The 72089-nt window shown below is 28.1% G+C and overlaps 3 protein-coding genes across 4 annotated transcripts in view; 1 reads left to right on the top strand and 2 right to left on the bottom strand.

Moving 5' to 3' along the window:
- The window catches only part of LOC145837871 (EF-hand domain-containing family member C2-like), a 17400-nt gene extending 5470 nt beyond the window's left edge, over positions 1–11930 (bottom strand). The window contains exons 1-10 of the mRNA XM_082945350.1: positions 11856–11930; positions 10318–10506; positions 7214–7339; positions 6388–6518; positions 4020–4137; positions 3368–3508; positions 2968–3078; positions 2400–2513; positions 1837–1975; positions 77–242 (exon numbers count right to left, since the gene is read on the bottom strand). Coding sequence (XP_082801476.1) covers positions 77–242; positions 1837–1975; positions 2400–2513; positions 2968–3078; positions 3368–3508; positions 4020–4137; positions 6388–6518; positions 7214–7339; positions 10318–10506; positions 11856–11897 — 1277 coding nt within the window. The 5' untranslated portion in view covers positions 11898–11930. The remainder of the gene's footprint in view (positions 1–76; positions 243–1836; positions 1976–2399; positions 2514–2967; positions 3079–3367; positions 3509–4019; positions 4138–6387; positions 6519–7213; positions 7340–10317; positions 10507–11855) is intronic.
- Positions 11931–19793: 7863 nt separating this feature from the next.
- LOC145838716 (mast cell protease 2-like) lies at positions 19794–20738 on the top strand. Its single transcript, XM_082946341.1, has one exon. The coding sequence runs from the start codon at positions 19794–19796 to the stop codon at positions 20736–20738; it is 945 nt and encodes a 314-aa protein (XP_082802467.1).
- A 14887-nt stretch (positions 20739–35625) lies between these two features.
- LOC145839532 (IgGFc-binding protein-like) lies at positions 35626–70287 on the bottom strand. 2 transcript variants are annotated; one of them, XM_082947131.1, is made up of 43 exons: positions 70178–70287; positions 69943–70022; positions 69419–69535; positions 68937–69122; positions 68579–68652; positions 67297–67485; positions 66858–67087; positions 66487–66642; positions 65982–66126; positions 64729–64870; positions 64378–64472; positions 62304–62482; positions 59806–59937; positions 58100–58197; positions 55893–56067; positions 55464–55635; positions 52779–52921; positions 52518–52625; positions 51962–52254; positions 51635–51764; positions 51428–51563; positions 50981–51088; positions 50636–50727; positions 50141–50279; positions 49724–49980; positions 49286–49459; positions 48847–49025; positions 45286–45424; positions 41888–42051; positions 41347–41468; positions 40818–40954; positions 40341–40432; positions 39988–40147; positions 39526–39650; positions 39111–39269; positions 38797–38958; positions 38295–38437; positions 37891–38111; positions 37443–37581; positions 37133–37267; positions 36869–37030; positions 36222–36420; positions 35626–36030 (listed from the first exon to the last, which is right to left on the bottom strand). In XM_082947131.1, the coding sequence occupies exons 1-43, from the start codon at positions 70241–70243 to the stop codon at positions 35883–35885; spliced, it is 6402 nt and encodes a 2133-aa protein (XP_082803257.1). In that variant the 5' UTR covers positions 70244–70287; the 3' UTR covers positions 35626–35882. The 2 variants fall into 2 exon arrangements, with proteins under 2 accessions (XP_082803257.1, XP_082803258.1); XM_082947132.1 differs by having other exon boundaries at positions 36222–36402.
- Positions 70288–72089: the final 1802 nt, after the last annotated feature.

The following is a 72089-nucleotide window of genomic DNA, read 5'->3' as shown; positions in this document are numbered from 1 at the left end:
TAACATCCAGAAGTAAATTTTTTACTTATAAACCTACTTTTAGAGTTAAACTTGAACAAAAAGTCTCAAATAAAACCTGTCGAGTTCAAGGAACTTGATAAAGTCCCTCGTGGGAGGTTTGGGTATCAGGGACACGACGGAACCCAACGAGTCCTGGACCCCACCGAATCCCGAGTAGGGAGGAATGTCTTTTGGGAAGACCTTCGGGGGATCTGACTTCGCCTTGATCGGTGTGAATTTCTCTGGAGATAAATATTAGAAATGAAAAATATTTATCTGGTAAAAATAATTCATAAAGCATGTTTGTTTATCATACATCCAACTACATGCTATCTGTCATAGAAATGTACGAAAAACATGATTTTGTGCATATTAAATATAACAAAAACTAATTTGATGTTCGTCAGAATTTGCATTCAAAAAGTTTAAAATTTAAGTGTTGAACATTTAAATACTTTAAAAAACTATGTAAAGTTCTATTTTCTAACAGCTAAATAACTACTTAAGCATAACTAAATATTCACTAAAAAAACGTAACTTTTGTAGAAAAATTTTATAATGATTAAAAATTATCAATTGCTAATAATATTTGGTTAAAAAATTCCAAAGCAGTTAGTTTGTTGGAATATAACAACAAAACTTTTTCTAAATACTTATTTTTTTAAAAACAAAGTACTACTATCAAACTTAAATTCCATATAACTGTTTTATTAGTCTAACATAGAAAAGGGTCGGTAGTTTTTATATACACCTTATATAACTTATAATTGGGCATAAAAACAAGTATAAGTTTTTTATAGCAACAAAGTTCAAATTTTTAAACCAATGAAATTAGATGAGATTTTTCAAAATACTGAAACAATTTTGTAGACAATTTCTACTAGTACTAAGCTACACAACTATGGATCTTTAAATAATCTTATGTGTATAAGCAGATTTTTTAAGAAGTTGAAGGCTAAAACAGAAATTTTGTGGTCAAACTGAACAAAGTTTTCAAGGGAGTAAATAAAATTTTGATTGACATTGAGATAAAGAAAAATAAAAAGCTTGCTTTACAATCGTACTAAGGTTGCCAAAAGCTTTTGAGAAACTTATTCCATATTTTCTGAATTTCTAAGAGTTTTTCAAAATTACAAGTTTTTGGGTCAATTTTTATAAAACTCAGTTTAAGGTAAAAAACTGTCTTAAAAAGTATAACAACATTGAAAGATATGTAAAGCCACTTAAAACGTGTATTTTAATAAAAAAAAATTATCATGACAATTTTTTTATACTGTAGATTTTTTTGTCTCAAGTCAAAATTTCAGTACTATTTTCACTAACTTCACTATCATGTAAAAATTGTTCACAGTTCCAGGTTTTTTCAGTATTTTTTTTTAATTTCTGAAACTCCAGTTTTTTTTTGGCAACCCTGTTGTACGGAGATAAACTTTTTATCATCTTTACTTTAAAAAAATATGTATTTTTAATTCTTTTGTTTTTGGTTTTGGACCCCGAATTTTAAAGTGAAAATCTAAAGACGGCTATTTTATAATTTATAACTTTAGAGTTTATAGTTTTCTTTGAGATTACGAATGAAAATTGTTCTCTATGGAAATATCGTTACTCATAGTTAAGAGTGAGCAGTAAAACTAAAAAGAAGGTTTCGTAAATGCTGCAGGAAAACATAATTTTAATAAGTAGCTTTATTTTCCGAATAAATTGATCTTTTTAACTTTTATCTCTATTAGAATTTTTAAGCTGTGAAAAGTATAACCTTCTATACCCTAAAACAGTTAAAAAACATGCACAACTAAACTTATTAAAAAATCAAGCAAGTTCACACAACAAACGTACCAAGTCCGTACTTGCTCCTGTAGAAGTCCTTGGTGAAGTCGTCACAGTCCACCAGCATGACCTGACGGCCGTGCACGTTGAGAAGCTGTCCTATCTGCAGGTCGGCGTCCGTGTAATAGTCATCGAACACTTGGCCCGTCTGTTACAAAACACGGTTTGAAAATCATATTACATTTTATTATTGTGGTAACTACTAGTTTTCAAGCTCGTTAGCAAAAATCTCTTTATACTGTTAGTTTTTGTAGTAAAGTTCAGCTTAGTCAAAAAACTTGATTATTTTTAAACAATGAGCACTTTTAATATATTAACTTATATATACAAAAACAGAAATCCGAGGAACAAATGTCAGTTAAATAAATAAAAGTAATGTGCAAATTGTTTTTATTATAATAACACGTTCGAAGCTATCTAAAATAGCATTAAAACTAGATAGGGTTTTTATGATAAGTTAAATTACTTTAAAACTTAGAGAAATAAAAGTGTTTTGCAGTTAGAAATAAACTCTTTCAACTAAATAAAAGCGTAAAAACTGCCCTTTAATAGCTGAAGAAATGCAAACAAACTTTGAGGGGATCGAGAAGCCAGTAGGAGTCACCACCTCTGTCAGCCGAGTTGAACACGTTCAGCAGCGTTCGCGCAGTGGCAGTTCCGTGCCTTTTCACCGGCAGTGGAGCGTGCTAAAATGTGTGTGAATTTTAAGCGGTTTTCGTTTGATTCGTAAAGTTTTATTTTCACAAGTAAACTTTTGTTGCACTCGATTCAACATACATATGTTATAAATGTTCTGTGCTGTACAACTGTATTTGAACAGATGAAATTAATTTGTTATGTGAGTGTTGAAAGAAACTGATGTATTTTAATGATTAAAAATATAAATTAGAACAAGCCTTCATTTTACCAAATTCTATAAAAACTATAACTTTAAATCAAAAACATTAAATACTAGTTTTAATTAAATTAAAGATTAAAACAACTTATTGCATAAAAGTAAAGTAAAAGTTTTTAACTTGTTTAAAGTGACTTACTTTATTAAATAGAAACAATAACTATTAAAACATGATAAGTAAAGTTGATTTAAGCTTTACTTCTTAACGCAATTTAAAACTAAAAAAAAAGGTAACTTGAAGTAACCTTTGGCAGCCGAAGTCGATGCAAAAAAACGGGGAAGTTGACTCTACCGGAATTTTTGGGGAGTTTCTCTAATATTTCAATTGTGTCATCCGCTAAGTAGTAGTGTAAAGTCTAAAAATGTAATTTCTAGTACTCTTTTATGAAGCAGTGTACTTGGTTTAATAAAATAAACATAATTAGGAGGAAATATTACTAATTTTTCAAGTAAAAAATAGTAAGTGCACATACTATTTCCCTAAAAATGCAAAATTTGTAAACTAATAAGTTTCAGAAAGTAAAATATATTAGTTAAAATTCTTATTAACATGGATTATTTATGAAACTTATATATTTCAAAGATGTAAGTAGACTAATTAGATACAAGTTCATGAAAACTTGTGTCAAGCACAACAAAACAAACCAGATGCCTGCGATCACCGAACATGGACTCCGAGTCATCCCAGTAGGCGTCAAACCTGAGAACTCTCCTGTCGTATTCCAGGAACTGTTTCAAATTATCCAGATGTTCGTACGGTCTCAGCGGGTTCATTGCTTTTCTTTCCTGGCGAAATTTGTTATTCGAACAAAAGTCTTCAGCGCAAGAGAAGTTTATTTATGGAAAAATTATATATATATTAGGGTTATACTTTTGTGTTTGGTTTATATAAAAGTTTTTTATTTAAGATAATAGTGTTTAAAAACAACTAAACTTAGATTATTTATTTGAGAATTACTGACTATTAAGTATTTTATTGATTGCAAAACTTTTAGCACAAGTAACCTAAACATGATTTTAAAACTAATAAATATAAATTTTTTGTTAGGTGTATATCTATAAACTGTTAGAATTTAAAATGAAATTTTAATTTTTAAGCTTAAAGAGGCATGTTTTAAATAAAAATGTTAGTTTTTAATTAGAAAATTTTTTTAATATAAAACTATTACTATAGTCAGTGTTTAATTAATTTATTTTTGTTTTTGAAAGTCAAAATGAGTTAAAACCATTTTTACTTTATAAAGATTCTAAATGTTGTTACAAGCCCATACTAGCCGAGTAGAATTTAACAACAAACATTTTCACGTATTTTGGAGTACGGGTTGGGAGGTATCTCGCAAGGTTCACCGATTTTAACTCCTAATTTGTAGAGGAAATTCTTCGTGAACGCATCCGAATCACACAGCTTGAACCTCCTGCAAATAAAATTAATTTTGCAATCTCAGAAGCCAACGTGTATTTTTCGTGCAAGGTTTCCAAAAAAAAAGCAATCACTGTAACTAACGAAGAAGTAAATAGGTAATTAAGTTTTTTTTTTAAACTTTTATGCAAATGTATGGACTGAAATTTGTTCATTGTCAGTTTTCTCAGAAATTTAAAAGTTCACCAAAAATCTATTATCTCCTTCATTTTTTGAGCTAAAGACCTCAAATTTTTAGGAAACGTTTCTTTTATAGTTTTAAACACTGTGAATGTTGCAATTTTAAAAATAAAATAAATAAAAACTTAGATTAAAAATAATTAAAAATAAAAGATGTTTTTTTGTTTGAATAAAGTTTTTTTTAAATTAAAAAGTTATCTACATTCAATTAATTAAATATTAGTGATTAACTTTATGTAAAAATTTGAAGAAAACTATTAAAAAAATGGAGAAGATAGTTTTTTATTGAAATAGTCATCTTTTGCGTTTTTGGTTTGTGCCTTCCTTAGGAACCTATAGAGTATACCGACTTTGACCACTTTTATCACAAAAGTTACTTTGAATTTTTTAAGCAGTTAAAAATGTCTGATACATAAAATTAAACTCTACAAAATAAGATCAACTTGTAAAAAACAAGGTGAACTCCCCTATGCCTTTAAAAAGAAGGCTGTATTGTATGCTTCTGCATTGGATGTTCACTAAACTAATGAGAAATACTGTTTTCGATGACTCTACGTTAAAAGTTTAAATTAATTGAATTAAAAAACAATACTTGTGAATAACTTTATGTAACCATGGTTTAGTTAAGTTTATATATGTTAGAAAATAGTGTGGACTTTTTTGGACAGTTTAAATGACTAACTTTAATCATATTACATAAAGTACTCACTTGAATGCATATTTATTAACTTCAATTCTAATTAAACAATAAATACAAACTTAAATCATGACAAATGTTTTTTTTCAGATTTAAAACAAAATTTTCAATGTTATTTCTAAGAACAGTAAAAAACAACCGAAAGGCTAAATTGTTTTTAAATAAGCTTTTCAAAATCAATAAAAATCATGTCTTAATTAAACTAGTTGGTTATATGTAATAACATAATATTGAAACCGGTTCTAATAAACCTCATTCTAGATCTAGGAAAACAAGTCTTCTGAAATTAAAAAAAAATCTTAAAACTATTCAGATATTTTTATATAAAATCAAAACTGTCCTGAGTCATCCTGAGTTTACAAAAAAGTCAAAATACTCGGAGTTATCCTGAGATTTTATAAAATTTCAAAATATCCTAAGTTATCCTGATTACGCTGAGTGTGTAACAAATCCATATTTAGTTTTTAAGTATACACAACTGTACCTAAGTTTTTGTAACACTAAGAAATCATCAACATAAAAGATTGCTTAAGTAAAAAATTTTAAGACTGCGTTATTGGTATTTAATCTTTCGAGTTAAAGAGAACAATACATTATTATAAATAAAAAATAAGTACTGACAAGAAAAAAGGTTTGACTGAACTGTTATAAAGATTAAGCTAGTAAGTATTTTGATTGAGTGTAAATAACTACACAGTTAAGTTAATATCATTATCTTATGACACATTATGCATAACTTTAAATGTTTATCACTTTAAAAAAAGAAAGACATTTTTTGATCATATAAATATATTGCAACTCTACTGTATTACAAGGTAGCCACTGATTTTTTTTAGGAAATTTCTTCCAGCATTTCTGATATTATTCGAAATTTTTGTAATAACAAGTCTTCTTGTTTCTTTTTATTAGAAAAAAGTACGTAACTTATTACATGTTTTTTCTTTAAGTATTAGAAAGTAAATTTAAAAGAAAGATGTTTTTTCTTTAAAAATTCAACTGATAGACGTAAACTTGATTACATTTTTTCATTATACCGGACAAAAACTTGCTACTTACCTGTCAATTGTCTATTTATATACAACTAAGTTTTCACAACTGGATCATGAGGTTTAAATAAAAAATAACAGATAGCTCTTTTCAGTAAGTATAACAAAGTTACATTAATACATAAAAAAAAATACACAAGTGAAAGAAAAAATACTAATTATTTATCATAAATATGATCAACTAAACTTTATTTGTAACTAATTTCTGACAATGCGAAAGTCAAGCATGTAAACTAGTACAACAAAATTGGTTGATTTTTATGAGTTATTTATGAGTTATTTATTTTATTTATGAGCTTTACTTTATTCATTGCAAACTAACTTTCCATAGAACGTGATTTCGTTTCCAATATTGAAATCTTCAACTGTGTAGTACTCCTCATCATTTGGAGCCGGTTTCGGTATCCGATGTCTCCTGATTATTGTTCCTTGTGGCATCCCTGAATTTATTTCCTGAAATTGACATATAAACAATAAAATAAGTGCGTTAATAATACTAATGAACTTGGTAGAACTAAGAATGTTTTAAGTATTATTGAGCTTAGGGATTTAAAAAATTTATTTTAAACAAGCAAAATTTGTTATTTATGAAATGTAATTTTAAATATATCTAAACTTTTTAAACTGTTTTGCAAGAAATGTTTAAACCAAATCAATGTTTTTTTTTTAGTTTTCTTATTATAAACTTACTAGATAATCAAAGTTCAGGTTTAAAGATTAAATTATATAAATAGCTAATGTAAATAAGAAGGTACTAAGAAAGGTTTAGAAGCAAACGCGTGTCTGAAAAACTTATTCAGCTTGGTACCAAACAATAATTATGATAAAAAGTTATTGGAAGTGTGGTATATACATTTTTAAATGACTTAAACAAAAAAATATTTTTTTATGGTAGGAGTTTTAAAAAACTTTGTTTATAATTTTTCTTACTTTGGTTAAAAACAAACTTTTTTACTTTTACAACAGATTTTTTCATATAATGCAAGATGATTTCCTGAATACTTGAGGTGAATAATTATTGTTTACTTTTGAGCAATACTGTTAACAAATTCTACTTTTTGCTGAAAAAAACTACCTTTCCCACTTAATAGACGCTGGAAAAACACTTTCTAGAAAAATAACATCCCAGTAACACAAAAAAAACTTACTGTTGGCTCATTGACTTGTATGGTATCGTCTTCCAAGTAAAAGTAAACTTTGCAGCTTCTTATCCTGTATTGTTCATCATTTCTTTCTGTTACACCTTCCTGAAAGAACGCCGTGAAAAACAACACCTGAAAAAAATATAAGTTGATAGAAACTAAGACTTTACTTAATTAAAATTCAAAAGTAATCAAAAGAAAAAGATTTTTTAGAACAACCAATCAGAAGATTAAATTTAACGTAAAAACAAAGCAATTTGTATTAAATAAGCTAAACTTTAAATAAAAGTTGAAAACTGTTTATACTAAGTTTTATCCAAAATTTTTAAAATTCTATTTAACATGCAAAATTTATATTTTAGACTGGTAATTTCCCAAACCATTGTTAATCAGCTCCCAATTTAGCTTATAAATTGATGAAACAACAAGACATGTTAGTTTAAATAACTTTTACTAAATATTAATCTTATTTTAAACACATTTAACTCAGCTAGCAGTAGCTTTGTAAAGTTGAAACTAATTTTTGAGATAAATTGTAGTTGGATAGTGCAGTAAAACCTTATGAAAGGACCAAACAAACAAAGGCAAAAAAACAGACCATTTTATTTAAAAATCTATCTTTTTATACAGGTATATATCAATTGTTCTAAATTTTTCTCATGTTAATCTCAACTTAAAAAATAAAATTCTGATAAAAGATTATTTTTAATTTTATTTTTTTTAACAAAACAAAATACTTACTTTTGCTTATTACAATAATTTATTTTTGGTTAATAAATGTTTAATTTTAACTTTTAAACATTTTTACAATTTGATTTTTTCTTATATTGCAAAAGTATTTCCTGAAAACTATAGGTTGCTTACTAAACGAAGAAGAAATCATATTTTTAGTAACTTCTTAAACTTCTGAGAAGATTGACAATGAAAAAATTCTTTTCCATAATTTTACTAATAAAATACATTGTAAGAATTAAAAATATGTTAAGCTCTTTAATCTTACTTTATTATTTTTTAAATTTTTATATCAGTTTTTTTTTTCTCATAATGCACGGATTTCGTAAAAAATTGAGGTCAATGGCGTAAACATTGAAAAAAGCCTTTAACTCAACTGACTATATCTCAAATTTAATTTAAAACTTTTATTTTGTATAGAATCAATTTTATACTGTACAATTTGAGCTTTTAGATAGGGATTATTGTTAAATTTTCTAAAACAGTTCTTGGACCTCCTATGAGCGCAGGTTAGCCACTCTTTGAAGCAAAAAATTTTAGTGGTCAAAAACTAGCCTGAGTTTATAATAAACTAAAAAAAGTAGTATAAGCCAAAAACTGAAAAAGACTATTGTTAATGAACCTAAAACTACAAAAACAAAAGGAATTAAGGGCATAAGGATAAAAAACTTTTGTTTATTTTTTATTTTTACATAATTAAATACGCTACTTGTTACTTTCTACCGCATGTTAAAATTCAAAGTAACTTTAGAGAAATAAGCAATCAAAGTTACAACCTTCGATAGGTTTTTTATGGAAGGCGCAAACTAAAAAGGCAAAAATAGACTATTTTACAAAAACCTATCTCCTCCTTCAGTTTATGAGAAATGTTTTAAAACTATTTCAGAGTAATCTTTAATAAATTTAAAACAACTTGTAGAAAACAGACTAAAAAATAAAAATTCTTGTTAAATTTGTTCTTGTTAAATTTGTTCTTGTTAAAAAAATTGTTTTTTTATAAGTTTTGTTAATATTTTTTTTTTAACTTTTGTTTTTAATCCGCTTGCTATAAGTTCTTTGTAAAATTCAAAACTACACTTTCTAAAAATTTGAATTAAATTGCTAAAAAAATTAACAAGAAGCTAGATTTTTAGTAAATTTTTCAAAATTCCAAGAAAATCAGCCTTGAAAATTTTTGATTCCATACGGTTGTATCAGAATTTTTTACAAACATTGATATATCACAAAAGTTAATCGAAACTTCTCATTTCTATAAAAAATATCTTATAGTACATACTTTTAGCTTTAAAATAAAAGCTAATGGTTAATTGTAGACCCCCCTTATGCCCTTAATAAAATAACAACTTTAAAAGAATAAGTCATAAAAATTAGTCTCAGACAAAGGAAATATATCTAAATATGCATGAGTTTTGAAAAAAACAAACAAACAAGGAAGTCTGAATTATCTTAAGTAGCATGAGTGTTGGTAACCCTCTTAATGATAAAACTTTTTGGTATACTTTTTCAAACTCAAATTACTTTTAAGATAAAGCCACTTTCAAATAATGACTCAACTTATAAGTAAATAAGTTGAGAACTTGAGAATTAAACTACCCTATTTAGATAAAATTATCCGGATCCGGCCAGGTCCTGATTTAAAAATTAATACCCGGATTTGGCCGGATACTAGCTTTTTCTTTCTGATAGATCATTATAAAAAAAAATTAGTTTACTGACACAAGTTATTAAAATACTATTTATAAAATGAAAATAAATCTGATTTCGATGGTATATAATTAAGTAGAATAAAGTAGTTCTCATTTTATTGAAAGTTTAAATCTCACTAAAGTTAAGGCTACAAGTACTAAATGCTCATCTAGAAAGAAATTCTTAATTAGTTTATTTAATATTTTCCATCATTTGTGCTGAAAGATTTTAACACTTTGCCCTAATATCAGTAAATTATGACTACAAAAATCAGTTATTATCAAAAAAGTAATTTAAAATCAAAATATTTATCCAAAATAAAACTGATTCTCAAATACTCAACAAAAACTCTGTACTTTTGAAATATTTGTTCTGACAAACCCTTACATTTGCTAAGATTGCCTGAATTTTCACAAGATTATGGCTACAAAAATCAAGTGCTTGTTTTGAACAAAATTTACAATTTGATAACTTGTTTAAAAACAAATACTTCTTAAATTTGTTTTAGAAATTCAGATAATTTTAACCACTTAAACTTGAAACTTCTGACATTTTGTCAAAATTGCTTAATAAACTGACTAAACAATAAATGCTTAAAAATAACCAACATTTTGAAAAAGTTGTAGTAACACAATAATCTTGTTTTACCAACATTCAGTTACTTAATTTGTTAAAGGACACAAACAACAAACTTGTCTGTCATAAGCAACCCATGCAGGTGCATTAGCACCCTCGCCTTTTGGGTAGCTGCTGAACTTTGGTGGTATGACTTGGCCAGGAATCTGGTAACCTCCTATGCCAGGTCTGTGAGCACCGGTTTGCATGTGTTGTTCATTGCAAATGTCAAAAAAGTGGGACTTGTGAAACTTCTCCTCTCCCAACTGAAATAAAGCTTTTTATAAGAATTCATTCAAGAAAATAATTTGAATAAAGTATTAGTTAACATAACTAGTTATTAAGAAAACTATGTTTTTTAAAAGATAAAGGTGTATTATTTATAAATTTTAGAATGAACTACTTTATCTAACTTAAAAATAAAAATAATATATATAATTATTATATATAGTTATATAATATGAAACATTTTTACTGTATGTGCTAGAAATATCAATTTTTTAACAAACAATTATTGCAATAAAAAAATCTTAGCATACTCATTTGTTAAAAAATAAAAATTCATGAAATAATTAGTTAAGTATAATTTTATTTTTAGGAATTTTTTTTTTTAAGTTTTTCTATGATTTTCATTTAAAATTCTGGTTTCAGGTTTTTTACTAAAATTTTTCATGTAAAAAAGCTACCTTGCTGTGTTTACTTTATTTTTGGTGGATCGATCAATCTTATAATATTCTTTCTAGTAAAGTATTTTAAAACTGAGCTTTATACTATAGAGGTAAAAATTTTTTATTTAATTTAAACTTGATAGTAAAACAAAAATGAAAATGCAACTGCTTAATTCTTTTTGTAAGTTTGTGAACACTTTGCTTTTTGTTTTACTTTTATTCCTGTTTAGAATCTGTAAGTTATGTTAAATACCAAGATTAACAGCAAAGACATTTAAGTATGATATATTTTATAAACAACACAAAAAAATTAAATTGTCTGCAGGTCTGAGACTCCTGAGTCAAAAAAGCAAACATGTATGAAATAAAATAAGCCTGAGTTAGCTGGAGTATGCTAATATATATAAAAAAATATTTAGAGTTTAAAACTGTGACAATTACAGTTAATCAAGCTTGAAAAAGATATCACAGTGAGAAAAACACTTAATTTATAGAAACAATAACATTTTGAAGTTATAAAAACTAGATTGAGTTATATAAAAATATCAAAACTAGCCTAGGTTTTGCAAAAAATTACTTCAAACTACCTTGAATTAACCTGATATTTTTTATGAATTTTAAACACTAAACTGACTTAAACTAAAATGAAAAATTATTTAAACTTCAACTAGCCTGGTTGTGTGGCAAACCTGTTTCTATATAAACAACAAATTGACAGCATCTATTTCACTCACTTTCATAAACCTTTAGTTTTATGTTTACTAAAATTTTAAAACATATTTTTTTAAATTAATTATTTAAAAACATAAAATAATTAAGATTAATGCATATGATATTAGAAGTTTTACAATACAATAACAAATATATTTATTTAAATGTATTTCGAAATTAAATCATTTGATTAAACTATTTTTTAAATTAAAATAAAACAATATTTAAGTTATTACCTTTCTGTCAAAATTGTTGCCAGGTAAAAAAGGCAAGGCCATCTTAATATTTTTAACAACTAGTGCAGTAGTGCTTCTGATGTGCAGAGTTTAGTTTACATTATCTTAGTTTGTATATGTTACTACAGCAACTTCAAAGAAATGAAACTGACTTTTATCAATCTTGACTTAAATAGAAAGTAAAAAAAATTGAATGCTTAGTTTCAAAAAGTCTGTGCAAGTCTTTCATTAACTCAGTTTTAGGAATGATAAATCATAAAAAATAATTAGATTTAGTTGATGTTAGTGAAAAAAAATTCTGATTTTTTTAATTAATAATCCGAGTTACATTAAGTGCTTTAAAAGAATTAGAGATACAAAGTTTCGATCTCAATTCTAAAACTTTTATTGTTGTGCTTAGTTTTTAAATTTTTTAAAGTTTAATAAGGAAAAATTTTAACTGCAAAGCATTTAATACTTTAAATGAGCAAAAGCATCTTTGCAGATGTTATATACAAACAACCTTTTAATTAATTATTAGTTTAAAGTAATAAAAAAAATTGAAAATATTTGAAGCTTTATTTTTAGGCTTTCAAAGCTTAAAAAAGTATTTATTAATTTATTAAAATCATAAATAATAAAATAAATACATAACTAAAAACGAAAACGAGTAGAATCTTTATGCGGAAGCTTGATATTTTTTGTAGATTGTTACAAGTAAATCCTTGCAAGGCTGCAATAATTAAAAAAACATTTTTTCGAAAGAAGTACAATTAACAAGTTTCTGCAAAAAAAATTATTTTCATACTTTTGATTCACTTTACTTTAAACGATAGTTTTATTATTTTTATTTTTTAACAAATTGAGTTATGATAAACAAAAGAGTTTAATTAATAAGCAGTTAACCTTCAAATGATAAATAACTTTTATTTTCTTTTAGGTAGTAAACCTATTTTGTAAAACTAAATTGATGCAACTACGTATTTATTTATATATTTTAAGTTTTATAAAAACCTGTATATAATTCTTTTTTATTTGTTCTATTGTAAAAGTCTTTACATTTTTATTAGGAATGAGTCAGATAAGAAAATCGCTTAGTCTCTTTTTGATAGTATGGAAAACAATTTGAAGGAATTTGGTCCAAAATAAATTAATAAATTTCCCTATTCATAAACACAAGTAACGGAAAGTTAATTGATTTTGTTAAAAAAACAGAAACGTATGTATAAAAGTTGTTTTGCCTATAAGTTTATAAAAAGACAGCCTAAAACTTTACAAAATTGCCTTAAAAATAAGTTACTATAACAATAAAAGCAAAAAATTTTTTGGATACTTTTCGAAAATAAAGCAACCTAAAACCTTTGCAAAAAAAGTTTTATATAATCTATTATATTTTTTTAAAGTAAAAATAAATCGTTACAACAAACAAAAACATTTTAAACTGTTAATACATAAAAATATGGAGGGTATGAACTAGTAGTTTTTGTTTGTTTTTTTAGTAGTAACTACTAAGTACAAAATAAAACTGTTAACCATTTAGCAATTACTTTTTTTATCACGAAAAAACTTCGCCTAATTTAAATTTAAATAAACTATATTAAACTAAAATCAAAGCTCTACTTCAACCAAATACTAATAAAGTGTTTTCAGTAACTTATGTAAGATGAATAAAACTAAAAGCTTATTTTCATGGTTTGGCTGTTTTGTTGGTGAATAGAATTTCAAGACTTTTTAAAAACTTACAAAAAAAATACAATTTAAAGATGTTTTACTAATTTACATTAGAAATGTTTTCAATACTTAATAAAATTTCCAGGTAGAATAACTATTTGTTTGCTGTGCTAAGTTTAAGGTGGTACTGTGAACAACTGGTCCACGCAAACAGTGAAAACAAGCAGGGGCGTGTTTTGACTGGCTCCCTGTTTGCTATGCACTTCTGAAAAAAAGCTTGAATAAAAGTAATACAAAGCATCTGAGTATGTTTGATTTTTTAACTTTACAAAAAGTTCATATATATATGTTGACTTTTTGATGTATAGTAAAATTTAGTTAATGTTTTAAAGAACTAGTTTTGTAAGTTTTTTTGATGAAAAAAAGTATATACTATTTAGAAATTTTATTACTACGAACACACCAGATTTGAAAAAGAAACTTTTCATTCAAATTTAGCCAATCAAAGGTGATTTTAAAAACTATTTTAGAACAACCCTACAACTCCAAGGGTTTCATTTTTACTAGGAAACTTTTGAAGAAATCATAGACTGTTTTTGTTTTTAAAACCTTACAAAAAACCGTAGTTTCACATTAAAAAAGAAACAATCTGTAAAATAGTTGTACACGTCTACTGTTTTTAAGTTTGATTTTTAGCGCAATTATTTAAACTAAAACTGTTTGACTAAGCAGTTTATTTATATATTATTTATAGTATATTTAGTATTGTCAAGATAAGCTAATTATTAATTATAAATAGTATTTCGTTAATAGTTTCTCTTATGTATAAAAGATTTCTTTACACATGTTAACTTCACAACTTTAGGTCCTGGGCAAGACTTTAAAGGTAACCAAGTGGTGTACGACTCGATAACTGAAAAGTTTTTTCTTGCACCAAGTAACAAGACCAAATATTTTGAGCGCTTTTTTTGTCGTTTAAAGACAATAAAGCTTTTCACATTTACAAAACTTTCACATAGTCAATGTTAACTGAACTTAGGTTTATATTCAAATAGTTTTACTAAAAATTAAAGAACTAGATTGCTTACAATGATTTTGAGCTCCATTTTATTGGTATTTTGAAATTTTTTGAAGTTAAATTCGGTTAATATACCCCAGAAATTTAGAAAGTTATGTATTTTTAAAGTGTTTTTTTTTAAAGCTACCACAGCTAATACGCTACTATTGAACAAAAAAGCAACTCCACTGAAAAAAGTCTAGACACGCCACTCGTGACAAATTTAACAAATTAAATTTTAAAAGCTAAGCATTTATTTAAAGAAATTTTCCTTAAATTTTAGGTAGTCCCATTCAACAATCACCTTTCTTTATTTATACACACGTTTCTTTAAACCACTCTTGTTTGCATGATGCGATTATATTTTATATTTTAGACTTAAAACTATTCAAGCTTGTCTGATTAGGAATTATTATACAAACTAGAACTACTTGGTATATTTTCTAACTTAAAACTAACTGGTTGGAAGAGATATCAAAAACTTTAGTTTTTTATCTCACAACAAACAACTTATTCTTTATTCATTCCTTAATACCAAATTATTGTAACTCTACATTGATAATACTTGTTTCTTGCTCAGTAAGGCCTTTATTTGTTATAAATTTATTATTTTAAAGCTATTTTTAAGGTGTTTCAATTTTCTTGTGCTACTTTTATTTGTTTACATGTATAAATTAAGGTTTTAAAAATCATCAAAAAACGCAAGCAAAAATGTTAAAAACATGTATAATATTTCTGATTCTATAAGGGTTGCATTAAATTAGTAGTATTAATTTTGCTTTAACTAATTTTTATTGCCTTAACAATCTTATAGCGCTCTTAAGAACGTAGAACCAAAATTATTTTTCTTAGTATTAAAAGTAAACAAAAGTTAAATAAACATCAAGTTTATAGGCCTAAGTTAATTCAGCTTGTATTTGACAATAAATTAAGCAAATGTAAAACAATTTAGTTTAAAAAAAAATGATAAAACAAAAAAATTTTTTTTTATGAAATTTAGTTTCTGTTGTGATCTATGACCTAATAATAAACTTTATTTATTATAATGGCGATAAGCGTTTAGAAAACACTACTTAAAAAAATGGGCATTGAGTTGAAGCAAGCAAACGATACTAAGTACTTCTCTATCGCAATCTTATACAAACTATTTGAAGATAAAGATGATATTTAAAAAAGTAGCTTCGAGCTGGATACTTAATAAACATTTCGACTACAAATATAATTCTTTTATCAAACAAAACAATGACAGCTTTAATTACGAAAATCGTTCAGATAGTAACAAAAGTGTTATGTTTGAGTGCACACAGGCTGTAACATAGGTTACACTATATACAAATATAAACAACTCAATATTCTTAAATAAATCTTATAACTTTATTTGTATCATCTTTTCAATTTTGGTAATGATGTGCTACTTCATTTTTTAGGTTTAATCAGTTTTAGAGTATTGACTAAGTCTTAAGCTTTACAGAAAAGTCACCATTTTCAATAATTTAACTCAACCAAGCTAAAAAAAAACTATCATTTGCAACTAAAGCTTTAATAAGTCTTACTTTACAGTTAATTCTCGAGCATTATAGTTAATCACTAGTTAAAGTAAGAGTAGCCAGATAAATTAGTTTGAAATACATCTTAGTATCAAAAAGTAAAATAATAACTGCAGTTTTAATAAAAACATCAAGTAGTTTGACACCGAAAAAGTTAACAAAAATAAAACTAACATATTAAATCTCATTCAATTTAATAGCTAAAGTTTTTTTTATGATTTTAAAGTCACTAATAAATTCATAACAGAAAAATAAGAAAAATTTATATTTTTAAACTTTTTTAATGACCAACTTCGTAAAATTTAAAAGGTTTATATATTTATAAGCATCCCAATAAAATATCAGTATAGTCTTATAAAACAAAAGTAAAGCTTTAAAAAAATTGTAAACCAATATACAAGTAGCTATCAATTAACTTATTGTACCTTTTTTTCAGAATCATTAGATTGTTAAATAACAAAATTTTATTTTTTAGTTAATTAATAGACTAAGTCAAGAAAACCTTGAGTAAATAATAAAAAAATAACTTTTTATTTTTAACACGATAAAGAAATTTACACTTAAAAATATGGCCAAAGGACCTGACGTTGAGAAATATGTAAAGGTCTCCAGCTAAAAAATACTTTTTTACTTAAACTGTTTTGAGGGGAACGGGTCAAAATCGCACTAACACAAAATTGTACAAGGTTACTAAATTGCACGAGGGCAAAAAATTGCACGAAGATAGTTTTGCACAACGGGTCAATTTTTCACGAGTTACAACTTTTGCACGGAGGGTCAATTTTGCACGAGTAAAAAAAGAATAAAAAAAATAAAAAATAGAAAAGAAAAAATTAATAATCAATAAAAAAGCAGAATTAAAAAAAAAGTTACTGACCGAGAGTAAGGGTTAGGGCTAACAGTTATAGTACAAATAAAAAAAAATTATTAATAAAAATAAAAAAAAAAGAATAAATAAAAATATATTAATTAAAAAGAAAAAAAAAAGCTACCCAACCGAGGGTAAGCGTTAGAAGTAACAGTGATATAAGAAAAATTTATAAATCAAAAAAAAAAAAAATAAATAACTCCGTGCAAAAGTGTCTTCTTGCAATTTTATCTTTGTGCAACTTTTTACGCTCGTGCAAATTTGATAGCTACCCTTTTTAAGGTATATAACATATTTTTGAAAGGTAAACTTTTCCCAAAACAACTGAAGACAACTAAAAACAAATAAACTAACGTTTACCGTTTAAGAGGGAAGAGTAAATCTGATGTTTATTACTTTTACTTATTTAGTGCGTTTAAGTTATCTTAAATGTAGATACATAATTATATATTTATCATAACTCAGTTATGGTGAGGTAGATCATATAAACAAATAGAAAAAAGAAATGCATCACTTAGTTGGTATACTAAGTTTACTTCTTTAGAATCAAAATCAAAATAGCTTAGATACAATGAACTTTTACTTTTTGACTGTAAGTTATTAACAAACTGATTTTTAAGCTCTAAATTTTGGCAACTATGCTTTCAATTGTATAAATTTTGATAAATATTTTATGGATTTCAAATTCAATCAACCATGCTATAAAACAGGGTCGGTAAAATATGGTCCGCCAAACAGAAGTGTCAAGCCTGCAATTTTTTTTTTAGCCTAAAATTTGTTTTTGAACAAAAATAGGTTAAAAAAGTGCTCTAAATTTATTTCCAGTAAAAAGTTATACTTGTTTAGTTATTATTATACTGCAATAATTTTTTTTAAAGTGGTTTGTTTGTTTTAGTATAATTTTACGGAAATACGCTGACCTGGTAAATATTTTTGAAAATTAATTTGGCTCTTTACTTGTTAAGGCTGCACACCACTGTTGTACAATAAAGCATACAAAGGTAAATGATTTAGATAATAAAATTTAAGTATAAAACTGTTCAAAAAAAATCAGTCCAAAGTGTAGAATCTCATGAAAAGTAAGAAATTAAGTTACCATGATTAATTATACACGCTTTAACTAGTTCAAACTTTTTTTAAATGCATATATAAATTACGAATTAAGAAACTACCTCTTGATTTTAATTTAAACATTTTAGTAACTTCTTTTGTAGCTTCATTTTAGCAAATTAAAAAGACGTATAATTTTCTTGTAAACCTTTACAGTATAAGTTAAGTACTGTCTGTAAAATAGTGTAATTCCAAGTATTTTTAGTGCTTGAATGTTTTTTTCGAAAACTTTTTATTCCAAATTTAGTGTAATCATTTTTAAAACTGTGAATGATTCGTTCCTACATAAATAAAAACTTGGTTTACAGTCTTACTGATCTGGTTGAATCCGGTTTTTGTTTTGAAATCAAGGTCCAGATTCTCGGTTCTGGTAGGTCACTAACTACAAATACCTTACTTTTAATAAAAACTTGACATGTTAACTAGATTCTTCATTTATAAATAAATAAAATTAAAATAAAAACACGCAATACTAAAATGCTAGTTGCTATAAAACAGTAAAGTTAAAATGGTGTTGTTTAAGATACCTAAAAGCTTAATAAGTTAATTATAAATAAAACAAACTATTTTTTTAAAACGAACACTACAGGCTACAGCTTTTTAACTTGCATAAAAAAAAACTATAGTAGCACACCGTTTAAATTATACGGTTGAAACAATGAAAGCGACAAAGCAAAAGAGCGGTAACTGTTCTTTAACCAGTTTTTATGAAAAGCTTGTGTTTCCAAATGTTAAGTACAAGTGGCAATTGAGACCATAAAAACTAATGAGAATATTATTGTTTTTTTTTCAGATTTGGCTGAATACAACTGACATATTCCATATTAACACATCATTTTATACTCATTATATACTGAATTAATTGTCTAAAAGTAGTTAAAAGTTAATGTATTTTATTTGCAAAGTATGTAATAATATTTATATAAAGCTAATAATATTAATAGTATTTACTAAATACTATTTAGCAAGTTAAGTGATAACAACAAATAAAATGTTTCAAAAAAAAAGTAATATTTTTATAACCTAGTTAAAAACTTTAATAAAAGCTTTTACTTCTTACATTTTTTTTACATAAAAAACAATATTTTGTTGACAATCTTTGTTTTGGATTCTTTACAAGCTAATATATTTTTTTCTTGTAAGTATAAAGCAAATTAATTAAAGTAAGAAAAAATAAAACAATGTTTTATCTTTAGGCAATATTGAAAAAAATCGTTATTAAGACATACTTTAGCATAACCAAGTTAAAAACATCAATATACTTTTAAACTTGATATAAAATCAAGAATGATTCATTCTCTGTTTAGTAATTTGTTAAAATACCAAATAATACTTTATTATTTTTTGTTTGGCTATTTAAGTTTAATCTGTTTTTCTTTTGTGTAGTTGGGTTAACTACTTATGTTAAAAATTAGTAAAGTTTTTAAAAAGCATGTTTAAAAGTTATCTTCACTACGCTAATCTATGAACAATTTGGTTTATGTATTGAATTATTAAAACTTGCATTATTACGTCACTATTTGTTTCAAACTACTTAAAAACTTATCTGTTGGTTTCTTAACAAAATTATAAATCTTTATGTAAGTGAAAAAATGAGTAACGCACAGCTTTCAAGTTGTATTTTATTTTTTGTGTGTTTGTTGTGTGCAGGCCACGGGCAAGTGATCGACCACGTAGGTGAAGCACAGATTAGTCAATTTCCACACATGGCCCTAGTCGAAGCTTTATACAAATATACACCAGGCAATTTATATAAAAGGCAGCCTTGGATACCCGTTTGTGGAGGCACCATTCTTGGTCACTACTGGGTGTTAACAGCCGAACACTGTAGATATGTTCAAAGGTTTGTAGATGAAATTACGGGTGAACGAGTTGAAGCACGTGTTGATCGTCTGAGAGTTATGGTGGGCAGTGTTAACAAGAATGATAAAAATGGACGAAGGGAAGTTGCAGCTTGGTACGGTCGTGGTCGTATGAGCAGAAGGTATCACGACAAAAATTCTGATAACTATTTTCTAATTCATGACATACTCTTGTTGCGTTTAAGACGTAAGCTTCAGCTCGTAAGAAACAAAATTTGGCCGGCAAAACTACCGCGACCGAATCAAGACTTGCAGGTTGACGATAGAGTTATATTTGCTGGCTGGGGAGTCAAAAATGAAAATTTTGAAACATCAAATACTTTACTGTACGGACATTCGGATGTTATAGAGCAGTATTACTGCCGATACTTTCTTAACGATAGGTATAGCTTCAACAGCCTGCAAAAAATACAAAGAATGATCAGGTATCTCGTGAGGAAAACTCAACGAGAGGAATTTTTAGAAAGCAGTCAAGTTTGCGTCGGTCGGAAGGAGGTGGGAGAAAGGGAAAGAAGCGTTCCTTTCTCGGGCGATTCAGGCGGCGGTCTGTTCAGGAGGGCGGACCAAGAACCTATAGTTTACGGGGTGATGAGCTATTCGGTTTCAAAAAAAAAACCGGGAATCGCAGGTAAAGTGCAAGGTCCGGCCGCCTTCACTAGAGTCAGCTATTATCGTCGGTGGATAATTGATAAATTTATGAATGATCCTTATACAAATTCAACTGTGATTGATCCGTTTTTTGAAGAATACTACCGTCTGGAACTGATGGAAATGGAAGAGGAAGAGTGAAAACGTCTGTGTTATAAGCTGTGTTAACTGTATGTCAAGTTAATAAGTCTTTAGTCGATTTTTCTATATTTTACTACAAATTAAAACATGCATTAACTTAACATAGAGTAACCTTTAAAATAAAAAAAAACTTTATTGATATTTGTACTTATTGATAAAAAAGTTTGAAGTTTAAACAATAAATTCTGATATGTATTTATTTTTTTATGAACTATAAACTATTGTTTTGAAAAAATAAAATAAAGTTCCTACCTCTAAAATTTGTTAACTTAAGTTATCATTATCAATGTATGTTTTTCTAAATTTTTTTGCTTGTGTTTGCTTTAAATGAAAAAGACTAAGCTTGAACACTTCTCGTTACCTAAAGCTTTTAACAAGTGCTGTACATGACTTTATTTATGTAGTTTAAGACGCAAAGATTATTTTTGGAAAAAGTTGTCATCAAAAATAAGGTAACTTAAATGAATAAAGCAGTAATACTAATATGACCTTGATTGTGAGTTTTTATAATGAAAGATTTGTATAAATATTAATAAATAATTGTTCGTCTAAACAAAAATCTTAAGTTTTAAGTTTAATGTTGTATATGTTACATTTTTAACTAACAAATTCAAAACAATTAAACTACAACTAAGTGTTTCAGTTATTTATATAGATAAAAGTTATTAAAAATCAATAAGTAAAACAATAAAGTATAAAAACAGTATTGAATTCTTCAGCCAAAAGCAATAAAACATTAAGCGTCAAAAATACAACTTAAATCACCTTTAAAATACTTAGCAAATTTGACAAAACTTTATTATTTTTGACATCTGTTTTTTACTTTTGGAAATTTAACTAAAAATTTTTCAATGTTTAGTTTACCCAACTAATTTTTTATCAAGTTTTAGCAACATGTTTTATAAGAATCAGTTAGTATAGCCTAACTATTTAATTACTTTTTCTATAGTAAATAGCAGAATTTTTTTTTAATTTTAACAATTTTAATTGACTTTAAAATAATCATAAATCCAACAATAACCAATGTTAACTGAACTTAGGTTTATATTCAATTAGTTTTACTAAAAATTAAAGAACTGGATTGCTTATAATGATTTTGAGTTCCGTTTTATTGGTATTTTGAAATTTTTTGAAGTTAAATTTGGTTAATCTACCCCAGAAATTTAGACAGTTATGTATTTTTAAAGTGTTTATTTTAAAGCTACTACAGCTAATACGCTACTATTGAACAAAAAAGCAACTCCACTGGAAAAAGTCTAGACACGCCACTCGTGACAAATTTAACAAATAAAATTTTAAAAGCTAAGCATTTATTTAAAGAAATTTTCCTTAAATTTTAGGTAGTGCCATTCAACAATTACCTTTCTTTATTTATACACACGTTTCTTCAAACCACTCTTGTTTGCATGATGCGATTATATTTTGTATTTTAGACTTAAAACTACTCAAGCTTGTCTGATTAGGAATTATTATACAAACTAGAACTACTTGGTATATTTTCTAACTTAAAACTAACTGGTTGGAAGAGATATCAAAAACTTTAGTTTTTTATCTCACAACAAACAATTTATTCTTTATTCATTCCTTAATACCAAATTATTGTAACTCTACATTGATAATACTTGTTTCTTACTCAGTAAGGCCTTTATTTGTTATAAATTTATTATTTTAAAGCTATTTTTAAGGTGTTTCAATTTTCTTGTGCTACTTTTATTTGTTTACATGTATAAATTAAGGTTTTAAAAATCATCAAAAAACGCTAGCAAAAATGTTAAAAACATGTATAACATTTCTGATTCTATAAGGGTTGCATTAAATTAGTAGTATTAATTTTGCTTTAACTATTTTTTATTGCCTTAACAATCTTATAGCGCTCTTAAGAACGTAGAACCAAAATTAGTTTTCCTAGTATTAAAAGTAAACAAAAGTTAAATAAACATCAAGTTTATAGGCCTAAGTTAATTCAGCTTGTATTTGACTATAAATTAAGCAAATGTAAAACAATTTAGTTTAAAAAAAATGATAAAACAAAAAACTTTTTTTTTTTATGAAATTTAGTTTCTGTTGTGATCTATGACCTAATAATAAACTTTATTTATTATAATGGCGATAAGCGTTTAGAAAACACTACTTAAAAAATGAGCATTAAGTTAAAGCAAGCAAACGATGCTAAGTACTTCTCTATCGCAATCTGATACAAACTATTTGAAGATAAAGATGATATTTAAAAAAGTAGCTTCGAGCAGGATACTTAATAAACATTTCGACTACAAATATAATTCTTTTATCAAACAAAACAATGACAGCTTTAATTACGAAAATCGTTCAGATAGTAACAAAAGTGTTATGTTTGAGTGCACACAGGCTGTAACATAGGTTATACTATATACAAATATAAACAACTCAATATTCTTAAAAAAATCTTATAACTTTATTTGTATCATCTTTTCAATTTTGGTAATGATGTGCTACTTCATTTTTAAGGTTTAATCAGTTTTAGAGTATTAACTAAGTCTTAAGCTTTACAGAACAGTCACCATTTTCAATAATTTAACTCAACCAAGCTAAAACAAAACTATCATTTGCAACTTAAGCTTTAATAAGTCTTACTTTACAGTTAATTCTCGAGTATTATAGTTAATCACTACTTAAAGTAAGAGTAGCTAGATAAATAAGTTAGAAATACATCTTAGTATCAAAAAGTAAAATAATAACTGCAGTTTTAATAAAAACATCAAGTATTTTGACACCGAAAAAGTTAATAAAAATAAAACTAAAATATTAAATCTCATTCAATTAAATAACTAAAGTTTTTTTTATGATTTTAAAGTCACTAATAAATTCATAACAGAAAAATAAGAAAAATTTATATTTTTAAACTTTTTTAATGACCAACTTCGTAAATTTTAAAAGGTTTATATATTTATAAGCATCCCAATAAAATATCAGTATAGTCTTATAAAACAAAAGTAAAGCTTTAAAAAAATTGTAAACCAATATACAAGTAGCTATCAATTAACTTATTGTACCTTTTTTTCAGAATCATTAGATTTTTAAATAACAAAATTTTATTTTTTAGTTAATTAACAGACTAAGTCAAGAAAACTTTGAGTAAATAATAAAAAGATAACTTTTTATTTTTAACACGATAAAGAAATTTACACTCAAAAATATGGCCAAAGGACCTGACGTTGAGAAATATGTAAAGGTCTCCAGCTAAAAAATACTTTTTTACTTAAACTGTTTTGAGGGGAACGGGTCAAAATCGCACTAACACAAAATTGCACAAGGTTACTAAATTGCACGAGGGCAAAAAATTGCACGAAGATAGTTTTGCACAACGGGTCAATTTTTCACGAGTTACAACTTTTGCACGGAGGGTCATTTTTGCACGAGTAAAAAAAGAATAAAAAGAAATAAAAAATAGAAAAGAAAAAATTAATAACCAATAAAAAAGCAGAATTAAAAACAAAGTTACTGACCGAGGGTAAGGGTTCGGGGTAACAGTTATAGTATAAATAAAAAAAAAAATATTAATAAAAATCAAAAAAAAAAGAATGAATAAAAATATATTAATTAAAAAGAAAAAAAAAGCTACCCAACCGAGGGTAAGCGTTAGAAGTAACAGTGATATAAAAAAAAAGTAAATTTATAAATCAAAAAAAAAAAAAAAAACTCCGTGCAAAAGTGTCTTCTTGCAATTTTATCTTTAGGCAAACTTTTTACGCTCGTGCAAATTTGAGCTACCCATTTTAAGGTATATAACATATTTTTTAAAGGTAAACTTTTTCCAAAACAACTGAAGACAACTAAAAACAAATAAACTAACGTTTACCGTTTAAGAGGGAAGAGTAAATCTGATGTTTATTACTTTTACTTATTTAGTGCGTTTAAGTTATCTTAAATGTAAATACATAATTATACATTTATCATAACTCAGTTATGGTGAGGTAGATCATATAAACAAATAGAAAAAAGAAATACATCACTTAGTTTGTATACTAAGTTAACTTCTTTAAAATCAAAATAGCTTAGATACAATGAACTTTACTTTTTGACTGTAAGTTATTAACAAACTGATTTTTAAGCTCTAAATTTTGGCAACTATGCTTTCAACTCAAAAAATTTAGATAAATATTTTATGGATTTTTTCAAATTCAATCAACCATGCTATAAAACAGGGTCGGTAAAATATGGTCCGCCAAACAGAAGTGTCAAGCCTGCAATTTTTTTAGCCTAAACTTTTTTTGTTGATCAAGAACAAGGTTAAAAAAGTGCTATAAATTTATTTCCAGTAAAAAGTTATACTTGTTTAGTTATTATTATATTGCAATAATATTTTAAAGTGGTTTGTTTGTTTTAGTATAATTTTACGGAAATACGCTGACCTGGTAAATATTTTTGAAACTTAATTTGGCTCTTTACTTATAAAGGCTGCACACCACTGTTGTACAATAAAGCATACAAAGATAAATGATTTTGATAATAATATTTAAATATAAAACTGTTCAAAAATATCAGTACCAAGTGTAGAATCTCATGAAAAGTAGGAAATTAAGTTACCATGATTAATTATACACGCTTTAACTAGTTCAAACTTTTTTTAAATGCATATATAAATTACGAATTAAGAAACTACCTCTTGATTTTAATTTAAACATTTTAGTAACTTCTTTTGTAGCTTCATTTTAGCAAATTAAAAAGACGTATAATTTTCTTGTAAACCTTTACAGTATAAGTTAAGTACTGTCTGTAAAATAGTGTAATTCCAAGTATTTTTAGTGCTTGAATGTTTTTTTCGAAAACTTTTTATTTGAAATTTAGTGTAATCATTTTTAAAACTGTGAATGATTCGTTCCTACATAAATAAAAACTTGGTTTACAGTCTTACTGAACTGGTTGAATCCGGTTTTTGTTTTGAAATCAAGGTCCAGATTCTCGGTTCTGGTAGGTCACTAACTACAAATACCTTACTTTTAATAAAAACTTGACATGTTAACTAGATTCTTCATTTATAAATAAATAAAATTAAAATAAAAACACGCAATACTAAAATGCTAGTTGCTATAAAACAGTAAAGTTAAAATGGTGTTGTTTAAGATACCTAAAAGCCTAATAAGTTAATTATAAATAAAACAAACTATTTTATTAAAACGAACACTACAGGCTACAGCTTTTTAACTTGCATAAAAAAAAAACTATAGTAGCACACCGTTTAAATTATACGGTTGAAACAATGAAAGCGACAAAACAAAAGAGCGGTAACTGTTCTTTAACCAGTTTTTATGAAAAGCTTGTGTTTCCAAATGTTAAGTACAAGTGGCAATTGAGACCATAAAAACTAATGAGAATATTATTGTTTTTTTTTTCAGATTTGGCTTAATACAACTGACATATTCCATATTAACACATCATTTAATACTCTTTATATACTGAATTAATTCTCTAAAAGTAGTTAAAAGTTAATGTATTTTATTTGCAAAGTATGTAATAATATTTATAAAAAGCTAATAATATTAATAGTATTTACTAAATACTATTTAGCTAGTTAAGTGAAAACAACAAATAAAATGTTTCAAAAAAAAAGTAAAATTTTTATAACCTAGTTAAAAACTTTAATAAAAGCTTTTACTTCTTACATTTTTTTTTACATAAAAAACAATATCTTGTTGACAATCTTTGTTTTGGATTCTTTACAAGCTAATTTATTTTTTTCTTGTAAGTATAAAGCAAATTAATTAAACTAAGAAAAAAAAAACAATGTTTTATCTTTAGGCAATATTGAAAAAAATCGTTATTAAGACACACTTTAGCATAACCAAGTTAAAAACATCAATATACTTTTAAACTTGATATAAAATCAAGAATGATTCATTCTCTGTTTAGTAATTTATTAAAATACCAAATAATACTTTATTATTTTTTGTTTGGCTATTTAAGTTTAATCTGTTTTTCTTTTGTGTAGTTGGGTTAACTACTTATGTTAAAAATTAGTAAAGTTTTTATAAAGCATGTTTAAAAGTTATCTTCACTACGCTTATCTATGAACAATTTGGTTTATGTATTGAATTATGAAAGCTTGCATTATTACGTCACTTAATGTTTCAAACTACTTAAAAACTTATCTGTTGGTTTCTTAAGAAAATTATAAATGTTTATGTAAGTGAAAAAATGAGTAACGCACAACTTTGTATTTTATTTTTTGTGTGTTTGTTGTGTGCAGGCCACGGGCAAGTGATCGACCACGTAGATGAAGCACAGATTAGTCAATTTCCACACATGGCCCTAGTCGAAGCTTTAAACATATTTATAATAAGCAATTTTAATAGAAGACCGACTTGGAAACCCATTTGTGGAGGCACCATTCTTGGTCACTACTGGGTGTTAACAGCCGAACACTGTCTAAGTTCTCAAAGGTTTGTAGATGAAACTACAGGTGAACTAGTTGAAGTACATGTTGATCGTCTGAGAGTTATGGTGGGCAGTGTTAACACGAATGATAAAAATGGACGAAGGGAAGTTGCAGCTTGGTACTATCCTGGTAATATGAGCAGATACTATCACGACAAAAATTCTGATAACTTGTTTCCAATTCATGACATACTCTTGTTGCGTTTAAGACGTAAGCTTCAGCTTGTAAGAAACAAAATTTGGCCGGCAAAACTACCGCGACCGAATCAAGACTTGCAGGTTGACGATCAAGTTACATTTGCTGGCTGGGGAGTCAAAAATGAAAATTTTGAAACATCAAATACTTTACTGTACGGACATTCGGATGTTATAGAGCAGTATTACTGCAGATACTTTCTTAACGATAGGTATAGCTTCAACAGCCTGCAAAAAATACAAAGAATGATCAGGTACCTCGTGAGGAAAACTCAACGAGAAGAATTTTTAGAAAGCAGTCAAGTTTGCGTCGGTCAGAAGGAGGTGGGAGAAAGGGAAAGAAGTGTTCCTTTCTCGGGAGATTCAGGCGGCGGTCTGTTCAGGAGGGCGGACCAAGAACGTATAGTTTACGGGGTGATGAGCTATTCGGTTCGAAATGATTCCCCGGGAATCGCAGGTCGAGTGCAAGGTCCGGCCGCCTTCACTAGAGTCAGCCATTATCGTCAGTGGATAATTCATAAATTTATGTATGATCCTTATACAAATTCAACTGTGATTGATCCGTTTTTTGAAGAATACTACCGTCTGGAACTGATGGATGAAGAGGAAGATGAAGAGGAAGAGTGAAAACATCTGTGTTATAAGCTGTGTTAACTGTATGTCAAGTTAATAAGACTTGAGTTCATTTTTTTATATTTTACTACAAATTAAAAACATGCATTAACTTAACATAGAGTAATCTTTAAAATAAAAAAAACTTTATTGATATTTGTACTTATTGATAAAGAAGTTTGAAGTTTTAACAATAAATTCTAATATGTATTTATTTTTTTATGAACTATAAACTATTGTTTTGAAAAAATAAAATAAAGTTCCTACCTCTAAAATTTGTTAACTTAAGTTATCATTATCAATGTATGTTTTTCTAAATTTTTTTGCTTGTGTTTGCTTAATTGAAAAAGATTAAGCTTGAACACTTCTCGTTACCTAAAGTTTTAAACAAGTGCTGTACATGAATTTAATTATGTAGTTTAAGACTTTATGGTTATTTTTGGAAAAGTTGTCATCTAAAATAAGGTAACTTATGAATAAAGCAGAAATACTAACATTACCTTGATTGTGAGTTTTTATAATGAAAGTATTGTATAAATATTAATAAATAATTGTTCGTCTAAACAAAAATCTTAAGTACTAAGTTTAATGTTGTTATGTTATATGTTATATTTTTAACTAACAAATTCAAAACATTAAAACTGCAAGTTAAGTTTTTCAGTTATTAATATAGATAATAGTAATTTAAAAAATAAATAAGTAAAATAATAAAATATAAAAACAGTATTGAATTCTTTAGGCAAAAGCAATAAAAACATAAAGCGTCAAAAATACAACTTAAATCACCTTTAAAATACTTAGAAAAATTTAAATAACTTCATTATTTTTGATATCTGTTTTTTACTTATGGAAAGTTAACTAATAATTTTTCAATGTTTAGTTTATCCAACTAATTTTTTATCAAGTTTTATAACAATCAGTTAGTATAGCCTAACTATTTTATTACTATTTCTATAATAAATAGGAGAACTTTTTTTTTATTTTAACAATTTTAATTGACTTTAAAATAGTTATAAAACTAATATTTTGTAAAAAACAAAACAGTAAAATGTAATACTACTAGCAGTACATGATAGTAGTTTATTGAACGACAAAATAAGAGCGTTCAAAATATTTAGTATAATACCTGATGCACGAAAAAAACTTTTCATTTATCGAGTTCTACAGCACTCGGATATCATCTAAAGCCTTGTCCAGGACCTAATAATCACTTTCAAGAAAATAAGATTAATAAAACAGTTGTTATGTTGCGAATCCATATAAAAACTAAATTACTTTGCTAGAATTTGTTTTAATTTTAGAGAGCCAAATAATCGCAGTTAGTTTGATTTTTAAACTTAATAGCTTTTGTCAGGTTATTTTACAACGTTTTCCAAGCACAAAGTTCCTTGAATTGACTTAAAGAAATGATAGAAAAAACAATAAAAAAACCTTTTCAATGAAAATCAATAATTTTTAAGATAATTTGTTTAAAAGACTAAAACACATAAAAATGGTTTTCCATGCAGACTTATGCTTAACACTACAAATTCTTCCAAGTAAGTTTAAGTCCAATTCGTATTAAGGTTTATAACTTTGTTTAAAAACTTTTTCAATTTTGTTGAAATTTTTTTGCAACAACCTATGTTTATCAGACCAGATGTGTTCTTTCTGCACAAAAAGTTGTTCCATCTATGTGCCTGTTAATGAAACAATAAGTGTTTGTATCAAAGAATTTTTCATTAAAATTTTAACCCACCAATGGTGCCAAAGAAAAATGCCAGAGCATCTTATATATATTGATAGAACTGGTGAACGGTTGAATTTGTGTTTAATACCTGTACTTGTAAACTGGTGGTGGTGGTCGCTCAGAGAGTTTTTTTGGCTCCTGTACTACCGAATATGTTTGTCAACTGTTTTGAATATTTGTTTTTTTCTTATAAAGAATAATCGTTAAACTGTTTTAAGTACGTGTATGACCCTTTAGTTTTATTTAAGAAAGGAAACAACGTAGATGCTTTTTTTTATAAAACTCCTAATATACATTCCTCGCTTAAACTCACTTCGTAAAAGAAGTCGACAAAAAGAGTAGTATGACCTTTTCTAGATAACTTATAAAAACAAATATACACTTATTTTGAGGCAAACAATTACAAAATACCAGCATTTGGTAGCTAATTCATCCCTGGGCGGTCTATCTATCCTACCGTGCTTGTAATTGGTAATTGTTTAACCAGGTATCAGAATAAGTTTTCAGACTTGTTAGTCTTTAACTTTTGTATTATTTTAAATCGGTAAAATTTATTGTTTAAACACTAAATTTAAGTTAGGAGCTGCAGCTTTTAAGGTCCGCGGTCCAAATTGTACAAAATGTCTTTTGCTGCCGGACTTGTGAAAAAAGTCTTAGGAAGGATTTAAATTTTTGACCAAATAACCTATAATTTTTTTTAATATACTTAATAGAAACAAATTTTTTGCGCGTATATAAATTGTTTATTGAACGATAAAAAAAAGCGTTCAAAAAGTTTGGTCTAAGGACCTGATGTACAAAGGGACCTTTCGGTTATCGAGTCGTACACCACTAAAGTTCAGTGTTTGTGCACTCAAGCCCGCTTGTTTAGATCTAAACAGCAGTTTCTCGCGACTATGCCTGCGTAATGAGTCCTAATAAGGACGAAACTAGTTTGTCTCGGATGCTGTTGTTGGTGGCCTTGTGATAAAGTTTATTATTTATAATTGATGGCACAAAACATCTTAACTTTGTTGATGATGGCCCAAATAAATACTTGTTAGAAGCAAAGTAGTAATGAAGCAGTCAGTTAATAAGCACCATTGAAACATTAAAGTCGTATTAGGTTAACATTACAGTATACTTTTTATAATAAGAAATAAACTATTGTGTTTTATGTGAATTTAAAAGTAACAAGGAGATACAAGATAAAAAAAAAAGTTCTGGGTTGAATATAAATTTAAATATACATACATAAAAAATATATTACTATAAAAACATATAATACATAAATGCTGAAGATTTATAGTTTTAACAAGTATGTTTTGTTTTTATAGTGAAAGTTATTGTTTTTGGGAAAGGTCATTTACAAACTTTGTTAAATAAAAACATGTTTGTCTTAATGATGGTAATTAAAGACCAAAATTTACTAGTTACGTACTGCCGGTTGGGTACGCACTTTTGCGCTGTGTTCAAAGTGCGTACCTATTTGGCAGGTTACTATACTTATGTTTATATATATGATTTATATATGTATTAAGAAATATTTAGGAGATTAACGGACTAATATATTGTTTGTAAAGTATCAAAATCAATGATACTTTTATTAACTTACACTAATTGACCTACTGTAAAAGGCACTTGTTAAAGAAGCCTGCTTTTAGGTACTCAGCCGAGTGAACTTATGAAAAATTGTTAACACATATGGCTTGTATATAGTTGTAAAAACAAATGTTGTCAATGTTGTTAAGTACATATTCATAATGTTTAAAATTTCAGTAAAACTCACAAAAAAGCTACTTATAAAGTTGATTACACTAAATTTTTATTCAAAAAATGTTTTACATCTCTTATTTGTTGAAGAAACTTTAATAGATAATATTTTACTTGTGAAAAGTTTTAAAACTCGTTTAATTTTTGAAACTGTGGTAAAGAATACTTATTAAATAAACTTTTTTTACTGGCTTTTTTCGATAGAAAATAACCAGGTTAATTTATTTTATACATACTTTCAAGTTATGTAGTAAAGATCAAACTAAGACAGGAGCGTGCTTTGACTGGTTGTCTGAAGCTTGTTTACCAAAAAAGTAATCTCATATTATATGCTAAAATCGTTGTTTAATTGGAATCTTTACATATGTAAACATTTTTCGTTGTGCTTTTTCGCTAAATTTCTAAGCAATAAATGTTGGATTTTATTTGATAAAAAGATTTATTAACTTTAACAAGTTTCAACATTCGCTTGTGCACAACAAGCTGTTTAATTATTGATATTAAAAATAAGTTTTGATGTCATAATTAATTCAAATAAGCCTATTCTTTAAAATGAAACTTTATACTAAGCTTATTTGTTTTTTTTTTAAATATGTTTATACAAATATTCAATGATGAACATGCATTGTTTTTAAATAAAAAGTTTAAGCTTCAAACTTAGAAAAATTCATTTTAAATTAAATTAAACTACACTTGGTTGCTTGTAGAAAATAAATTTATTTGTAGCAAACTTTAATAACTTAAATTGTATAACAATTTAACTTTGATTATATTAAAACAGATTTCCTAAGTTTTTTTGATATAAAAGTTTTATGAAAAAATAAGATATTTTTATAAATTAAATTTTTGAAGACTTGATTCTTAAAGCTCACTTGATACTGACCATTTCTTTAATATAGTGACATTTCAACGTTTTGTTTGCAACTTTATTTGACTATTTAAAAACTAATTCTCTTTATCATACAAGTTTATTACTAAAGTTTCATGCGAAACTAATTATTTTTTGAATAAAGATTTTGTAACTTTTATAAATTAAATTAAGATTTTTAAAATTAAAATCCGGATAACAAAACATATTTAAATACAAAGTAATTTAATTTCTATTTCAAAATGACACTATAACAAAAAACTATTAACAAATAACATATAATTTAAAACGGTTATTAAAACGTCAACTACGATTTCTTAAAAGAATAGCTAATCTTTTACAGAGTAACTTAAATAGTTTCATGATTGTACCATATTGAGAAATAAAAACATTTTCTTTTTAGATCTTGTATGTTAAAAAAATCTTTTATGATAAAATTAAAAAGATGGGCTAATAGTATCAATTTTATGAAATTATACCTTGATTTGCATTAAAATAGAAAATCATATAACACAATAATAGTACTTAATAACATAATAGTAATAATACTACTTAACTGTTTAAACTTTTATTTAAAGCTACTTTAGAAAAAAAGCTTTAATAATGAACAGAAAAAAATATTTTACCCCATTTCAAAAAAGCCTAGACACGCCCTTAGTTTGTAATAAGCCTTAAAATAATGATAATTAACTTTAACTTTTCTTATGATGAAGACCACAGGCAAGCTTTAAAATGTAAAATTAAAACCTACGCAAAAAGACGAAATTATTAGGCAAATATTAAAAATAAGACGTAATTATTTACTTAAGGGGGCTTGACTTATTATGAAATTATTAGCTTTCTTGTTACTATGGTTATACTAAAAGTTGATTTTTATGCTTTTTCACCTTAAAGAATGATAATAAAGTTATATGATGTTTTTATTTTATGACATTTAGTTATAATCACTGCTACTATAATTGAGTTTAAACTATTGTTAGTACCTTTAATTCTGTCTCTTAAGCTCAAAAGAGATAGTTTCTTGGCGCCTAGAATTATAAAAAGCAGAATAATTGGAATGTTTATTTTATCTACTTTTAAAGCTTGTCTACCGTTTAAACTTGTAATCGAAGAAATTATAGGTTTTAATGAAAGTTTAAAATTTAAAAGGATGTAATTGAAGCATATGTCTTACAACTATATAGGCAATTTGCTTAGCTTTGTAAATTTTCCATAAGCATTCAGTCTTATTGAACTACCAGTTAACTATTTGTAGTTTTTGACTTTGTTAAAAATTAAGTCAAAAACATTTCATTGCTTTTAGTTAAAAGAAACAAAGCTTATTTGAAAAAAGAAGCGTTTAAAAAGCAAATTGTGCTTGAGATAAATTATTACTAATTCAAAAGACGCAGTCAGTATTTTAGTATAGCAGACGTAAGGTAAAGTTACTTAAGCTCATTTTTTAACGATGTAGTCTAGTCTTCGAAAAGCTTAATAACTTTACCTTGAAATTTAAATTTTACTTAAAATTTATATTATAGTAAATACAAATTGACATGATATATGTCACATGATTGAAATAAATGTTTAAATTGTTAGTAAAACTTTAGAATTTTTTATTGAATAAATCAAACATTTTTAGAACAAATTAGCTTGTTTTATTCAAGCTTTTCATAAAATGTCTTTTATAGTTTAAGCAAAATTTTAAACTTCTTTATTAACCAAACACAGCTCTTTAATCTTTCTAAGATTGACCTACTTAATTTAAGAAGTAATTTAAAAGAGTTTTAAATAGTAAATTGAGCTACACAATTGAAATAATTTTTCAATAATGTATTAATATAATGTAAATTATAATAATATAATAATTGATAAATTTCTACCAGTAAGGTAACTCCTTGTAACCATTTATTGCTTTTATTTTAATATTATCGTCATTTTTAGTTATAAAACGTTACAAGTAGTGGAAACATACTTTAACTTGGACATAGGCACATTATAAACTGTTTTACGTAAACTATAAGACGATTTGATTTTGATGTTTTATTTTAACAACACTGTTGTCATTCACAAACATGTTCATCTAAAAGAAATAAGCTTATTATTCTACACTTAAAATTTCATAAATAGCTCATTAGAATTTTTAAATATAAAACAAAAATGTTAACAATATATAAGTGACTATTTTTGACATTTAATTGTGATTTAGCATGCTCAAGGGCGTGAAAATGTCAGTTTTGATTTGCTTGATCGACTTGCAAGAAAAACCGATAAAGTACAAATGTCCTTGTTGAACTTTAATGAAGTCGCTACTAGTAAGTTTAATTAGCCCTGTTAAGGTGCGTTTCTAATATAAATATTACTAAAAGAAATATTTTGAAGTGTTATTTGTAAAGGGCGGTCGACGGTTCATATTTGAACGTATGAAAATTTATCGAAAGCTAGTTTACCTGGAAAACTTATCTATTCTGTTTAAATATAACTCATGTAATACTTAAATTTTCGTTTTTTAACTCAAAATAAATTTGTAATATGTAAAAACATATGATTTTTTGATTTAAAAAATAAAAAATACATAGCATTTAGAAACCTTCCTAAAAAACTGAATACGGTGTTTCGCTTAAACTTTTAAACCAAAAACTGAATTTTAAGAATTTACAAATAAACCTGGCAAAAAAAAAAAAGATTTTTGTTGGTAGCCAGAATTAAAGGTACAATTCTTTGGTTTATCTCTGTTACCAAAGCTGTATCTAATTTATATTTCTTAAGTATAACATAGCAAATTTTATAATCTTAACTTCGATTTATTTTGATAAACTTAGTTTTGCTTTCCAAAAAGATGACGCTAGTTTTGATTACAGTAGTATTATAAAAATATGTTGGATTTTTCCTAAAATACTCATTAAGTTTACTAGGTTAGCAACTTAATATTATTGTTAAAACACTCTTTAATCTCACTTGCAGCATGTTTTAAAAATATTATGAGCTTGAACATATCTATTAGTTAAAGTTTTAAGCTTTAAATAGTATTTATTTGAAAGCAGTTTTATAGAACGGTATGATATTTAAAGCTTACAAATAAAATAAAATCCTCTTCCTTCAAATTCATATAAAACTGTAATTAACAGTGAAACACTTTAACTTATAAGACTATAAGTTTCATTCTTGTAATAACCATATTTTCAAGATTTTCAACTAAAAGAGATCTTTTGATAACATTTTTATTACTATTTATAATTATATCTAATTTGTATACCTATACTTATAAAACGTTTATACTTTTTATTATTTTATCTATTAATTGATAACACACATAAACAACACAGCCACTCTTCTATAGAACCTGTATGGCTTCATTTATTTAGTGAAACTAAATAAAACAAAAACAACAAAAAAAAAATTTGGCGGTAAATATTAAACTACAAATTACGTCTGTTTGAAGAAAGCGTGGTACTCAAAAAAATAAATTAATCTCTTTGCAATTACGTATTCTAAAAACTTAAAAACTTAAAAATTATTTAAAGCTGTAGATGAAACCGTTAAATAACTTTTTTACTTTTAAAGTAAATTAGGTACTTTATAATTATAACTTGGTACATTAATTATAAATGTGAACATCAGCGACACAGAGGAATCTGACGGAATAATCAGGACACCTGACTCCCAACGGCTGATCTGAGTTATCACAGAAAAGTCCCTCCGCAATCGAGTCTTTTCTCAACACAATCTCATCAACATCAACTCCTCTGTAATATTAAATAAATTTTATTAACACAGTATATTTTAATTTATGCTTCATGCCTGTAATTTAGAAACACAATTGTGCTTAGTTTAAAAGAAAAAAAAAATTGATATACATTAGATAAATAAAATTGTCTAGAAGTTTATTTTTTATACGATATTATACTTATACTAAATGTTCTTCACGGAAACTTACTCTACGCATACTGCTCGGTTCTCGACGCGCTTCTCCATGGCGATTATGACGTCACAGACCTCGTCGTAGGTGTCCCTCAGCCGCTCGATGGTCTCCTCGTCGCCGCACCCGTCGGGAGAGTCGCTGTTGAGCCACGAAGTCCAGTAGACCGAGCACTTGGGCGCGGAGTCGCACTTCTCGCCTGTCGAGCAAATTTGTTCTGTTAACAAGGATTCAAACTTGAGTTTAAACTTGAAAAGTTTAAAGGGACAGTTCTTACTATACTCTTCTTACTATACTACTATATAGTTCTTACTGTACATGTACTAGTTTGTAACCAAGGCTGAATACTTTACTTTTGTTTGTTGAGTTTCTTCTTGAGAGTTCGAGAGTTTTCAAGTTTATGGATTTAATGTCAAAAAAGTAATAAACTTGCTTAATTTGATCGATCAGTTATATTTATGTGACTATATTTACTTGGTAGATAGTTATATTTCAAAGTCGAACAACTTAAAATCAATCTTAATTTCAATTATCAAGATGTAAAAATAAATCTTGTGAAGAACAATTTGTTGCATCCCATTTTTTTCACGTACTTTTTACAATATTTCTAATTTGAAACAAATTTATTTAGAATAAAAGTTGTTTAAAAGGAAACATGTTCACACCTGTTGCGGTTCCAAGAACTTCGCCTTCCAGTTCCCAGACTGCTGATCTTGCCGACCTGCTGACACCGGTACCGGCCCATTTGTCGAAAGCCGTCTTCCATTCTTTGTAGGATTGTCTCCATTTTGCCAGGTCGGACGCGTACCTTGCAATCAGCTCGTCAGCTGTGTTTGATTTTGAAGTTGTAAAAACATATTTACAAAACAAGCCAATTTTTAGCTGTAATAGATTTTAAACTAGTTATAATACAAATAATTAACAATAACCATCAGCAATTTGTACACAAGTTCTGAGATTGGGACCAATTACGGCTTGTCCTGCGCAGCTGCAAGTCACTTCGTTGGTTTCAGGATTCCAGTCGCACTTGTCTGAACATCCACCGTTGTTACGCTTGCACCTGTCTGCAGTTGAGATAGTAATATTGAAAATAAATTTTTTATACGTTTTGTACGTAAATAGCTTAATATAACCAAAACCTGAAAACTTAATGCTCAAATTTTAGTCAAAAAGACTTATGACAAGCACCTATTTAATGCATCTATTTTAATTTTCCAAAGTCAAAACCAACAAACTTACCAGTGGCAACGCACTCGTGGTGTCCCTGCCTGAGCACGCAGGTCTGGTGCTTGTAGCATTTATAGTCCTCGCAATCCCAAACTCCCGATCTGCATTGACATCTGGTGGCACAACCCTCGCCAGTGTAACAGTCTCCGTGCTGTTTGGTAGTTTGTTTTTGTAAAAGTATAAATGGTTTTCAGATAATTAATTAAATGTAAAAAAAATAACTATACTTAAAACTTAAAACGATCTCCGTGCTGTAAGATTTATAATTTTTTTTTTTAGTTTGAGCAAATATTAAAATATGAGTTTGCAAATTGACCTTTCAAACTTTCGTAACAACTAATTTAAATTTGTATCCCGCAACAGTTTAATTTTTATCGTAAGCGTGAAAATACATATTAAGAAATTGTTTCCAAATTCAAGTTGTTCTTTTAACAATTTTTTATATTATCAAAATACTAACCTGGTGGTACACGCCGTCTGGAGCCCTGCACCCGCAGACCGCCTCCCTGACGCACTCGTACCCGGACCACAGGTATCCCTCGTCGCACTCACACCCCTCCGCTCCCACGAACCTCTGCAGGCCCATGTTGCCGTCGCAAACCGCTCCTTCGGGGTCCAGACACGTGCGGGGGCATGACGTCATCGACGCTACGTAGTGAGAGTTCTCCGGGCATACGTAGGCTGTTCGGGTGTTTTTGAAATTTGAAACTTCTTTTGCGATTTTAAGCAACGATTTTTAAAACGGCTGTTTGCATTAAACTACAACACGTAAACTTTTTCAGTGAGACAATTTAAGATTATTAAAACGTATTCACAATGTCCATCAATTTCATGTGAATTAAAACAAAATAAAAGTCAACGCACCGATACCAATTTGGTCTCTGATGGGAACAACTGGAGGCTCGTCTGTTTCCATGACGCACTCGGTAATGTGTCCAATCAAAGCTGCTTCGAGCGTGGGCAGGTAGTTGTTGTAACATTGAAGCGCAGACACGCATCGTTCGTACCTGCATATGTAGCTTGTTTGGTAAAATTGAACATATTTGTTTAGTTTCTAATTGCCGAGTATCCCGTTTGTTCTTACTTAGTTGAAAAATAAAATGATCAATATTCTAGGATCAAAAGTTTATAAAAAAGGTGTAAACGCTATGAGACAGTTTAAAGAATCTTATATGTAAAAAATTTTAATCATTACATTATAAAAGACAAAAACTGCACACAAAGCTTAAAAGTAGTTTCAAAGGTACTATTTTGAAACATTGTGTTTGTTCAATTACACTTTTGCTTGTAGGTTAAACTTTATGAACTTATTTTAAAGAAGCCTATAAAACATCAAATGCAACTATAAACATTTTTGCATTCTCACCTCACGTCGACGTCGATGAGGGCGTTGCACGCTTCCAACAAATCAGACCTGAGCAAGCCGCACGAGCGCGGGCCCCTGATGAAGTCGAGGAACCTCTCGTTCGCGCACTGCTGCGGCTCTTCGGGAGCTTGCGGCGGTCCTTGCGGTGGAGATTGTTGAGGTCTGCAGTGAAAATTTGCTCGTTTTGATAAAAAAAAATTCGGTGTGATCGTTTGAAACTATAACGTATATGAATTTGTTGGTATTAGGCAAACTTAAACACGCAGTGGTTGACAATTTGTGTATTAGTTTTGTAAACAAGCAATTTTTCAAACCTGTCTTCATCTTCATCGTCATCATTATCATCATCATCTCCTCCAGTCATGTTGTTCAACAAGTCTTCGATGTTTTGATCATCAGAATCATCTCCGTTCCAGCTTCCGCACAACCCGTCGATCTCACCTCTGAGAAGTCCTCCGGCACTGATCACCACTCTGTTTGGACGTACAACAACTTACTAATTGTTTCTTGCGGTAATTTTTTTAAAACGCGTTTTTCTATGAGAAGCAGTTTTATTATTTAAGGTGGTAAAAATAGCTGTTTGAAAATATTTTCAAGGAGGCCTAATTACTAATTAAAAATACAAACCTTACTGAACTTAAGTTTACACCTTTCGACTTGAATATTTATATAAAAAAAACAATTTTAACTTATTCGAACTAAAATATATTTATAGTGACGTCAACTGACCCCTGCAAGTAGCTTCCCCTGACGACGAGACCACCGAATTGGAACACCAGAACTGAAAAGAAACCTTGTTGGAGAACCCTGACACCTTTGTAGTTGCTACCCGGTAACAAGCGTGCCCCGTCAACCTTGTAGAAAAAGAAATGCTAATAATTGACTGCCGGAAAATTAAATAACAGATATCAACTTATTTTGTTAAGTTTCGCATTTAAGATACTTATTCTTGAGTAACGTTTACCAACATCTGTCGTAATTTGGTGTTATATATCATTTATCTGCGTCCTTAGTTTATGATAGTATTAGAATTGTTGACTTACGCTTATACTTAAATTAGCGTGTTTATTAAAAGTTTGTTTTAGTAAAAAACATCGTATCACATTTAAAACATTCTAAAACTGACTTACATAAACTTTTTATTCTTTAAAAACAAAAATACACTGGTCGGTGTACAAAGCAAAAGCTAACAGTGACAATCCTGCTTCCAGGTCGGATCCTGGCCACGACGAGCTCACCCTCATGCTGGTACCTGACGGTTATCCTGTTTGTTCGGATACCGCTTGTCGGATGTTCGAGACCCGTGTTCACTCTCACTACGAATGGCGAGAAGTCTTTTGTTCCTGCCGATCTGTTGAGTAAAACAAGCTCAAGTTTTTTTGCTAAAATATCAATTTTTAATACTTGCTTGTAAAGCCCTGTTACATTTGACACACAAAGAAAATGCTGTTGTTTAAGTAAGCAATATACTTTTTAATAAAAAAGAGTTTTTATTTTAAATTTACCAAAAATATAATGATAAGATACTCAAAAGTCTTTACTACCTAACAGCAATGAAGTTTCCAACTCTATCAGTATTGAATCTGAATCCATCAAATTGTTTTACATATCCGCCCCAAACCATACATCTTTCTGCCTATAATCAAAAACAAGGTTAGTTTTGTGGAAAAGTTTAAACAAATTTTTTTTTTTCTAGCTTTTGTGTAAAAAACTGCTATTATGTAAAACTAGTTGTATAACCTTAACATAAACTATTCATTGTTGTTCAAGCTATTGTTTTAAACTGGAAAAGTAGTACCCAAAAATAAAAAAAAATTAGTTTATAAAAGTACTTATAAAACTAGTTAAGAATGAAAAAGTTAGTCGAGTTTGAACAACGTTCAAGTTAAAACAGTTTTAAATCTACTGTTTCGGTAAAATATACTTGCACGGTTGTTCTAAAGTAGCAATTCAATAAAACGGATTAACAGTTTAAGTAACAAAAAAAGCATGTATCACATAACCATCTAGCGGATACTAACTGGAACGATGCATCTGAAGGTTTCTCCAGCTTGCAGACACTGTTCATTGTCAGCGCACGAGTAATCTTCGCACACCAAGTTGTTGGCTCCAACGCAAGTGCATCTCCTGGTGCATCCCTCGTTTGACCTGACAGCTCCTGTTTGGTGTGTTAGCAAAAACATGGTAATTTGTTATATAAAACCATTGTTGTAATTGTTTTTATTTAGTCCAAAAACAAAATGTAGAGCAGTACTTGAAGTTTTTTAAATGATATGGTAGGTAACTTATGTATGTTGTCAAATATTAGTGTGTGATATTTATTAAAAATATTTATTTTAAACAGTAGCTAAAATAAAAAAATTAAAAAGTTCAGGTCAACAAAGTTAGCTACTAGCTTTTAAAGAAAATTCATAAGCAATTTTTAAAAGTATAAAGTTTGTAACAATGCTAATAAAGTTCATTTAAAAATACTAACCAAAAATCTTGACGTAAGTTATCATTTTATTTGCGATTTTAACTAAAACATTTTTACAAACTACTCGAGGTTACCTCTGGGCAGGTATCCGTATTGTTGGGTGAAACAGCCGCACTCCTGCTGCCTCACACACTTTCCTTCGTGGAAAACGAATCCCAATTTACACACGCACCCCTCCTGTGTGGGTCGGGTGCATCTGTTGACAATTTTTTTTGAAAATCTTTCACAAGAGTTGTTTTAACCATGTTAAAAAATAACTAAGTTGTTTTAACATTCGTAAGTGAAAGTTTACTTAAAAAAGTAATCAAATAAACTTTTATAGTAAAAAATTCATGTAGTTTTTATAGAAAAATTAAATACATTTTTTTTAAAACTTTTTCGTAATAATAAAACATAGAGTTGTTTATCTTTTATTTTTTGTTTTTAGCTATAATCAATATTTGAACGTTAGAATCAAAATAATAAAGTGTTCCCAAGTATTGTTATGGTCTTTTATCTCGTTCTTTTCTTAAATGTTTTAAAACTTAAATGAGTGTATAAATAATATTGAAACTTTTATTTGAAACAACAAACAAATAAACACTATTCTTGAAAATACTGTTGCCGACAAAGTACCTTGCTGAAGCGAGGGGATCGAAGCAGGTGTCCTGGCACCCGGGCGCGCACCCTGAGTAGAACGAGTTCTCGGGACACTGGTACTGGTCGGCCACCTGTGCTACCTCCTGTCTCCAGTCGCACGTCAGCTGGTCGCCGCAAAGCTCAGCCGCTTCCGACATTATCTGGTTGAAAATGGTTATTTGATGATTCGTTGTGAGATGAAGCCTTAGTGCAAGGTTTCCCAAACTCATTTACTAAATCGCCCCCTTTTCAGAAACTTGAAAAATAATCGCCCCCCAACCCCACGATTTTACAAAGTAGTTTTTCTCTTGAGTACAAACTTTTGAGCCAAAAAAGTTGTGTTTGAAATGTAATTTAGTCTAGTATTTCTTATGCAAGTATTTTTGTGGCTGTTTTCAAAGTAGTTTACAGGGCTTGAGAAAATTGGTTACAGTTGTTTTCTTATACGCCCAGTAAAGTATATTAAAATACTTGATTATTAAAAAGCCTTGGGTAATCTGTAATCAATCCTATTTAAATATGAATTGTTTTGAAACTTACTAAACTTTTAGGGTAGTGGTGGACAACTTCTGTAACCAGCAATTCATATTTACTTAAAAATCTTTTCTAGTTTCAACTCGTTAAAAAAAATTTATTGCGGGCTGCATAATTTAATAAAATAACATATAAGAAAATCAAAAAATTCGATCAAAATTGTAATAAAATGATTTAGTGTTATTGTGATCTAGGAAATACTATAATGAACTGAAAACCAAGTTGAAAGTGTATTTCAAAATATTAAGTATCAAAAAAGTTTTTTTTTTTGCCTAAGTAGTTTTCAAGTTATTTAGCGGTACGAAATTTGACTGGATCTTAACCGTACGTTACCGATCTGATATCTTAACTGAAACCTGACATTTTCATAATCTCTCATATAAAGAATTTCGGACATTTAAAAGTTAATACTAAGTAACTTAATTAAGCCGTTAGTTATTAGCCTATAATAATTTACCAGAAGTAGTGAAAAACCAAAAGCTAGTGTTGAACTATTAAAATAAACAACACATTCTAATTCTTAATATATTGAAAATAAAGATAAAACAAAAAACAGTTTTATTAATAGTTTAAAATTCCTTAATATATTGATTTTTTAACAATAATAAATCAAGTTAGAAAATAAAATTAAGTTTAAGAATCTTTTAAATGAAAAATTTGAAGTCATTCCAAATAGAGACTTCAAATCTATACTCTTTTAAAACCAAAAAAAAAAATTTTGAAATAAAAATTTAATGATTATCAAGATTTTTTTATTTGTACAGATTAAACAAGTGATAACAAAAATATGTCAAATAAATTTCTTTCAAACAAATAATTTTATCACTACGCTATAAAAACTTTTAGTGTAATATAAAACGACAAATATAAACTACAAAATTAACCAGGTCAAAATAAAACTATTAACAGATTTAAAACATATGCATAAAACATATGCAAATAAATACATAGACTTCCGCTTGATTTCGAACTTTGAACAAAATAAAAAAGTGCAAACTCATTTTTATTAACGAAATGATAATATTAAATATGTTATAAATATGCAATAGCGTTATGAATAAACATGAAATCAACTAAAACCTAAAAAGAACATTCATTAAAAAATAATAAATCTATATAAGATATAAAGTATTATGTATTTTTTGTTTTATCAATACTTAGTTAGAAAAAGACTTTATTTAAATTAAATTTAAGAGAATGTGATTTTGCAATTTTTTTTTTTGGGTAAAAAGTGCGAACTCAAAAGGAAGTCTACCGTAATTAACATTTATTAGGGATTATGCAAACCTGTTGTAGAATACATAACTTAATAATTTTTTTATTATAAAAAGACTTTTAAAATACATTACAAACCAGGTTAAATAAGAAGTATTTTAAAAGATCAAATAAAATAAATAAAATTTCATAAAATAATGTCTGCTACTTAAGTCTAATATAATGTAAATGATGAGCTTCATAACTGCATGCAAGTTTTTTTTAATCTTGTTCTTAATCAGTAAAATAAAGCCTCCTTTACAAATATCTAGATTAGATCTTTTGCTTAAGATGTTGATAATGAACTGAAAGTTTTTTCAACAACATAGCTAGAAGGAAAAACTAAAAACAACAATCTAAATTCCTCTCAAATGATTGGATACTTTTGTCTTATTTTTTGTTTATTCCAAAAGCTTTCATATCGTTCTTTGGAAAAATTTACTTTAAGGTAAAGGTTAGTTTGTAAGTCTGAGAAGGTTTCCTGTAAGTCGTTTACTTTAAAAAGATCTGCCTCCCAGGGATCCATATTTTTATCTATATGATAGCTTTTTTGTGTCAAATCAGAATTTTACTATATAATATGTTGAAATTGTTAATAATTTCAGATTTTTTACGGTTTTTTTTTTGCCTAAATTGTCAAATTCCAGGTTTTTCCAGGTTTCTAGGTAAATTGGTAACCCTGTATAGTTTTATTTCTCAATCTAACTTAGTGACTTTTCAAAAACAATTGAAAATATCATGAGGTGATATTTGATTATAGATAACATAGATTTTTACAAACCATTTATGATCCCAAATAACATATATGTCAGGTTATAAAGTGGTGAGAGGGATTCCAATCGTCTATAATCTATGTAATTTTCAAATAAGAAAACATATAAATGAAAATATGTAATTACTTGAAAGTAGGAGTCATAAGTACTTGATTTTTTTTCTCTATATTTTACATAAAAAAATAAACTTTTTTGTTTAAGTTTTATCTCAGGGTCAAATATTTAATAGCAAGCTAAAACTAGTAACATAGCAAGAAAAAAAGTAAAAATTTTATGACAGCCCAAAATTTTAAAATCGCCCCCTTTTCGCCCCCTTACTAGTTATCGCCCACCCTTTCGCCCCCTTACTAATTATCGCCCCCCGACTTACTAAAATCGCCCCCAGGGGGCGATATCGCCCACTTTGGGAAACCCTGCCTTAGTGTGTTTCAAAAAGTTCTATATTTTTTCAAAAATCGTTTATGTTGTCTAAATTTCGATCTATTTTTTAGATGATCGAAGTTTAAACAAAATTGACTTAAGGCAAAAGTTTTAAAATAATTTGACGAATATCGGTGTTTTGTGGAAACTCTTCGTTGATTAAGTTTTTTATGCCCTATTGTTTTAATAACTATCGAGGACCTTAGTGGATTAAAAAATATATCATTGAAAATATAGTTTTATAGGACTTATGTAAAAAAACAACAATTTTGTGTTTTCAAGGCATTAATTAAATTAAATATAGTTTTATAAAAACAATTTTACTAAACGAGAATATGAATTAATTATTTAAACTTTAAATGTTGTAACCTATTGTATTTAAATTTGAACAAATTAACAGTTTCTTTATCAAACCTGTGAAAGAGTTTTAAGGTCGCCATTTGTTAGGCACATGTCGTACAAACAATCTTCATAAATTCCGCTGAAATCAGCATCGCATGTAGAGAACGGTCCTTCTGGGGAAGTAATTGCTCCGCAAAATTCAACCGATGACCTGTGTTAGGTGCAGAAACTTTTTATAAATATTTTCACTCTAAAAGAATGTTTTTGCTTTTCTGCTTGATTTTTAGAGGAATCTTAAATAATGAACTTTTTTTGCTAAAATGCTTTCAATTGTCTTCGAAAATATATAATTTTAAAACTATTTTGTATAAGTTTAAAAACACAGTAGTACATACTAAAGCTAAAGCAGAAAGTTTTGAAACCTCGCTTTAAATATTTTAAATCTGTTTAGAACAGATATGCATAAGAAATTTTAAGTCTATTGTTGTACGTTCTAAGAAAGGAGTACTTAGATTAAATCAAAAAGTTGACAAAAAAAAATGTTTGCCTATCGCAAACACGATCAAAGCATGCATATAAACTTTTAATTGTAATAAATTAAGTTGTTTGTATTATGAGACTTGTAAAGCTTAACCATATAAATGTTTCAATGACATGTAAAGAACAACACAAGGGTCAATAAAAGTTTATCTTAGAACTATCTTCGCATAAATGACCGATGCACGTGCACGAAAGGACAAATGATAATTTGTAGCTGCATTTGTTGTATTTATAAAACAGCATAACAATTTAATTTACCATAAAAACTTAGTTTGTTATTTAAATGAAAAGCGCTCGTTTGTTAAAAACTTCTGCATTTAACAATCATAGTTATGTTAACAACAAGTCAAAAATGTTTCTTAAACTAAAAAAAGAATCCTCATTTGAATTAAACTATGATAAGTAGACCAAATTTCACCTCTAAATGACGAAAATTGAATGCTTACCTTATTAATAAACAGTATAGCTGATAACAGCTTTTCAATAGAAGTTTAAGAAAATTAAGTGAACTTATGTAACTTTACATAATCCTCAAAAATTTTTAAAAAAGAAGCTTACATTTTTAGAATTAAACTATTTTTTTCAAGTACTTTTTAAATATTAATTTGACGTTAAAAAAAAAAAGAGACAAATATTTTTTTATTGTTATATTTGGGTGCACGACTATTTAAATTCGGACAACTCAAATTCCAATAATTCAAATTTGGACAACTCAAATGCGACACTTCAAATCTTTAATAACGACAATTCGAATTCCGACAGATCAAATTCCGACAATTCAAACTCGACAAATTCTAATGCGACAATTCAAATTTTTAAATATGACGATTCAATTTCCAAAATTTCAAACTCTAACAATTAGTATAGCAAAAAGTGAAATTAAAAACATTAAAATTTACGTTTTTTCATAAAAAGTATTTGTTTAGATTTGTGATGTTAAAGTTTTGACAGAACTTAGTTTTTAATTATTTTTAATAAATAAATTTTGCTTAGAAGTTAAAAAAAATATTTGTCATAATAAAATACGATCAAAACAATAAGAAGTTTGCTTAATAATTTTGACATAAAGGATGAAGTTTTCATGTCAGTATATATTAAAAAAAAAAGTTTTAATATGAAAACTTTAAGGACTTCTAATTCAATTTCAATCTATTTCAGCGTTGGTTCCACTTAAACATGTACATAAGGTTTAAGCGTGCGAATTTTTATGATACTTTTTGAGGTTTACAAAAATACCTGCGAACCATTTTAGTTTACAACAATAGAATCGGATTAAAATATATGTAAACACGCTATTTAGTGTACTTATGGGCTAATTTTTCGGCACTTACTATAGTATTCTATACGCCCTAAACCGTCTTAAATCGATTTATAACAAAATCGGATTATAAAGACAAACAGGCCTAGCCGCCATTGACCAATCAAAATGATTTTTTAGACACCGATTAAGATTGGACTAGCTTTTTTTCCTAAGAATCAATGCCCCTTGAATAATAAATGTTTATCAAAAAGTTAAGTTTACAAAGCAACGATATCATCTAAAGAAGAAACAAAGGATTATGTTGGATCGACCGAAGGTCAGATAAATTAAAAGTAGACGATATAATCTTAACAACAGCTTCAAAACTAACAAAGAAAACGGAACTGAACTATCAAAACAACAAAACTAAGTCAAATACGTTAATATTTGGTGAACAATCTGAGTGGTGCTGAAAATTTCAGCTTGGAGAGATTTAAGATCATTTAAAGTTGTTGAAATGTGTTTAACTTAGTCAAAAAGAGAAGCTATACTTATTTTAAACATAAAACCAGGCCTTTGTAGGCAAAATTAATTTGACTAAAGTGTTACTTTATTTCTAATGCTGGTTTTTGATGTTTATATGTTTGTAGTTAATCAGTTCTCATAACTATTATTTTGATTAGTTATGTGTAATTTTTTTGCGTGGAATTATAGTTTGTTTATAACGATTACTACTGTTACTATATAAGTCTAACTAATATTTTATTTATTGATATGTATCCACTGATGAACATAGCGTGAACTATATCTGGGTTTTAGCACTGAAAGTCTTTTGTATATTGTTTAAAATTAATTTCGATTCAAATTTTTGTATTGTTAAAAAAAGAAATATTACTAATGAAATATTCCATTTGATACTTACAATTTAAAACCAAGACACAATTACAGTGCTTTTAGTTTCTTGATTTGTACTTAAGTTTAATTTTCTAAGACTTAGTTTTTATAAAGCCTAATTCAGAATTACATCTTATGTTTTTAGTAACAGTAATAATAACTATTTTTAAATATACTTAGATTAATTAATTGATATCCTATAATGTTATTAAAAAATAAAACATTAACTTTGACTCATTATATTTCAAAATTTATCCTAGGTTAAGAATCGCTGCTTTAGGGGTTAAAACTGCTAAAAATTTGTACACCTAACGCTAAATTTGAGTATGTAGCTTTAAATCTCGGCATGAAAAAGCAGAACAAATATGCTGTAATCAACTTAGCATGTTGCATTGGAAAATCTAAAAGTACAAATACACATTACTGAAAAAACGACAATTACGGAGATGCCTTACAATAAAAACAAAATTTGTTTATTCAACAAGTTTTTAAGTACAATTTACTCCTTACAATTTTTGTATTTATTTTTGAGTTAGATTTTTTTCTTTGAGTTAATAAGTTAATAAAAAACTTATTTTGTCAAAACTTTAACAGAAACAACCGAGAAGTTGATATTTGCTGTACATAAAATTATTATATATTTTTAATTTAAATTTTTTGATTTAATTATTGAGTTTTAAACTCTCGGAATTCGACTTGTCGGAATTTCAATGGTCCGAATTTAGATTTTTGGAATTTAGAATGTCCCAATTTGAGTTGTCGGAATTTGAGTCGTCGGAATTTGATTGTCAGTGTTTGAATTATCTGAGTTTAAGTTGTCGGAATTTGGAATGTCAGAATTTAAATAGTCAGAATTTGAATTTTCGGAACTTAGGTTGACCGAATTTGAATAGTTATTTAACCGATATATTTCAACTTATTTTGTTTAAAGTGTTATTGTTTAAGAATAATATTTAAACCATTTAGCTTGTTGTTCTTCGTTGCATGGTTCGTCGTTGACCGGGGGTTCATCTGTGACATCACAATCGCCTGTTTGGAAGGAAGTTGCGAACAAATTGGCGGTTTCAACCAGAGTTCCGTTGTTGTCTGTGAAATCGTCACCGACTTCTCCATTGTAGTTTCCACACAATCCAGATACCTAAAATTGTTGGTGTCTTATTCTTTGAACAAGAAGTTCTTTTATATTTTTTATCACTTATATATAAAACAAGTTCATTTAATATTGTTTTAAAATGAAATGTTTTCTATTACAGAATACTTGATGAACTTTATTGAAATATTTAAATATTATATCAAATACTTTGTTATTTTCTCAAAGCACCTTTTATACCTCGTTTCATAAAAACCTAGGTTTAATTTTTTTCCAGTTGAAAACTTTACATTTAAGTTGATAGTAACCTGATTTTTAAAGCTGCCGGGAACGGTAACTCTGATCAGCGTGTTCTTGAACTCGATGGTCACTGAACCCAGTTTGATGATCACGCCCCTTTGCGACGCATCGATGCTTATGACGTCATCGTTGTACCCTTCAACTCTGACTGGTCCGACTTGCTCTTGGAACAATCCAGTTGCCTTTTGGTAAAACAAGTTTAATAAAGTAAGTTTAATTTTTTTTTTGTACTTTGTTAAATAAACTGGATCAATTTAAACTAATACATTTAGAATGAAGTTTAAACGTGTAACGATTCTTGTTATCAAAAATAACTTTTTAATATTTTTTTTTATTCAGATAATTATTAAATATAACTTGTAGATAAACAAACCATTCCATTGTGCTACTTTTTGGGTATCATTTTATTTTCAGCCTCAAAAACTAAAAAAAAGCAATGAACTCACGATAGCCTGGCCCCTGCTTCCGTCTTCCCTGTTCACGTCAATTCTCACGTCACTGCCGATGCCCGCGTGGTAGAACACCAGAGTGGCGTCCTTCAGGTAAGACACCCTGGTCACGCCGTTCCTGTTCTCGTTGGTGACGTCAAGCGTGAACGACGCCGTGTGCACCAGCGTGTACGTGCATACCCCCATGAAGTCGTACCTCAGCCCGTCGAAGGTGACGTAGTGCGGGTCGCCCGATCCCTGGCAGCTCGCGAACTCTGCGTACGGATTGTTTTGTTTAGCCTTTCTGAGATTAGTTCTATGTACTGGCAACTTTTTATTTTTAATGTACAGACTCTTTTTTCCACTCTTAAAACTAGAACAGCTTGATGTGCAGTTATTCTAAATTTTTATCAAATGTAGTTTGTAGAAACCAACCTTCTGGGGCGCACACAGTTTGACCGTCCTGCTGTTGGCAAGTCTCTCCTTCTGCGCAGGTGTTTTCGCTGCAGGTTATTTCCCCGTTCGTGCAACTGCAAGCAAACGAACAGTCTTCAGTCAAGTAGCTTTCTCCGCTCTGTTGTTCATTTGTTAACTTAATACGTAATTACTAAGTTATGTACAAAAGGTTGCTTTATTTTTTTGACAGAGATCTTTGTGTATGTTAAAAGTATATGCTTTTTCTTTTTAGTAATTTATTTCCATGTTTAGCTTGCAAGTTTGTTCATAACTATTATAATAAATTTGAAATTTCATTTACTAATAAAATAAGCATCAAAAATTTGAACCTAAATTCGAAAAATGATAGTTTTCAGTGTTATCCAAGCTTGCTATTTATAAATGCTTTAATCTTAATCGAAAAAACAACAGTAAATTTCGAGTGTTAAAACTATTCATTAATAAAAAAATCTGAATATTTCAACTAAAGCTAACCAAATAATATTTTCCGTTAGATGTACATCCGCACTCGGTAACAGGGACGCACTCTAGACCGGACAAGACAAAACCAGCGTCACAGAAGCAACCTGCGTAATAATGATTTTTCGTAAATTTTTTTTTTATTTTTAAGAGTATTCATCAGACGTAAAAAGCTGTCTTGTCATGAAAAGACTTTTACAAGACATTTTAACAAAACTACAAACTTGTTTTATACTTTGATTAATTTAAATACTTTTAAATATTAAGTAGCGTTTAGTTCTCCAAAAAAGTGACTTTAAAGTCTTTTATATAATCAAAGCTGTCAATAAACATAAAGTTTACGTAGTTTTATTGTTTTACCTTCAATTTTAGGTTTAGTACACCTGTTGGCGGCTTGTCTGTTCCTGCAAGTATTGGCACAAGCGATTCCTGCGGCCTCGTAGTGGGAGTTTGCCGGACAGTCAGGCACTAGTTTTATTTATATATGATTTATTTATTTGTTTAAACAAAAAATTAACACTATTTAAAAATCTTAGTACTGTTGTTAAAACGTCGACAGAAAAGCAATTTAGCAAGTTGATATACATTATATTTTAAACTTATTTATTTTCAAATGATAATACTTATGTTAACAGTTGTAAAACTGTTGATGTTTATAAAAGTAGTTTCGGTTTTCTACGTTTTTTTGATCTTAAAGAGACAGAGCATGTTTAAATACAAACAAATTATTATTAAAAAAAATTAAAGTTGATTTCAAACAATTTTTAATGTTTTAAAAAAAAAATCAATAAACATGCAAGTACCAACCTACAGGTGGATCGGATTCATTTCTCCAATCACAAATGGTTATTCCCCTGAGTTGACACTGATTCGCGTAATCTGAAATGGCTTGCTCGTAAGAAACGAGACTTCCCTCCGTGACGCACATGTCGAAAAGACAGTTCTGTTGAGAAATAGAAAAACTTAAGAGTTGTATAAGCTTTAATGTTTTCAAGCTGAATGTATAAAACCAACTCTCAGTATGTTAGGTGTCGGGATGACTTCTCTGCAGGCAGCAAAGCATTCTCCTTCGATGATGTTGCACAGAGCTTCGTAAGTTTCTCTTTCTTCACAGTCTCCATCAACATCGGTGCCTCCCTGACACCTGTTAGTGTTGTGTTTGTAAAAAAAAAGTAGTTTTTTCAAAGTATACTTACTTAATTCTTTGACAAAGGTTTAAATCATTTAGTTTAATATGTCAACTTCTAGTTTTTCGTTAATTACTATCAAGCTTTTTTTTTAGGTAAACAGAAATATATACAAAATATTCAACAAACTAATGTGTTTATATTTCCAACAAACCTTGTTGAAAGACCTCCGCTTTGGAAGAAATCGCCGAAAACGTCGATACCGACATCAGCTTCAGGGTCGGTTGGCAACCGGATGTCGTTGTCAGGGTTACCGTTGAAGTCCCCGCACAAACCGGACACGAGACCCTGGTACGCGCCGGACAGTTCAACTTTGAACACAGAGTTACCATCGTACCTGACGGTGAGACCGAACCTGGTAGTCATGACAACCTGGCTACCTGACAACTCGATGTTCAAGCCGCTTGTTGCCAAGGAATATGGCAGGTTCACTTGCAGTCCGTTTATCTGTGAGTGAACAACTTTTAGCTGAACTATCCAAACTATTTTTTCTTATAGCTTTTTCTCAAATCGTTATTGAAAAATTTTGTATTTATGTTTGACATTATAAGTAAATAGATAGTTTAGTAGCATACAACTGACTATTACTCGTTATCTTTAATTTAAGAACCAATGTTTTATCATACTTAGTTATAGAAACTATGATAGAATTTTAGATACTTATGTTTCAATGTAATATACATTTTTTAACGTAATAAAAATTAACTTACAATGACTTCTCTGCCTTTTCTGAAGTTTGCAGTGAACAGACCAATATTGACAAACGACTGTTTGAACCAGGAAACTCGAGTGTTGCCTCCTCTGTTTTCGTTCTCAACCTGTGTTGATGTGTTATGACGTCATAAATAACAAATGCGTCAACGAGATTGTCCAACACAAGCACTCATAATAAAAAATCAGCTAATGAACGAAATGTTAAAAAAATTTGTTATAATTTTTAAATTTTACATCCAAACAGTAAAACAACAAACCTGAATGTTGAAATTGACGAGGTCGGTGTCGTTACCGACGTCGGTTTGGACGAGAGTGTACACGCAAGTGCCCATGTAATCGTAGTACCTTCCGTCGAACGTCGTGTAGTGCGGATCCCCCACTCCCTGGCACGATGCGAACCCTTGAAAATTTAGTCAGTTTTATTACGTCATCACTTGTTTGTTACGCAGTAAAGACTTCAGCGTTTGTTTCATGCTCATTTATTTAGTTTGGCATTAATTTCTTTTCATAATGGTAAGATAGATTGTTTGAAAGTTTTAATGTTAGTTATTTTAAATCACACCAAGTAGTTTTATTATTTATCTATTTTTGTGATGTTAAGCAAATTGAAATTAACAGCCTGTTTTATCTGACATTTATTTATACACTCTAATATATATATAACTTACAAAACAATTCAGTTTTTAAAAATTGTTTTTTTAACTTTTACTCAAGTTCTTTTTGTGTTTTATTAAAACTATTCGTAGAAATAGGAGCATCACTTCATAGAAACAAAGTTAAATTTCAAAATACCTATGTTTTTGTTGAAAAATATTAAAAGCTAATGAGACATATCGCTAGGGAACACATAAACTTATTCAAAAAACAGTGTTTATTTACTTAAGTTGTTTTATTTTAAAGAATGTGGTTAAACTAGAATGACAAACGAAGTAGTTCTGTACAAACCACTATGACAGACCATAATATATGAACAAAAAGCTAAATAAATTTTAACATGTTTTCTTGGAAATTTATTGTTTAGAAACTTTTATTTGCTTATACACACCTATCTTTTTGATTATGCGTAAAATTATTAAAAATAGCTCCGTTGATAGGTGTAAATTGGCAACAATAGAGCAAAACTTTTCTTTTTACTGTTTAGTCTGAAAAAAATCTAATACACATTTTAGAAACTTGATCGATATACTTTTTTAAATTGTTACATTGTTTTCATTTGAAATATTTCTAACACTTCATTTGCAAACAATACGATGAAAATAATATGACAATAAAGTGTTTTACGTACGATATTTTCAAAACAAACGTGATGTATCACATAAATTACTATACAATTTGGTAATTTAAAAGTATTTTTTTATGTAAAGTTTGTGGTATAATATTTTCTTATGACTTGTACAATTTTGTTATATTAATATATTTTGTAAATACATATTTTTCAATTACAGAACCCTTTTTGCGATTTCATTGATATTAAGTATCAATTAGCTGATTAGTTACGTTTACACCAAATCTAATGAAATTTAACAGTTTAAAATTATAAAAAAATAGTATATGTTTAAGTTTAACATGGACATTTTCGGTAACCGAAGATCTTAATATTGAGACAATTCTTTAATAAAGGTGCATATTTGATCTGAAATTTAATAAATCTGAAATAATGATACTTTTCAAATATGAAGTAAGTCGAATTAAAAAAAAAGTTGAAGTTAGTTGACATATACATGCAGACTTAGTAACTAATTTCAAAAGATTCGTTTTTAAGATAACAATTTGAAAATTTTTCTTCTCTCTACATATTTAACAATCAACTTCAACAATATTCAACTAACGTTTAAACTTTTCCACACAAATAATATTATCAGCGTGTCAGTAATTTGAAATTAAAATTTACAAAAGCAATTTTTTCAGTTTTTTTCTCTAACATAACATGTGTGCTAATTTAACATTATAAGAATTTGTCTTTTAAACTTAACTAAGTTCTAAAAAAAATTTCATTAACAACATTTCATTACAAACCTACAGTCGGATTAAAATGCGTGCCAACTAACGTTCGGATTTGCTTAATACTTGAGTTGCATTGAATTAACTTTTTAAAAGTTGTCAAACAGTAAAACATTTATCATAAATCTATACAGAGCTCGCCTATTGTTCTTTAAAATATCTAGTTTATTTTATTAAACAGGATATTCGTTCAGTTCAGTGGTTTTTAATTTTATTATTCAACGAAAAAAAAAACTTTTTAAAGTAAAATACTCTTAGATGGGTAAAAAAAATTCTCGGAATTCGTTTATAAAACTAGTTTTTTATTGTAACCAGACGGTATTTCCTAACTCGGTAAATTATTTTTAATTGTTTAAGAATTAAAAGTTAATGCTTAGCTAATTTTTTTGAATAAAAAACCTTTAAAATGTTAGAAACTCTTACAGTAGTTATGGTTTAAAAAATTTAGTTAAGACGTCAAATTTTCAAAATTAAATTTTCTGAAGTTTTACGTCAACTAAACATCGTTTAAGTAATACGTGACAGTGCTTTAAAGTTTGTTTTTTTATCGACACTAACAACTGTTTTATGTATAAAGTATTAAGTATAAATTTATTTAAAGCCTAAAACATATTTAAGCTTTTTTTAATTTTAAATTTACATTTTAGTTTTAATTTTACACTTTAGTTGTAATATCTATAAAATTGTTAAAAACAGTTAAAGTGTTTAAGAAAACAAACTTTTATGTTTCTAAACACTTATATTTATTTGTTTTGCAACTTCAGCCGTCTAGCTTTTACTAAAGAATTACAAACTATTTAATTTATTTACGTGAATCATTTTAGATTACAAATCATAAACTTTTTTTAAATTTAATCTGATACTTAACACAAACTAATTTATGTATTAGAACAATTGTACAAAATAAAAACATTGGTTTTTCATTATTACGTCACACTAACCAACTTCCTCGCAAACGAGCGAGTCTTCAGTCCAAGTTCCTTCCACGCAGGTGCTCTGCGACGCCCCGTTGATGCGGAAACCTGGTTGGCATGACAACCTGCACACCGAACCGTCCTCGAAACCGTCGCTGCAAATGACGTCACCGCCACGTTGACTCACCAATGGTGAACACTGTGACGTAATAGTTGTTTTTACAGTTTTAAGACGAAAACTGAAGTTTGATTATTTGAGCTTAGTGTTTATGTAATATAAAATAAAAAATGATAAAATTATTTTTTTAGTTATTAAAAGAGTTTAAATTTAGAAGTTTTGAAAACATTTACATTAAAAAAAGCTGTAATTGATTGATTAATCATTTACAATTCAACTAATTTTGCTTACTTTGTTCAAAGCTGTATTATTTTATTTTTAAACAAACATCGTCTCACCCTGTTAGCGGACGGGTTTCTGACGATGATGTTGAATGACGTGAACACGAAGTCCCCGGTGGCGGGGTTGGGGGAGGCGGTTATGGTGACCCTGGAAACGGAACCGTCTTCTGCAGTCGACGGAACGTTGATGCTGATCTGAACTTCCTGCTGGGATCCGTCGGTGATGTCCGAACTGAACAGTTTGATTTTCAGTTAAAAAATTGGTTTGATTTTCAAGCACATGGTTATACAGTTAGGGACTTGTATGCTTTGTTTTTGTACCAAGATAACTAACAACTGAAACAAGTTTTTTAATATACAGATATTATTATTTTTCTCTTAATTTTACTAGAACTATATGCATATTTACTATCACAAAATTATTTTGTTCGCTAAGTTTTTCGATGTCTCTTAAAAGTATACTAATTTAAAAGTATATTAGTTAAAAAAAAAGATTTTAAGGCATAATAAAAACAAACTGTTTATTAGCTTAATTGTAATGATAATTATTAGATAACTAAATTTCTATCAGCAAATTTTGTATAAAAATTAAAAAATTTTTAGAACTAGGAAAAAAAAACAACGGCTAGTATTAGAATACTTATAAGAAAAAGTTAAAACTAAAAACAAATGTGAGCTACTTGTGACTCGTAAAGTTTATTTTTAGATTTAGTTGTTCATATTTTAGTTTTTGAAACAAACTCAGTTGCTTAAACAAATAACATTTTTGCTAGTTTTTAAAAAGTTTCTCATTAAACGCGAAGTGTAAAATTTTCAAAAACTTAACAGTAAAAGCTATAAAGCAATTATTAGCCTCGACGTTTATAAAAGTGGTGAACTTTACATAAGTATTTTTTTAAAGGGTTTTACTAATATTTTTTCTACATCAAAAAGTTCTGCTTTATTAAACTTAAATTTAGTTGTTCAACTTCGGATTGTTATTTTCTAAATATATAAAATTCCATCAGGTCAAATAAACTTGAGATTTAATTTAAGAATTTTATTTGCCCACCACATTTGACAAAAGTATACTCGTAAAATACTTAAAATGAAATCATTTGAAATATGTTCAAACAAAATATTTAGATGTTAGGAGTTGTTAAACTCACGATGCCACCAAAGAATTACGCCTAATCTAAATTGTACGCTTGCGCCATTGAGAAAAATTTAGCTAAATCCGAATGAACTTTAAAAACTCGCAAAAGTATACCTCTCACGCACATTGAGAAATTCTTGTTTGATTTAAATGTTAGTTTGGAATAAAAAAACATCAACATTTTGTGAGTTTACTTGACCGTCACTTCTTTTGACTTTAATTTGATTATGTACAAGTAATAATTCGATATGAGAAAACTGACATTTTCTGAAAGGCTTGACCGGGAGTTTAAAACTTTAATGCGGTAATTTTTCATTAGCATTTTAAAACTTGCTAAAAATAAAGTTTTTTTTCACAAGTTTTGTTCAGCTATTGGATGCTTTAATAAATAATGACACATGCTTTACAAAGTTTAATGCAGCAATCATTAAGAAGAAATTCCTTTAAATATTACTAAGTACATTTTTGCTATTTGGTAGTTTATTTGCTATTAAATTACGCAAAAAAAAAAACACAGTTTGACAGCTTGGTCCAAAAATATATTATATAAATGATTAGCATAAGCTAAGAATTAATAAGTTTCACCCTATATTGATTTTGACTAAGCTACTAGAACAGGGGTCTGCAAACTGCGGCCCGCGGGCCAAATGCGACCCTTGAAGCAAAAATCTGCGACCCGCGAGGTATTTATTAGCTAAAAACATACTTTTTGAAAGCAATAAAAAAAAAATTGTAATAAAAACTTAGAATTAGGCTCTTAGTTCAATAAATACTCTTTGCTTGTGCTTTATTATTGCTTATGTTATTATTTTTTTGGTTTAATACAGTACTTTGGTAATGGTTGTCACAACTAAAGTAAGTGCGGCCCTCGAAAACTTTTTTCTAAATAGTGCGGCCTGTGAGCAGTTTTTTCCATGAAAAATGGCCCGCAAGTCATCAATGGCTGCCGACCCCTGCACTAAAAGCTGCTGGTTAACAGCGTTTCATGTTTTATTATTTTCCGAAGCTTTAAAAATTTAACTCCTTGTACAATCGTCGTTTGTTTTATTCATACGTTTGTTTTATTCATAAACCAATTTAAAAAGTATTAAAAAATAGTTTTTTTATTGTTTCAAATTGCAAAACTAACTTGGAAGGAGTGCTGCTCGTGACGTAGAGAGCCGCGTCGGAAACGGCGTAGTTGAAGTTCAAAGTGGAGCCGACATCGTTTGAAACAAGTGTGCTCACCTTCATCAGAAAAAATTCAATGTTTAAACAAATATAGCACATGTGGGGTAAACTATACAAGCTAAACGTAGAAATAAAATTAGTACATACTACTTTGGCACTCCATTAAATTTTGCTAGAAGTTACTGTTATAACAATTACAAAATTGTGAACGAAGACTTATATGAACGGAGAAGTATTGAACAGATGTTGTCGATAGTTACTTATGAATATTACAAGTTTACTCGTATGTATTCAAGTTTTATATTACTAGTTTAAAAGTAACTGGATTTAAGTTAGTTACATAAAATTAATTCATTTATTTTGAAGACAATACGGTTATTCGATATGCAAAGCGTGGCCATCAATTGAAGTACGGTAGTAAACCTGCCAACTAAATCTTAAATGTAAATTATTTAGCTATGTTTTACAAGAGCATTGTTAAGAACAACAAATTGTAAAACTTTTAATTAATTAACCATTTCTTGACAATTTAATTTGATTGGTATTTTGTTTCTTTTGAGAAAAAGTTTATAATAAAGCAAGTTTTATACTTCAAAAAGTTATCTGAATGATTGATTGCAAAGTTAGTCTTAAATTTGTTCGGTAATTTTCTTAATGCTTTCAGACCACTATGAACTTATAGATTTGGTATTTTTGACATATAATGTAAAATTTATGCTTAATGTACTTTTTTCGTTTTTTATACTTAAATATGTTTCTGAACAAAAAGCTTTTAGTTTAAATGCTAGTTATTTGCGTTACATTTATTAAAGATACTTACATATAATGTACATTCAGGTAGTAATAAATTGTGAAGTTTTAAATTTAGTATTATTTTTTGCTTGAAATTTTTTTATTGAAAGTACGTTTAACATAATGTAAAAAATCTAACTTAGTTTTATTGTACATGCTGTATTTAAACATTTTGTTAAGGCGTTAATATTTTATTGTTATTGGGAAATAAAACTTTTACATTAAGACTAATCCCTGAAACTTTATAAAGTTTTATTTAATTCAAGTCGTTGGATTTCTTACTTTATAAACCTTTTTATATACAACAAAATAAGTTTGATTAATATCGATAATTATTAAAATAAAAAAAATAAAAAAATTGATAGTCAGCTAATATGATTAGCAAACATAATTATAAAGTTAACATATTTACTTGCGCGAAAACTAGCGTACGCATGTTCGTATCAAACAAATAAAGCCTGATACAACTAACGAACAAAGTATAAAAAACCTAAACTCAACTAAAAATGAGTACAATGATTACAGTACAATAAACCATTTTTTTATTTTGTAAATTTTTGTAAAAATTTACCTTAAAGTTACGTAAAATATATTTGTTTATGAAACTTTTGGTAGGTTTACTTATCGAAAAAAATAGTTGTATAAACTTATACTAGTTCCGCACTCGGTAAAAAGTGATTCTAACCATTCTACATATAATTAAAAGTGTTTAATAAAAGCATATTTGCTAGTTTAATAAAAAAAATCTTATCTAAAACTTTTCAACTTGGAATAAATGTTCAATATTTCTATAACCACAAAAGTACAAATATTTTTCAATTTTACAACACCAACACGTTATTCTACTTGCAAATCCCAACAACAAGCACTCACCTGCAAACTGTCGCCAGCCTGTATGATCTGATCTTGCACGGGCTGCACCGCGATGTTGCTGTTCAGAGGCGTGATCGCGCACGGATCCGACCTCCTGAAGATCTGTCCTTGCGCGTCCAATCCGAGTACCACCTAAATTCAGTTGTAAAGCTTATACAGGTTAGTTTTAAAGAAGAGATAAGTTGTAGAGTGTTAGAGCAAGACTATGTGTTGTACTGTTTGTTTCACTGCATAATGACTTTTTAAAAATCGTGGTTACAATAAGTATTTGGTGATCGGTTCTAGTTTTAATAAGTTTTGTAAATTTATTTTATTTGTTTTATGTTTTAAGTTTAAATTGAACATGAATTTTCCTATAAAAAATGTTACCAATCAAAGTCAACGCCCATATAAAGAATGTTTTTTGTGCAATAAAACGTCTTTTTCTAATTAACTCAGCTTAGTTTAATCCGTTGCTGTAATACTTTGACATTCCTTGGTTTTTAAACAAATTTCGCAACATCAGGTATTTTTAATTTACATGTAAACCTTTCGTTTGAAACCGAGAAAAACCTGTATGCAGCCATTCAGATGGAATGGAGATAAGAGCTGTTTCTAGGAAGCCTGACAAATACTTTCTATCAAATATTTAGCGGCGCGTAGTATCTCAGTACCATTACATGAAGTCAGTGGAGCCTGAAGATTATAATTTGCTCTTCACGCCCGAGAAAACTTGAATAATCCCGCCAAGAGAGATTACTTGCTGCATTATTGCCGCTTTACGTCGAGCACAAGTTTCAACGCCCAAGCACTTTAACTATTTGGAAGAGTTCGATAAGCATAAATTATGATATAGTAAAATACAAATATTACTAATGTAGTTAATTTCAGTATCTACCTTTTAAAACTTAGGGATTTTTTAAACTAAAATTTTGATTTAAATTAGCAATACTCTATTTTTTCTTGCAGTTTGTATGTTTATTATAAATGGTTGTTTTATTTTGTTATTGGTTCAAATAAAACTTAGTCCGATGTTTAAACGTTTTTAAACATTTAACCTATTTTAAAAGTGACAATTAAATGATGATAACATCAAATAAAAAAAAGATAAAATTTGATCTGTATAACTAAAAAGTGATAACTAAAAACCTGTGCCGTTAATCTATAGTAAAGTTTTTCTACGAATTTTGTTAGTAAAATGTACTGAGATTTGTAAATTCTATAAGCGAAATATTATTTACTTTTGAAGTAATATAACATTTTGTCACATTAAAGTTTATAACTGGTATTTGTAACTAGACATAAGTTTCACTATCCAAATGCATTTCATATAAGTAGGCCACTTGAAATGTTCTGTAATTAGCTATTTTCTTTTTGTTAAGGCTCATTAAGTACAATAGATTAAAATTTTGGAAAATACTGTTTCATTTTACTTTTGAAATAATTAGTTAAATTAAAGCTTCTACATTTTGTTTTAATTTACCATCTGGAATAGTTTCAATGACACGCATAACCAAATTAAGGTAAAAATATGTGGTGACTTTTAACCATTCCTTAGAATATTTCGTTTCATTGTCACACCTTTTGAGATAGGGAATTCTCTTTGACTTATTCCATAAGTTTTCTTTTTTCTGAAATATTTCGTTTTTTTCTCGTACCACCCACCTCAGACTGAATGAACACTTTTTTGTTTGTTATCTTAAAAACAACTCGCCCACCTCAAATTAAAAGCCATTCAGGCAATCTTGAGCGAATCTGACAAGTTGCTTCCAAAAACAACATTGAGTGGTGATTGATTTGATTTTATCGTGTCATTCGATACAGTTTAAAATGTACAGTCTATTCAAAGTCGTATCCGTGGTTGCGATATGATTGTGACGTAACTACCATTCTGGTAAACATCCATGTTTAGAGTAATTTATCACCTGTTTCCTTTGAATTTTGAAATAGCGAAAAGGTGTGACTTTGATTTTGTAAAAGAAACAACTGTGACCAATTTTGAAATACTTTTAAATCGTGCTGTTTTGATATAGAATTTGTGTAAATATTTTCGAAATTTACTGTAAGATAAAAATTAATGTTACAAAGACAAACAAGGACTTACCTTATAAAAGTGTCCTAACATCATAATTTTTTATGTAATAGTTTATGTTTTATTTTTAAAGTTATCAAAATAAAAAGTTATGGTTTTAAAATTTCCAACTCATACTCAGTCAACAGCAGATCTTTTGTTCAGATTAATTTGTTTACAAGTTAATTAAGTAAATCATTAAATGTACCTGTAAACTGAATAACAATTTTTAAAAAATGATGTTTTATTTTAACTAGTGAAAAACTATAGATCTTTTTATAACTTTGTTGCTTTTAACTATCGTACAAACAATCATTAAGAACAAAATAGCCGAGTGTTTATCGATATATAGGCTAAAGGTTTCAAACTAAGGAAAACAAAACTTGTAGATCAAACTCGTGATAGCAATTAGCAACTTGTAACCATGTATTATTACGTCATAACTCACAATGAAGAACCTGACGGTGGGAACGGTGAACTTGACGGTGGTGTAATACTCGTCATCTCGGCACCTGCTCACCTCCAACTCCTGGATGACGCTTCCGTCTTCTGCTTGCAGTTGCACCTGTGTGAGCTTCACGTCGGTCGAATCGCCGAAGACGTTCACCTCCACCATGGCTTCCGATCCTTTGACGAATAACAGATATTGAATGGCCAAGTTGAATTTATTACAATAATTGAATAATAATAACAGATATTGAATGGTCAAGTAAATTTTGTTACAATAATTGAAACAATAGTAAGAGATTAAAACATTTTACTTAGTTTTTAAAAAACTTCAAATTTAAAATAAAACATAAAAATGTACCTGGAAACTAAATAACAGTTGAAAAAACTTCAAATTAACAAGTGAAAACAGTTAAATTGTAAAGTAACTAAGTTGATTACTATAAATTGTTTTTTTTAAATCTGATAAACAAAAATATTTATTAATTAAAGTTTTAAATTCAAATGTACAAACTATTCCTTAGCATTTTTTATTATAATAAATGGTTTTTAGCTATTTAACTATAATTTAATCATGTTAATTTATAGTTACTAAAAACATTGCAAGTAAAATGTATTTGTTTTTATTCATAACACGTACACATAGTTCTTATCAAAAATATGTTTATAAATACTTTTTATAAATAAAACCAAAAATAGTGATTACTAGTATATTATAGTTAATAAAAAATTTTCTAGCTATACACATCATTTAGGTTAAGTAGTTTGAAATCAACAAAAACTTTAAAAATATTTGATTGCTCTAAGTCATCTGAAACGTTTCGTTTATTCAACATATATTTTTTTTGTACTTTTCTAAGATATTTTAGTGAAAACTGATAAAATTAGTTTTCTAAAGGAAAATTTTTAAACAGCTACAAATAATTGTTGTAATCTTTAATAGATTAGCATATATTTATGATTAAAACTTCAAGGTGCTATTTACTTTGAAACAACTCTAAGACTGTCCTTAATGGTAAGTATTTTCAAAATGAAAAACAAAACAGATTTTACGTAAAAACTAAGAGTTTGTTGAAAAATAAGTTTTTTATAAATTTATTGGTAATTTTGAATACAACAGAAATGAACTTTTACTTAGTGTAATCACTTTTTATTTTAGAAAACACAATGAGTTTTTTTTCAATTCATAGAAAATGTTTAAACATTAAACTGCAAAAAAATTAAATCCTTGACATTTTTTAAATTTTGAGAAGACATTAACGGTCAAATCGAAAACTTGAAAAAGGTAAAGAACTTCACTGAACCAAACTGTCTGCTTTATACAAACGTAATCTATCATTTAGTTTTTCGTGATAATTTTTGCCAATGAAAAGTATAATCTCGCTAGATTTCACACTTAAGTGAATATACACGCCTACTAAGTTACAATTACCTAAAAAAAACGGTTTCAACAGTTTTTTTCATACTTAAGTTTTACTTCCTTTACGTTAACAAAAGTATAAAATTAAGACGTTTATTTTAACTTTATACTTTTCAATCGTAAGTAAATTAATGAATTAAATACCAAGCGTCAAAATATTTTGTACTTAGTAAGATTTAATTGACTTCTGTTTTTTAAAGTAGGTTATTGAACTATTTAAAGTTTATGAAAAGGTAAAGTGAACAACCCCGCCTACGCAATTATAAAAAACTGTTTTTTAATATTTATACTTTTTGTAACAATCGTTCAACTGTTAAAATTTTCTAAGAAAGTTATTAAATTCGTTTGATGATTCATGAAAAAAATTAAACAAAAGTAAGTTCTGAAAATTTAATTTTCTTCTTAAATTTTAAATGCAAAAAGCTAAGCTCATTTACTCATAACATAATACTCACTTTATATCTTTTGAACAACACATTCTAGATACAATATACAAAAACTGAAATATTTTCAAATTTTAAATATTGTGTTCGTGTCACAAAAAGTTTTTTAAAAAGACTTACGAAAAGCAATGCGCGTAACTTATACTTTTTATTTTTGATATTGTCCCATCATTCCGTTATCAAGCGTGTAGTTATTACTCAAACTTGCTTACCAGCCATATGTTGGTCCACATTGACGAATTCTTCACCTTGGGCCTGCCTCATGTTGGCAATCGTTCCGAACACTGTCTCTCCCGATACTTCAACACTGAATTTGTGATTGTTAGTCGTTTCAAACTTATTGTTACATATAAATAAGCATTTGTTAGTAGTTTTCTAAAACAGTTTAAAGAACAAGTGTAAAGGGTTGTGTTTATGCTAAACTTTAAAAAAATGTATATATGAAGTTATTGTTGAAATGATAATACAAATCTAACTTTTGTTACCAAAGTTTATTCAGTTAGGTAAACTATTTAATACACTATACATATTAGTTATAACTTTAACATAACAGTCAACTGTACCTGTATCCTTCCTCCAGATTACCGCCAAAGTCCAATTGAAGTTGGGATCCCTGAGACCAAGCTGACACTCCCCGAAGCCTGATCAGGTACAGCCCGTTTGAGTTGATCAGCACTTCGCTTTCCACGTTGACTGTGGTGCCGTCTGTTATGAAGAAGTTTTGTGCTTTAGTCACAAAGCATTTTATCATTATGAAGAACGTTATTAGCTATTAAAAGTAGTGTTATGGTTTTAATTAAACCAAAAGAAACGACAAAAGATTGTACAACTGGTATTTATTTGTATAAAAAATGTTTATTTATTTTTAGTATGTACGTTTGAAGGTACGCAGTTAAAAAAACTATCTGTTTTGAGTATGCTGTTAAATTTTTAAGAAATGTTCAATAGTTATATTGTCAAAACGTTTTTCCGGTTTTTTTGTTGTAAACTATTTTTCTATTTTTTGAACAAAATTCTTATTCTAATTATATCATATAATGAGGCTATGTAAGCTAAAAAGAAATATTTGCAATCATATTAGTTATGATAAATCTTTTCTGAATGTTTCCACAACAGTTGTAATATTTAATTTAAAATACTTAAGCGTATAATTACAATTTCAAAACTTATATGTCAGCATTCGTTTCGACATGAAATTTTACACATTTTCAAACCAGGTGTGCTTCTTATCGCACAACTCTAATTACTTTTAAATGTAAATAAGCTAAGTTATGTTTTTAGTAAGTTTTATAATTTATAGCAATCGTTTCTTTTCAAATAGTCTTTAAAGTTGTTAAGATGCTTATTGCGTAACACATTAGTATTAGATTATTTCGAATAACAATGTTTATTGGAAAATATAATTTAAGCGGCTTTGTCTAAAATACAAGTATTAAAATTTGTAGTGCCTTAAATTGATGTTTTAAACACGTTTTCGAGATAGTTTCAATCAGTATACGACTTAAGTTTAGCTAAAAGTTTTGTTTAGTTTCCCCATGTTTAATTAGGCGCGGCAACAAATTTTATAACTTAGTTTTCGTTCGAAAATTTTACTTAAACCTGCTTTTCCGCATCATCTAGATTAACTAATTTAAAATAACGTTTTAATAAGCATAAAAAAACTAATAAATATTAAATTAAAAATATCTTTTTTTGAACAATTAAGTAGAATCTATTACTTAATTAAATTTTGGACTACTTCTTAAAATGTTTTTGGCTTTACTTATTCAGCTTTTAGCGTAAAAAAAACTTTTTTCTTATGATTCGTTTCACTTACCTTGTTGGACTTGGGTTACTGTGACAGATGAGACCCCGTTCACCCTAGCAACACCTGCAACTCTGATGGTTAGGGTGTTGATCGTTTTGTCAACAGGAACAAACATTTGAGGCGCCGTGGCAAAAGTGTTGAAAGCAAGAATTACCTAAACAGAAACATTTTTTAAAGCTGCGAATAAGTAAACAGACACAAAGTAGTTTTTGGTTATTCTAATTAGCTTGTTAAGATTTGGAAATAATTTATAAACGTTTGTTAATTACATTCTTTGAAAAGAAAAGTATCCTAATTTATTTGTATTCTAAAACTGCACATTCAGTTTTCTGACATTTAAGAATTGTTTTTATACTTGTTCTACAATCAAGTTTTTTACGTAAAACAGTACAAAAAGTCTCAAGTTAGATACATTAGTATTAAGTGCGAAACATTGCTTTCCACAATTAGTCCCAGTATAAAAAATTAGCATAAAAACTTCTAAAACCGGTTCTTCCCCAACAACAAAACTAACTTGTCCTTGTGTGGTGAGGGCGGTGAACAGCTGAGTGACCGATTCGATGTCGGACCTGTCGATTACGGTGGTCAGACCTCCTGTTGCCCTGGACAGCCGGTTGTAGAACGGACCTCCGGCATCGTCCGTCACTTCTTGCGTCATCAGGTTGATTATCTGGACAGATTAAAAGCAGAACTTTATATGTGATTTTTCAATAAAGAACAAACCTAAGATAAAACATTGTTCTATATTTAAATGTCCTTAACAGTAACTTTTTTAAATCAGCGTATTACGTGGAATGTGTGCGAGCACGTCAGAGTATGCGTACAAAAATGTTCAAATAATTTAAATTTCTCAATTAAAACATGATAACAAACAAGCAAACGAACCCTGATTTTCTTGATGAGGGCAACGGCGATGATCTGGGATTCTAACTCGACGTCTTTAGCTGGAGCGTCGGTGATGTGGAACAACACGCTCCTCCTAGTGGAAGCTAACAACCCATTGTAAATTCCGATTCCCGCCAGTTCGGGGAGGTCCCCTCCACCAGAAGCAATGAGCGCGTTTATTGCGTCGGTGATGACCTGTGGCGATGACGTCACCGTCACCGGTCCGTGTTCTGTTACGTCATAAAAGCGGTAATTTATTTACTGTTTTTTTTTTGTTTGTTTATGTTAAAAGTATATTTAAAACACTAATATGTTGTTGCTTATTTCTTAATTTAACAATACAGTCTTTGCTTTGTAAAAGTTTGTACATGATTGTTTGTTCTATTCAAAAAGAAAAGAACAAATACTTATAAAATTGTTCAGCAAGTTATAAACAAACCGGGGTCGTTGTACGGACTGAGGACGTACAAAAGCGGCTGGTTGACCGTTCCTCTGGTGGTTTCAATTATGTTAATGAATCTGTCCTGGGCCGCACGAATCTCAGCAGACATGCTACCTGTGGTGTCCATGACAAGGGCCAATGTGGAGCCCACGGCGAGGTTCAAGTATCTTTCGAAAGCAATTTGCGCTGTAAGAAACGTTTTAAAGGTTTGATTTTTCTCAGTGCAATAGTTACGTATCTTAGAAAATTGTAACAACTTTTTTTGGTGTTTCGTAGTTCAGTGTAAATTTCATTAGTTAATTGAACCTAAGTTCAGTTCAAAAGGCTATTATACAAAAGTGTTGAAGTTTGAATACAAGTAGGTAATGAAATTGATGTGTATTACAAGCATTTGTAGTAAAAGAATATTAATAAAACTAAATATGATATGTTAAGATTATAGGAATTTTTTTATTCTTCTACAACAAAACAAACGTAAACTTTTAAGGTATAGTTTAAACTAAAATTAAATCCCATGTATACCTTGCTAAGACAAAAAAACAGTTTTTGATATTTAGATAGTTAAAACTAATATCACTTTATTGTTTTTGCAGGTAAATTTTTGAATGTTAAGTTTTTGGTATACTTAATTAATATATAAAACAGAACGTTTCCATTTTCTATCTAAATGAGTAAATAATAAGATTTTAAATAGCTTATAAAATTTTTACATCCCGAAGGAAGGGTTTTTAAAAGTTTATTGCAGTTAATGGCATTAAAATCTTTAAAATGATTCAAACGTGGTTTTTATGCAAAACTTGTTCAAAGCACAAAGTAGCATAAAAATTGTTTTAATTTTGGCACGACCGAAGATTAAAGTATTACTAATGATATAGCCAAAAACCTAAACTTTAATTAAAAGCTTCAACGTACGAACTTAATTAACTTGTAAAAGTTCATGGCATCTTAAATACACGTACACGTGCAGTAATGTTTAGCTAGATGGTTAGTTAATGTAAAAACGTTAAACAGAATTTTTTGCGCTTTAAATACAATAAGCTTTAAAAGCCAAAGTTATATACTTTAATAGAAAAATGTTTCAATTTAATTTTCATTATTAACAGAAATTCTATATTGTAATTGTTTTTATAAAGCTTATATAAGTTTTATTCCATTTCTACATAAACAAAGTGTAAATGTAGTTGTAATTGTATTTTTTTAGTACAATCAAGTTTAAAAACTTAGTTAAATATTAACCAAATATTTTTTTATTAAACTTTTTTATGACGTAATAACTAACTGATTGAGTTTCTGATTGTGACGAAAACAGGAGTAAGAATGACGTTGATTTGGACAACTTGTACCTCTGTCAGTCTGTTGAACGTAAAAAAGTTGTGTTAAAACAAATGCACTTTTATTTTTTGATTTTAGCACTTTACTCAACTTACAAATTGTGTATTTTAACAATACCCTTATAACAAAACTGATAACTTTTAAATTAACAGGTCTATTTGTATGTTAGTGTTTATAGTTATTGTAGAAGTATTATTATTTGCATTTATCTAAATACTAGTATAGCAAGGGCAGAAACAAAAGCTGCGTTTATAAAAACTTTTTCTCTTGACACTGAAGTATTTTTTCTCTCTAAACTTTCTTACCTGTTGAAGTCGAGATCGACGAGCCCGCCTTCGGTCAGCGAGGTGAGGATGAGCAGCAGGGTCTCCTCCCTGGCCGACTCGTAGTCTCCCCTCTTAGCCAATCCGATCACCGCCGTCAGGTGGTCCGTGGAGTTCGTCCTTCCGGATGTCGACGATCCCAACACGTCTAACAACCCCGCCATGAACCTGAAAGAAATACAAATCATGTTTCTGATACATGTTTCGTGTTTTGCACGAATCACCACTTAAAACACAATTGTTGTCAAGTTCGCAAAAAGTGGCGGACCGCAAGTGTTAAAAAAAGTCAGTCTGTCAAGTCTACATGTCAAAAATTAAGGAATCGTTTTATGTAAAGTAATTATATGAAATTAGTCAAATAATTTGTTAACATGCGCATGGTAAACATTAATAAAACAGCTAAGTGGATAAGTAACATTGTTATTTTCTGAGGTATTATTAAAAACAATAGTAGTATAACAAACTCAGCAGTAGATGTTCCACTTCCGTATCTTTCTTCGAAAAGTTCAAATAACCCGTATCTTGCGTCTCCATCAACCAATGGGAACCCGTCATCACCGATTGCTGTGTCTCCGAAGTATCTGATTGGATATTATTTTACATATTAAAAGTGTAATACATTATAACCAAGTAAAACTGAGTTATATACATTCTAGATATATATAAGGTTAAAAAAAATACAGTTACAAAAACTATCAAAGACGTTTATTTTTCTATTATCGAGTAAAACACAAAATTAAAAGCTTTTATAATCAACTATTTTTACTAAACTTTTATCAGGTGATACAAACTTATCATAGAAAATGTGTGGATGATACATACTAGCTGTTTTTGTGCATTTGTTTAATTATTTAAACCAAAGACAAATTAACGATTTAAATTAGCCGTTTGTCAAAAATAACAAATCAATTACAATAACGACAAAAGTTTTACTTACGAAAACAAACGTAAAATCTTTAACTATATAATAATAATTAAAAAGTTTCACCTTGTAGTAATGTCGACAAACAGTTGCTCGATGACGACTCTCAATGTGGTTGTTGTTTCGTCATCAGAAGCTGGACATGTCTGTTAAGACGTTATAATTGTTCAATTAAGTCATTCTAAGTTTAACTGAAACGGATAATATTTTGTAGAAATTTATAATAAGTTATGCAAGATATCGACATAATTATATTTTCAAATAAACTAAAGTATAAACAAAACAACTTTAATTATCTAACCTCTTGTGTTTTGATGTTGGCTGCCAATGCAAGTAATATAACAACACTAGCGATAAATTTCGCCATTATGGTATATTATTTTAATTATCTATTTTTTATTCTACCTGAAAAAAATAAAGCTGCTGAGTTGAATGAACGAAAGTACTTTAAAACATTAAATTTAAAAAAAAATCAAGTTTACGATGCAATTTATCTAAGTTAGCTCCAAACGGTTTGTTTTTGTTATAAAAAGTATTAAACTATTTATTAAGTTATTTTTGAAAAAAATTGCTAGTTAAGTAAAAACTAAAAGTTTTTTAAACAAACTCACTATAAAATCTTTTTGTTGTAAAAACACTTAAGTTTAACAGTATATGTTTTTGATAAAAGAATAAACATTAAATATTAAAACCTTTGAAAATTAATCGTAAAATATACAATTTTTTTAATGTAAATTTAAACAACATTCAAATCAAATGAAAACTTATTTTTCTGTTTCGAACTTTATTGAAATACGAGTTTTAAATTTAAATGTTAATTGCACGAAATTAAAAAGCTGTTGATAGAGTTATTTAATTTGGCTTTTATATATAAATAACCTGACGAAAAACTTTAGTTTTATTGATGAAATCTACTAAACTGAAAAATATTTTCTCTTAAAAAATAAAAATATAGCAAAAAAAAAATCTTGCCATAAATCTGTTTAAATTAAAGTAGATTTTTAACAATATAACGCTGTATGTATCGTAATCGTTTATTTTGTTTATCGTATAGATAATTCTAAAACTATATTAAGATATTTTTTATGAATGAATAAAAAAATTTACAAGAAAAATTGCATAGTATTTGCGAAGACAAGTACAAACAAGTCAATGCTCTTGAAATTAATCCATGTAAATTATACTACGCTTGAATAATTTTTTTTTTTGTTAATTCGTTGTTATTTTAGTTCTGATTTTTTTATATGCTTAATTAAACATAGAAAACTGAATATTTACATTTGGAGCGTGAGATTAAGACTTAAATTTACTTTTTTTGAAAAACATTCCTTATACTTGCAGTTTAAAAAAGTTTCATCCTAATCTATCTTAATTTGTAGTGGTTTTATTTTTTATTTACGTATATATTTAATCACCATAAAAGTATTGTTGAGTACTATTAACCATAAAACTATTTTTTAAACAAAACATATAGTTTATTATTAGTTAATTTACACTTTAAGATATTTATAAATTACTTAAACCCTTTATAATTTAGTTTCTTTTTAATCAATAAACATACACGTTCCCATTACTTTTTGTTTTAGCCCCTGCTTACGCCCGCCGGCTAAAAAGTTTACCGCTCAAGCAAACCACTCTAACTTATATACGATAGACGATGTTTTCTCCTGTTCGAATTTCGAGAGAAACCCAGTATTGTTACGTCATTTTCCCCCGTATTTGTAGCAAGCAAAGCTAGAGGTTGACAAACGTAAAAAAATTTATATTAACAATAGAAACTTCCCTATAAAGTTTTAAAAAGTTCAATAGCAGCTTTTTGACAATTCGTGATTAGTCAAATAAATGCGCTTTTAATCTGAAGTGTCGTAAGATGTTGCGATGTAATTTTCTTTTGTTATAAATGCATTAGTAAACATGCACAGCCTTAATGAATTTTAGTAGAATAAAAAGTATAAACATTTGTTAGTTTTTGGTTTTAATCTTAAGTTTATAAAACAAAACATAACTACTCAAAATATAAATTTAATCGTTTGTTAACAAAAGATTCTAGCGAAACAAGTATATATTATTACTATTTTTATCTTGTATACATATTTACTAAAGCAATTATTTTTATTTTTAATGAAAACATGTATACACCTACTTTATTCTATGCTTCTATTCTTTCATTACAGTATTTATTTTTTTTACAGAACCCAGTTGAAATGTGTTGA

Source organism: Thalia democratica, chromosome 6 (genome assembly GCF_965202585.1).
Source record: "Thalia democratica chromosome 6, ktThaDemo2.hap1.1, whole genome shotgun sequence".
Taxonomy (NCBI): domain Eukaryota; kingdom Metazoa; phylum Chordata; class Thaliacea; order Salpida; family Salpidae; genus Thalia; species Thalia democratica.
The sequence above is the reverse complement of the archived record's forward strand: the minus strand, read 5'-3'. Positions and strand labels throughout refer to the sequence as shown.

Excerpts from the sequence above, each read along its gene's own strand:
- LOC145838716 (XM_082946341.1), top strand. The coding sequence starts at position 19,794 with ATGGCCCTAGTCGAAGCTTTATACAAATATACACCAGGCAATTTATAT.
- LOC145839532 (XM_082947131.1), bottom strand. The coding sequence starts at position 70,243 with ATGGCGAAATTTATCGCTAGTGTTGTTATATTACTTGCATTGGCAGCC. Across the intron at positions 64,473-64,728 it reads AATCTGGAGGAAGGATACAG|TGTTGAAGTATCGGGAGAGA; the intron begins GTACAGTTGACT and ends TCACAAATTCAG. Across the intron at positions 50,728-50,980 it reads TACTAAACCTAAAATTGAAG|GTTGCTTCTGTGACGCTGGT; the intron begins GTAAAACAATAA and ends ATTATTACGCAG.